Source organism: Nicotiana tabacum, chromosome 3, assembly GCF_000715075.1.
Source record: "Nicotiana tabacum cultivar K326 chromosome 3, ASM71507v2, whole genome shotgun sequence".
NCBI lineage: Eukaryota > Viridiplantae > Streptophyta > Magnoliopsida > Solanales > Solanaceae > Nicotiana > Nicotiana tabacum.
This window is the reverse complement of record NC_134082.1, coordinates 185,752,246-185,824,334: the sequence shown is the minus strand read 5'-3', so window position 1 is coordinate 185,824,334 and position 72,089 is coordinate 185,752,246. Positions and strand designations below refer to the sequence as shown.

General features: G+C 37.8%; 2 protein-coding genes across 2 annotated transcripts; both read left to right on the top strand.

The window, feature by feature from the left end:
- The first annotated feature begins 28,252 nt into the window (after nucleotides 1-28,252).
- LOC107812666 (protein MOR1-like) lies at nucleotides 28,253-54,721 on the top strand. Its single transcript, XM_075250298.1, has 54 exons — nucleotides 28,253-28,803; nucleotides 28,967-29,072; nucleotides 29,163-29,286; nucleotides 30,371-30,450; nucleotides 30,532-30,709; nucleotides 30,802-30,866; nucleotides 34,386-34,468; nucleotides 35,958-36,043; nucleotides 36,214-36,327; nucleotides 37,066-37,185; nucleotides 38,627-38,729; nucleotides 39,600-39,736; nucleotides 40,849-40,914; nucleotides 41,009-41,126; nucleotides 41,239-41,279; nucleotides 41,742-41,813; nucleotides 41,931-42,035; nucleotides 42,140-42,245; nucleotides 43,006-43,118; nucleotides 43,206-43,293; nucleotides 43,519-43,619; nucleotides 43,763-43,870; nucleotides 43,962-44,067; nucleotides 44,146-44,225; nucleotides 44,295-44,441; nucleotides 44,518-44,593; nucleotides 44,684-44,808; nucleotides 44,891-45,001; nucleotides 45,081-45,230; nucleotides 45,346-45,420; nucleotides 45,520-45,601; nucleotides 45,726-45,847; nucleotides 45,928-46,029; nucleotides 46,112-46,186; nucleotides 46,274-46,369; nucleotides 46,443-46,544; nucleotides 46,669-46,770; nucleotides 48,469-48,651; nucleotides 48,726-48,837; nucleotides 49,675-49,751; nucleotides 49,842-49,921; nucleotides 50,383-50,445; nucleotides 50,543-50,669; nucleotides 51,274-51,396; nucleotides 51,481-51,558; nucleotides 51,670-51,828; nucleotides 51,935-52,093; nucleotides 52,307-52,404; nucleotides 52,512-52,668; nucleotides 52,753-52,866; nucleotides 53,216-53,311; nucleotides 53,402-53,473; nucleotides 53,561-53,861; nucleotides 53,970-54,721. The coding sequence occupies exons 1-54, from the start codon at nucleotides 28,644-28,646 to the stop codon at nucleotides 54,233-54,235; spliced, it is 6,090 nt and encodes a 2,029-aa protein (XP_075106399.1). The 5' UTR covers nucleotides 28,253-28,643; the 3' UTR covers nucleotides 54,236-54,721.
- Nucleotides 54,722-62,674: 7,953 nt separating this feature from the next.
- Nucleotides 62,675-67,565, top strand: LOC107788627 (uncharacterized). Its single transcript, XM_075250297.1, has 4 exons — nucleotides 62,675-62,813; nucleotides 62,906-63,034; nucleotides 66,488-66,687; nucleotides 66,844-67,565. Exons 2-4 carry the CDS (start codon nucleotides 62,945-62,947, stop codon nucleotides 67,100-67,102), a joined length of 549 nt encoding a protein of 182 aa, XP_075106398.1. The 5' UTR covers nucleotides 62,675-62,813; nucleotides 62,906-62,944; the 3' UTR covers nucleotides 67,103-67,565.
- The last annotated feature ends 4,524 nt before the right edge of the window (nucleotides 67,566-72,089 follow it).

Sequence of the window (72,089 nt, the reverse complement as noted above, 5' to 3'; positions counted from 1 at the left end):
AATTATGCCTAGATATCGTTGTTTCAAAGTCGGATTGTAAAGGAAAGGCGGTATTTGAGGATTGATTGCTATTCTTTGGACCGAGGTAAGTGTTTGTTCAAACTTTAGCTTGAGGGAATAGGATTAGAGTGTTGTTTGCTATTTGCTAATTGTTGAGTACGGTGTATAGGCATGGTGACGAGTATCTATACACCGGAGTCTAGCATGACCGTGAGTCTTATTTGTGTTTATTCGGATTTTGTGATATCTCTTCCTTGTTAAATTGATAAATTTCATATGATGTGAAGAGTTTGAGGAAGAATTATGATTTGTACATTCTTGGAGCATTGGCTCGAGTATATTATAAAGCGTGAAAGTATATGAAATGATTGAACCCCTTTGGAGCGTTGGCTCAGGTGGTAAAGTGAGATAAGAGGCAAAAGTGAAAGAAAGAGAAAGAAATATCGAATTGTTCCCATGCCGGGATGTTTGCCGTTTTGTTGATTATCTCTCTTGCCGGGATACTGAGATTATTGATATTGTTCCCTTGCCGGGCTTTGATTGTTTAATTATGCTCCCTTGCTGGGATTTAGCTATTTGATTGTATTCCCTTGCCGGGATTTCCTATCATTATTTGTTCACTCCCTTGCCCCTCCTTTGTTTGTGATGTCGTGCATTGTTTGTTATTGTGAGGAAAGAGTGTAAAAGCACGAAGGGTCATTCCGTGCCATGTTTTGAATAATTATGCACGAAGGGTCATTCCGTGCAATGTTTTGAATGAATATGCATGAAGGGTCATTCCGTGCCATGTTTTGAATATTATGCACGAAGGGTCATTCCGTGCCATGTTTTGAACATTTATGCACGAAGGGTCATTCTGTGCCTTGATATGAGAGTTTATGTGAGGAAGAGCACGAAGGTTAATGTAGTGTACCTTATATGATTGTTTTGGTGAGAATGAGAGTAAAAGCACGAAGGTTGATGTCGTGCAACTGTCGATTAACCTGTTCTCCTTAACTGTTGCTATTGTACAGTTTCACTTCTCTATCTGTTGACTTTATATCTGAACTGCTACACTCCCATAGCATGCTTCCCCCTCCCTCTTAGATGTTTAAATTCTGTGTATTCCCTTTTATTGCATATATCTGCACAGGTTGTTTTTAGTAGGCTCCGTCTAGCCTTGTCACTACTTCGCCGGGGTTAGGCCGGGAACTTACCAGCACATGGGGTCTGTTGTGCTGATGCTACACTCTGTGCATCTTTTTGCACAGATCCAGGATCAACTTTTGGACCTCAGCAGTAGGATTTGATCGGGAGCTGACTTCAGTCCAGGGACTTTTGAGGCAGCCTAGCTGACGTCCGCAGGATGGAGTCCCTTCCTATTTCCCTTAAATTGTTTCCCTTTGTATCGGAACAAAGCATTGTGTCTTTTATTCAGACCTTGTTTGTAGCACTCTTTTGTAGTTCGTGAGTTAGTGACACCAGACTCTGGGTAGAGGTATATTTAGACTTCCGCATTTGATTTCCGTTAACTAAGTTTAAAGACTTCCGCTTTTATTTAATTGTCTCGCTTTATTTATATTGTTGAGAATGTTATCAGCAATGTTTTAATCCTTGGCTGGCCTAGCTTCAATAGTAGGTGCCATCATGACTCCCGATAGTGGGAAATCCGGGTCGTGACAAGTTGGTATCAGAGCACTAGGTTACTTAGGTCTCACAACTCACGACAAGCCCGGTAGAGTCTGAGGGATCGGTACGGAGACGTCTATATTTATCCTCCAGAGGCTATAGAATTAGGAAAACTTCACATTTGTTCTTTCTTGTCGTGCGATTCTGTTTCTCAAATACTGATTGTCTTCCTGCTCCGTTCTTTCGCAGATGGCAAGGACACGCGCTTCCTCATCGACCGCGCAGCAGCTCCTAGTAGGGACAGAGGGCGAGGCCGAGGCTATGCCAGAGACCGAGGTCGGGGCAGAGCTCAGCCCCGAGCAGTAGTTCCAGAGGTGGAGCCTCATGTTGATTATGATGAGGAGGTTCCAGCTCCAGCAGCTCCGGTGGGCCTAGCTCAGGTCCCAGAGGGTTTCATAGCCACTCTAGTGCTTCAAGACGCTTTGGTCCGTTTGGTAGGATTCATAGAGAGCGTTTCTCGAGCGGGTTTGCTTCCAGTAGCACCAACCACTTCTCAGGCTGGGGGAGGAGTTTAGACTCCTGCTACACGTACTCCGAAGCAGGTAGCTCCCCAAGTTTAGGTTCCGGTGGTTCAGCTAGCAATGGCAGTTCAGCCGGGTACAACGGCTCAGACCGGCGATGGTGTGGCTATGTCCGCCGATGCTCTACGGAGATTGGATCGATTCACCAAGCTATTCACTACCACATTCAGCGATGCTTATTCAGAGGATCCCCAGGATTTCTTATACAGCTGCCACGAGGTTCTCAGAAACATGGGTATTGTTGAGACCAATGGGGTTGATTTTGCTACATTTCGCCTGTCTAGATCTGCCAAGACTTGGTGGAGGGATTATTGCTTAGCGAGACCAAACGGATCACCATCTTTGACTTGGGAGCAGTTTACAGTGCTGTTTCTAGAGAAGTTTCTCCCCGTTACTCAGAGAGAGGCCTATCGGAGGCAGTTTGAGCGCCTCCAGCAGGGTTTTATGACTGTAACCCAGTATGAGACCAGGTTCATCGATTTAGCTTGCCATTCTCTCATCATACTTCCCACCGAGAGAGAGAGGGTGAGGAGCTTTATTAATGGTTTGATTCAGCCGATTCGTCTTTAGATTGCTAGGGAGACTGGGAGTGAGATCACTTTTCAGGAGGCGGCCAATGTGGACCGCAGAGTTGAGATGGTTTTGTCATAGGGAGGTGGTCATGGGTCAGATAAGAGGCTCCGTCATTCAGGCAGATTCAGTGGTACCTCGTCTGGAGGTAGAGATTCGTATGGTAGAGGCCATCCTCCTGGGCCCTTTCAGTCAGCTCTCCAGGTCTCTCATGGTACTCCAGGTGGTAGTGGTTCTCAGCCATATTATTCTGAGCAGCAGTCCATCAGTGCACCACCACTTCAGAGCTTCAGGGGAGGACATTCAGGTCGACAGGTTCAGCAGTCCCCACAGCCGAGGGCTTGTTATAGTTGTGGTGACCTAAGTAACATTGTTTGATTTTGCCCTCGAGCTTCGGGTAGTTCTCAACAGCAGGGTCCTCGTCCTATGGTTCAGGCACCAGTTGCTCCACAGCCTGCCCATCCAGCTAGAGGCGGGGGTAGAGGACGTAGAGGTGGAGGTAGAGGTCATAGAGGTGGAGCTCAGACCGCCAGAGATAGGGGTCAGCAAGCAGCCGATCGTCCTAGAGATGTGATTTAGGGAGGTGGGTCCCAGCCCCGATGTTATGCTTTGCCAGCCAGGCCAGAGGCTGAGTCATCCGATGTTGTTATTACAGGTATTATTCTGGTCTGTGATAGAGATGTTTCAGTGCTATTTGACCCTAGATCTACGTATTCATATGTGTCGTCCTATTTTGCACCCTACTTGGCTTAAGTTCGTGATTCCAGTGCTGAGATTCGCTCTATTGATTCTGTGCCCGTGGTTTGTGAGTTTCCTGAGGTTTTCTCATCAGACTTGCCAGGGATGCCACCCGATAGGGATATTGATTTTTGCATCGATTTGGCTCCGGGCACTCAGCCCATTTCTATTCCGCCATATCGCATGGCCCCGCCAGAGTTGAAAGAGTTGAAAGAGCAGTTGCAAGACTTGCTTAAGAAGGGTTTCATTAGACCCAGCGTATTGCCTTGGGGTGTCTATTTGTAATAAAAAAGGATGGCTCGATGAGATTGTGCATTGATTGCCGGCAATTGAACAAGGTTACAATTAAGAATAAGTATCCACTGCCGAGGATTGATGATTTGTTCGATCAGCTTTAGGGTGCCAAGGTATTTTCAAAGATTGATTTGAGTTCTGGCTACCATCAGTTGAGGATTAGGGCATCTGATGTCCCTAAGACAGCATTCTGCACTCGGTACGGGCATTATGAGTTCTTGGTTATGTCATTTGGGTTGACCAACGCCCCAACAGCCTTTATGGATTTGATGAACCGAGTGTTCAGACCTTATTTGGACTCGTTCGTGATAGTCTTCATTGATGATATTTTGATATATTCCTGTAGTCGGGAGGAGCACGAGCAACATATTAGAGTGGTTCTTCAAACCTTAAAGGATAGTCAGTTATATGCTAAGTTCTCGAAGTGCGAGTTCTGGTTGAGCTTAGTTGCATTTCTGGGTCATGTTGTATCAGTAGAGGGTATTCAGGTTGATCCAAAGAAGATTGAGGCAGTCAAGAACTGGCCTAGACCAGCATCAACCACAGAGATTCGGAGTTTCTTGGGGTTAGCAAGTTACTATCGTCAGTTCCTAGAGGGGTTTTCATCCATTGCAGCCCCGATGACCAGGTTGACCCAGAAGGGAGCCCAGTTCAGATGGTCGGACGAGTGTGAGGCCAGCTTTCAGAAGCTCAAAACAGCTCTGACTACGGCACCGGTATTGGTTTTGCCCACAGGTACAGGCCCTTATACAGTCTATTGTGATGCATCTCGTATTGGGCTTGGTATAGTGTTGATGCAGGATGGCAAGGTTATTACCTATGCTTCGAGGCAGTTGAAGGTTAATGAGAAGAACTATCTAGTGCATGATTTGGAGTTGGCAACCATTGTTCACGCATTGAAGATTTGGAGGCACTATCTGTATGGCATGGCGTGTGAGGTGTTCACGGATCACAAGAGTCTTCAGTATTTGTTCAAGCAAAAGGAGTTGAATTTGAGGCAGAGGAGGTGGTTGGAGTTGTTGAAAGATTATGACATCACTATCCTATATCACCCGGTAAAGGCCGATGTGGTGGTCGATGCCTTGAGTAGGAAGTCATCCAGTATGGGCAGTCTTGCTTATATTCCGGTCGGTGAGAGGCCGCTTGCTTTGGACGTTCAGGCTTTGGCCAATCAGTTGGTGAGGTTGGATATTTCTGAGCCTAGGAGAGTATTAGCTAGCACAGTCACTCGTTCTTCGTTATTAGAGCGTATCCGTGATCGGCAGTTTGATGATCCCCATTTGTGTGTCCTTAAAGACACGATACAGCGTGGAGGTGCCACGCAGGTTACCTTAGATGCTGATGAGTTTTGAGATTGCATGGTCGAGTTTGTGTGCCCAATGTTGATGGGATTCGAGAGTTGATCTTAGCGGAGGCCCATAGTTCTCGGTATTCTATTCACCTGGACGCCGCGAAGATGTATCAGGACTTGCGGCAGCATTATTGGTGGCATAGAATGAAGAAGGATATGGTCGCCTATGTGGCTCGGTGTTTGATTTATCAGCAGGTTAAGTATGAGCATCAGAGGCTGATGGTTTATTTCAGAGGATTGAGCTTCCCGAGTGGAAGTGGGAGCGAATCACTATAGACTTCATTGTTGGGCTCCCGCAGACTCGAAGGAGTGCAACGCAGTTTGGGTCATTGTTGATAGGCTGACCAAGTTAGCGCATTTCATTCCTGTGTCAGTCTCCTATTCATCCAAAAGGTTAGCTGAGATCTATATCCGGGAGATTGTTCACCTTCATGGTGTGCCGGTATCTATCATCTCGGACCGAGGTACGCAGTTTACCTTGCATTTCTGGAAAGCAGTCCAGCGAGAGTTAGGCACCCAAGTTGAGTTGAGCACAGCATTTCATCCTTAGACGGACGGGCAGTCCGAGCGGACTATTCAGATATTGGAGGATATGCTCCGAGCTTGTGTCATTGACTTTGGAGGTTCGTGGGATCAATTCTTTCCTTTAGCAGAGTTTGCCTACAACAACGGCTACCAGTCGAGTATCCAGATGGCTCCTTATGAGGCTTTGTATGGTAGGCGATGTCGATCTCCGGTTGGATGGTTTGAGCCGGGAGAGGCTCGGTTGTTGGGTACAGATTTGGTCCAGGAGGCTTTGGACAAGGTCAGTATCATTTAGGATAGACTTCGTACAGCTCAGTCCAGGCAAAAGAGCTATGCAGATCGAAAGGTTCGAGATGTGGCTTTCATGGTTGGTGAGCGGGTATTGCTCCGAGTGTCGCCTATGAAGGGCGTGATGAGATTTGGGAAGAAGGGCAAGCTTAGCCCTAGGTTCATCGGTCCATTTGAGATTCTTGATCGAGTGGGAGAGGTAGCTTATAGACTTGCATTGCCACCGAGCTTATCAGCCGTACATCCAGTGTTTCATGTGTCCATGCTTCGGAGATATCACAGCGATCCATCCCACGTGTTAGATTTCAGCACTGTCCAGTTGGACAAGGACTTATCTTATTAGGAGAAGCCGGTAGCTATTCTAGACCGGCAGGTTCGCCAGTTGAGGTCGAAGAGTTTTCCTTCGGTTCGTATTCAGTGGAGAGGTCAGCCTCCTGAGGCATCGAACTGGGAGTCCGAGTCTGATATGCGGAGCCGTTATCCTCATCTATTCCCTGACTCAGGTACTTCCTTCTTATGTCCAGTCGAGGACGAATGGTTGTTTTAGAGGTGGAGAATGTGACGACCCAAAGGGTCATCACCGGTTTTCTCCCTTTTTCCGTGCTACCGAGGCCTTGAAAACCCCACTTTTAATTGCCTCGATTTGCGTGCGTAACCGGAAAAGCTTATGTGTTAAATTATGTGAAATTTGGTAAATTGTGGCTTTAAAATGGTTAAAGTTGACTTTGATCAATATTTTGGGTAAACGGACCCGGACCCATGATTTGACGATCCCGGAGGGTCCGTAGAAAAATATGGGACTCGGGCGTATGCCCGGAATCGAAATCAGAGGTCCCGAGCCCGAGAAATGAATTTTTTAAAAGAAATTATCTTTTTGAAATTTATTTGGAAATTTGAAATGAAAATGGATTAGAATGTGTTGGTATCGGGCCCGTATTTTGGTTCCGGCGCCCGGTACAGGTCTTATATGTGGTTTAAGCGCTTTCTATGAAATTTGGTTGAAATCGGACGTCATTTGACGTGTTTTGGACCTAAAACTCTAAGTTTGAAAGTTTATGAAGTTTGATAAAAAAGTTATGATTTTGAGGTTTGATTCCTCGTTTATGATGTTATTTTGGCGATTTAATCGCATGGTTAAGTTTGTAGGATATTATTGAGCTAGTATGTGTGTTTGGTTAGGAGCCCCGAGGGCTCGGGAGTGTTTCGGAAGTGTTTCAGAGTGGTTTTAGCCTTAGAGATGTTGCAGAATCTGTTGTCTGTTGTTGCCCAGTTCTTTATTCTATGCGATCGCATAGCTATATCCGCGATCGCATAGTGTAAATTTTCGGGGGTTCAGTTTGATTCTATGTGATCGTATAGTGCCTCCCGCGATCGCATAGTGCCTCCCGCGATCGCATAGTGTGTTAGCCCAACCTTCACTATTTTACTCTATGCGATCGCATTGCCTTGTCTGCGATCGCATATCCCAACCCCATTTACTCTATGCGATCGCATTCCCTCTTCCGCGATCGCATTGAGCAAATTTCGCCCAGTTAATTTTTTTTTTAAAACTTCAGAAACAGTAGCTACGGGACTCATTCAAAAACTCACGAGCTTTCTTCTTCCCCAAGCACTTAGGAGTCCATTGAAGCCCCCATTCTTCAAGACCACTTGGGTTAGTAAATTCCCACTTATTTTCTTAATTTTCCATCATTAATTATTGAATTCCTAAGTTTAAATCATGTAATTTAGAGTAGAAATTAGGGGTTTTGGGTGGAGTTAGGTTTTTGGGAATTTTGAGTGATTCAACCTCAATTTGGGGTCGGATCTTAAAATGAATTATATATTTGAACTCGTGGGGTTATGGGTAATCGAGTTTTTGTCCGAGCCTCATGTTTGGGCCGTGTGGGCCCGGGGTCGAATTTTGGTATTTTTGGAAGAATGCTAGGAACTGCATATTTAAGCTATGGGATTTTGTTATCGAGTCTTCATTGATATTATTGAATTAATTATGCCTAGATATCGTTGTTTCGGAGTCGGATTGTAAAGGAAAGGCGGTATTTGAGGGTTGATTGCTATTCTTTGGACCGAGGTAAGTGTTTGTTCTAACTTTGGCTTGAGGGAATAGGATTAGAGTGTTGTTTGCTATTTGCTAATTGTTGAGTACGGTGTATAGGCATGGTGACGAGTATTTATACACCGGAGTCTAGCATGACCGTGAGTCTTATTTGTGTTTATTCGGATTTTGTGATATCTCTTCATTGTTAAATTGATAAATTTCATATGATGTGAAGAGTTTGAGGAAGAATTATGATTTGTACATTCTTGGAGTATTGGCTCGAGTATATTATAAAGCGTGAAAGTATATGAAATGATTGAACCCCTTTGGAGCGTTGGCTCAGGTGGCAAAGTGAGATAAGAGGCAAAAGTGAAAGAAAGAGAAAGTAATATCGAATTGTTCCCTTGTCGGGATGTTTGCCGTTTTGTTGATTATCTCCCTTGCCGAGATGCTGAGATTATTGATATTGTTCCCTTGCCGGACTTTGATTGTTTAATTGTTCTCCCTTGCTGGAATTTAGCTGTTTAATTGTATTCCCTTGTCGCCTATCATTATTTGTTCACTCCCTTGCCCCTCCTTTGTTTGTGATGTCGTGCATTGTTTGTTATTGTGAGAAAAGAGTGTAAAAGCACGAAGGGTCATTCCGTGCCATGTTTTGAATAATTATGCACGAAGGGTCATTACGTGCCATGTTTTGAATGATTATGCACGAAGGGTCATTCCGTGCCTTGTTTTGAATATTATGCACGAAGGATCATTCTGTGCCATGTTTTGGACATTTATGCACGAAGAGTCATTTTGTGCCTTGATATGAGAGTTTATGTGAGGAAGAGCACGAAGGTTAATGTCGTGTACCTTATATGATTGTTTTGGTGAGAACGAGAGTAAAAGCACAAAGGTTGATGCCGTGCAACTGTCGATTAACCTGTTCTCCTTAACTTTTGCTATTGTACAGTTTCACTTCTCTATCTGTTGACTTTATATCTGAACTGCTACACTCCCATAGCAAGTTTTCCCCTCCCTCTTAGTTGTTTAAATTCTGTGTATTCCCTTTTATTGCATATATCTGCACAGGTTGTTTTTAGTAGGCTCCGTCTAGCCTCGTCACTACTTCGTCGAGGTTAGGCCAGGCACTCACCAGCACATGGGGTCGATTGTGCTGATGCTACACTCTGTGCATATTTTTACACAGATCTAGGAGCAGCTTTTGGACCTCAGCAGTAGGATTTGATCGGGAGCTAACTTCAGTCCAGGGACTTTCGAGGCAGCCTAGCTGACGTCCGCAGGCTGGAGTCCCTTCCTATTTCACTTAAATTGTTTCCCTTTGTATCGGAACAAAGCATTGTGTCTTTTATTCAGACCTTGTTTGTAGTACTCTCTTGTAGTTCGTGAGTTAGTGACACCAGACTCTGGGTAGAGGTATATTTAGACTTCCGCATTTGATTTCCGTTATCTAAGTTTAAAGACTTCCGCTTTTATTTAATTGTCTCGCTTTATTTATATTGTTGCGAATGTTATCAGCAATGTTTTAATCCTTGGCTGGCCTAGCTCCAATAGTAAACGTCATCATGACTCCCGATGGTGGGAAATCCGGGTCGTGACAAGTTGGTATCAGAGCACTAGGTTACTTAGGTCTCACAACTCACGGACAAGCCCGATAGAGTCTGAGGGATCGGTACGGAGACGTCTGTATTTATCCTCCAAAGGCTATAGAGTTAGGAAAACTTCACATTTGTTCTTTCTTGTCGTGCGGTTCTGTTTCTCAAATACTGATTGTTTTCCTGCTCTGTTCTTTCGCAGATGGCGAGGACACGCGCTTCCTTATCGACCGTGCAGCAGCCCGAGCCCCCAGCAGCAGCTCCTAGTAGGGGCAGAGCTCAGCCCCGAGCAGTAGTTCCAGAGGTGGAGCCTCATGTTGATTATGATGAGGAGGTTCCAGCTCCAGCAGCTCCGGTGGGACTAGCTCAGGTCCTAGAGGGTTTCATAGCCACTCCAGTGCTTTAGGACGCTTTGGTCCAGTTGGTAGGCTTCATAGAGAGCGTCTCTCGAGCGGGTTTGCTTCCAGTAGCACCAGCCACTTCTCAGGTTGGGGAAGGAGTTCAGACTCCTGCTACACGTACTCCGGAGTATGTAGCTCCCCAGGTTTAGGTTCCGGTGGTTCAGCCAACAGTGGTAGTTCAGTCGGGTACAGCGGCTCAGACCGACGATGGTGCGGCTATGTCCGTCGATGCTCTGTGGAGATTGGATCGATTCACCAAGCTATTCACTACCACATTCAGCGGCGCTTATTCAGAGGATCTCCAGGATTTCTTATACAGCTGCCATGAGGTTCTCAGAAACATGGGTATTATTGAAACCAATGGGGTTGATTTTGCTACATTTTGCCTGTCTGAATCCGCCAAGACTTGGTGGAGGGATTATTGCTTAGCGAGACTAGCCGGATTGCCATCTTTTACTTGGGATCAGTTTACAGTGTTGTTTCTAGAGAAGTTTCTCCCTATTACTCAGAGAGAGGCCTATCGGAGGCAGTTTGAGCGCCTCCAGCAGGGTTCTATGACTGTAACCCAGTATGAGACCAGGTTCAGAGGATCTCCAGGATTTCTTATACAGCTGCCATGAGGTTCTCAGAAACATGGGTATTATTGAAACCAATGGGGTTGATTTTGCTACATTTTGCCTGTCTGAATCCGCCAAGACTTGGTGGAGGGATTATTGCTTAGCGAGACCAGCCGGATCGCCATCTTTTACTTGGGAGCAGTTTACAGTGTTGTTTCTAGAGAAGTTTCTCCCTGTTACTTAGAGAGAGGCCTATCGGAGGCAGTTTGAGCGCCTCCAGCAGGGTTCTATGACTGTAACCCAGTATGAGACCAGGTTCATCGATTTAGCTCGCTATGCTCTCATCATACTTCCCACCGAGAGAGAGAGGGTGAGGAGATTTATTGATGGTCTGATTCAGCTGATTCGTCTTCAAATGGCTAGGGAGACTAGGAATGAGATCACTTTTCAGGAGGCGGCCAATGTGGACCGCAGAGTTGAGATGGTTCTGTCACAGGGAGGTGGTCATGGGTTGGATAAGAGGCCCCGTCATTCAGGCAGATTCAGTGGTACCTCGTCTGGAGGTAGAGATTTGTATGGTAGAGGTCATCCTCCTAGGCCCTTTCAGTCAGCTCTCCAGGTCTCTCATGGCACTCCAGGTGGTAGTGGTTCTCAGCCATATTATTCTGCGCAGCAGTCTATCAGTGCACCACCACTTCAGAGCTTCAGGGGAGGACATTCAGATCGACAGGTTCAGCAGTCCCCGCAGCCGAGGGCTTGTTATAGTTGTGGTGACCTGAGTCACCTTGTTAGATTTTGCCCTCGAGCTTCGGGTAGTTCTCAATAGCAGGGTCCTCGTCCTATGGTTCAGGCACCAGTTGCTCCACAGCCTGCCCATCCAGCTAGAGGCGGGGGTAGAGGATGTAGAGGTGGAGGTAGAGGTCATAGAGGTAGAGCTCAGACCGCCAGAGATAGGGGTCAGCCAACAGCTGATCGTCCTAGGGATATGATTCAGGGAGGTGGGGCCCAGCCCCGATGTTATGCTTTGCCAGCCAGGCCAGAGGCTCAGTCATCCGATGTTGTTATTACAGGTATTATTCTGGTCTGTGATAGAGATGCTTCAGTGCTATTTGACCCTAGATCTACGTATTCATATGTGTCGTCCTATTTTGTACCCTACCTGGTTACGCCTAGTGAGGCCTTGAGTATTCCTGTATATATATCTACACTAGTGGGTGATTCTATAGTGGTTGATCGGGTTTATCGTTCCTGTGTTGTGATGTTTAGGGGTCTTGAGACCCATGTCGATTTATTGCTCTTAGATATGGTGGATTTCGACGTTATATTAGGGATGGATTAGTTGTCCCCGTATCATGCGATCTTGGATTGTCATGCCAAGACTGTGACTTTAGCCTTACCGGATTTGCCCCGTTTAAAGTGGAGAGGGACTCCTGGTCGTTCTACCCGCAGTGTTATTTCGTATGTGAAGGCTCTCTTGCTGGGATTTAGCTGTTTAATTGTATTCCCTTACCGGTATTTCCTATCATTATTTGTTCACTCCCTTGCCCCCCCCCCCCTTTTGTTTGTGATGTCGTGCATTGTTTGTTATTGTGAGGAAAGAGTGTAAAAGCACGAAGTGTCATTCCGTACCATGTTTTGAATAATTATGCACGAAGGGTCATTCCGTGCCATGTTTTGAATGTTTATGCACGAAGGGTCATTTCGTACCATGTTTTGAATATTATGCACGAAGGGTCACTCCGTGCCATGTTTTGAACATTTATGCATGAAAGGTCATTCCGTGCCTTGATATGAGAGTTTATGTGAGAAAGAGCATGAAGGTTAATGTCGTGTACCTTATATGATTGTTTTGGTGAGAACGAGAGTAAAAGCACGAAGGTTGATGCCGTGCAATTGTTGATTAACCTGTTCTCCTTAACTGTTGCTATTGTACAGTTTCACTTCTCTATCTGTTGACTTTATATCTGAACTGCTACACTCCCATAGCATGTTTCCCCCTCTCTCTTAGCTGTTTAAATTCTGTGTATTCCCTTTTATTGCATATATCTGCACAAGTTGTTTTTGGTAGGCTCCATCTAGCCTTGTCACTACTTCGCCGGGGTTAGGCCGGGCAATTACCAGCACATGGGGTCGGTTGTGCTGATGCTACACTCGGTGCATCTTTTTGCACAGATCCAGGAGCAGCTTTTGGACCTCAGCAGTAGGATTTGATCGGGAGCTGACTTCAGTCCAGGGACTTTCGAGGTAGCCTAGCTGATGTCTGCAGGCCGGAGTCCCTTCCTATTTCACTTCCCTTTATATCGGAACAAAGCATTGTATCTTTTATTCAGACCTTATTTGTAGTACGCTCTTGTAGTTCGTGAGTTAGTGACACCAGACTCTGGGTAGAGGTGTATTTAGACTTCCGCGTTTGATTTCCGTTATCTAAGTTTAAAGACTTTCGTTTTTATTTAATTGTCTCACTTTATTTATATTGTTGCGAATGGTATCATCAATGTTTTAATCCTTGGCTGGCGTAGCTCCAATAGTAGGCGCCATCACGACTCTCGATGGTGGGAAATTTGGGTCGTGACATGCGTGGTCGCCTATTTGTGAGATTTCGGGTTATCGACATATTGGTGAGTTATTACATCTAATGGAAAAGAACATAACTGGTGACTTGGGTAAGGGATTTGATAAAGGTGTGCTATGGTTGGCCTTATTGACTCATGTTCAGGCTTTGGGGAAGATTCATCTACGGTTTGCAGTGTAAAATTTAGGGAAAATGACTTCAAATTCATAGAGGAATTTCAGAATTGGTGAACCAGTTGAAGATACGAATGTGTGTGCAAGGAAGGTATGAAATGGTTCATGGGTTTGGAGACAGCGTGGTCTCGTGGAATGGGGTCACCCAAAATGGGTGCGAGTTTAGGTTTGTGATGAGAAGATTGGAGCTATTATTATCTCTAAGGTGAGTTAAGGACGGATTAAAAGAGGTTAGATTGGTTGGCCATGGTTGAATTGGCATACTGGTGGCAATGATCGGTTCCTTCAACGTGATTAAGTTATGCATGTGATTTATGACGGTACATGTAAGGCTTGACGGCCGCCGTAATTGATTTTATTCGGAAGTATTCCAATATTATGGCCTGTTATGTGTAGGCGAATCCCAGAAGGGTTATGGTAGTCTAGCCGCTACTTGAATTGCTCTACAATTATGAGGATTCACTCGCGTGTTGCTATGGTTCTCCTGAAATGAGTGAAGTGAAAAGTTCCTATACGATAAAGTATTAATCTATTAGTGGTTCATGAGTTACAATGAGAATCTTGTACTATCGCATATTGGCATGTTAGGTGTAGTGAGGTATGTGGAATTTGAAAGCAAGAATCAAGGTTACAGTTCGGTGTTGACAAGGATGTCACAAGCTCGGATGGGCAGGAAGGGGATTTGAATGTTTAGAATAAGCTGGCATTGTCTTCAGCATCACCTTAGATCGGTATTTTGTGAAAAAGGCTTTGCATTCTGGTTATGGATTCTTAATCGCTTTACAGTATTAGTGCAACCAGTGGTATGGATGTGAAGACTTGTTATCTGGTGCGGAAGGTCATGGGAGCGTGCCCTACAAGGTGATTGTATAAGTGTGGCATATAATCATTTGATTGATTGAAGAATTAAACCAAGTATGAAAATTGTGGTGATATAGTTAATTTGAGAATTTATGCCTGGAGGGCACTCGATTTATTGGATTGTGGACTGTGGGGGTCTGCTCCGGTCATGACGGATGTTCTTGTGAGTTATGGGAAAAAGGGGTTATTATGAACCCTTGGAAGGTTATTAGCCTGGTACGGTGCGAGCAGAATCGGCTTGAGGTCTGTGGATGGATTTAAATATTAAAGTGGACTCTACATCAGGCCGGATGTGTTCATTTCAGCATGGCGCTCCTTGTGGAGGAGTATTCGGACGTTGGATGTTGTTTTGTCATCGGCTATTTCATGTAATATTATATTGTGTCGTGTGAGCTGTAAGACGGCTTGATAAATTTCTTATGTGTTGAGGTTCCGCCTAGAGATGATGTTATGTGAGTAGGATGGCTCTTGATATTCAGATCATATATCGCACCTCAGTTAATTGAGTTTTGTAGCGTATGACGCTATCTGTCTCCCCAGGGATGGTATTATGCACTTAGCATGCTTGTGATGATATTCGGTATTTAGCAGTAATAAGCAATTTGGCTTGGTGTGTATCTCCTTATGTGAATTTTATGTGTGGATTGGGTGGCACGCCGCCACGGGTATGTTATTTGGATCAGGTTGCACGCCGCAACAGTGTGATGTTACAGATTTTATATTTGATCTTTCATTTGTTTTGTTTCTCATTTTCTGAAGGAAACTCATATTAGTTGCGTGAGTTGAGTAGTTCCTCTTAGAGTTCGTTTTCCTTATGTATCACGTTCGAGTTTGTAGCCTATTGGCACGTTGTGTCATCATATGGGACTTTTGGTCATGTCCAGGGTGACTTATTGCCTGAGCATTTCGTACCGGGTGAGACGGGATTATTGGACCTAGGATCAGTGCGATCGGATTATAGAAGTATATTAAAGAGCAAAGATCATTATTTGGTTCAGAATGAGGTGATGGTTCTTGTCGGGAGTATAGACTCAATGAATTATTGACTCGGCAGTTGGTTATGAATTTCTACACGTCTCTTCCGTTGTGGCGGTATTGTAAGAGTTGGAACAAGACTTATATATGTCATGAGATGCATTGGGAGCAATAGGTTCGTGGAATTCTGGCTATTATGATCAGGGAATGTTGTTATGATCTTGTGAATGAAGTGGTGCAAGGTGTGAATTCAGCAAAGGTATGCAGTCAGGTATCAATGCATCGTATGGTGATTGATACGGTGTTCAAATGTTAGGAACAGGCCTGGCAGGGCATTGCGGATGTTGAAACTGGGCTGTAAGGCTTATTCACCTAAATAAAAGAGAATATCTTCAGATCTAATCGAGTTCATGTGCTCAACTAAGTTGTGGTAGCACGGGTAGGTGCACGAGGTGTTGAGCAATGATTTCAGTGTAGTTCTCAGCACGTTCGAGGACGAACGTATTTTAAGTGGGAGAGAATGTAAAGACCCGATCGGTCGTTTTGAGCTCTAGCGCATCGTTTAGCAGTTTGAGGCCATGAGTAGCTTCACTTCAGGTATTATGACTTGTACGCGTTGTTGGAATTGAATTCCGGGAAGTTCAGAGTTGATTTGGAAAGAGAATACCCATTTCAAAAGCTTTAAGTTGGAAGAATTGACTAAGATTGGATTTTTGAGTAAACAACCTCGAAATCGGGATTCGAAGGTTCCAACAGGTTTGTATGATGATTTCGGACTTGGGCGTATGTCCGGATCGGGTTTTGGAAGACCCGGGAACGTTTCGGCACCTATTGTGGAAGTTAGCATTTTTAAAAGAATTTCATAAGTGTTGATACCCAATTTTTCCCTGGATATTTTTATATACAAAATACTTTCAAAATAGCATGTCCAAATGTTTTAGTATTTTTTTCTAATTTTTAAAAGATTTTTAAATCGATTTATTGCCCTATTTTATCAGTAAAAAAAACAATAATTATTCTCCAAATTATCATATTTGGTGATTCATTTATTGTATTCTCATATTTATACCAAAATATAGCTAAGGTAATCTTGCACATTTTTTTACAAATTTATTTAGTATTTTAAAGCTAAATTGCATATAATTGCAATATTAACCTATTTTAAGATTTAATTGCGTTTATAATTACAAAATTAATTCCTTTGTATAAGAACAAAGGTGATGTCCAGAGCTGTAACAACTATAGGGGTATCAAATTACTAAGTCATACCATGAAAGTTTGGGAGAGAGTGGTAGAAATGAGAGTGCGAAGGACAGTGTCTATTTCAGACAACCAGTTTGGGTTCATGCCGGGGCGATCTACCACAGAAGCTATCCACCTTATTAGGAGGATGGTGGAACAGTACAGGGATAGGAAGAAGGATCTCCATATGGTGTTTATTGATCTGGAGAAAGCGTATGATAGGGTTCCTAGGGAGGTCTTATGGAGCTGCTTAGAGGATAAAGGGGTCCCGGTTGACTATATTAGGGTAATTAAAGACATGTATGTTGGATCTAAGACTCGGGTTAGGACAGTAGGAGGCGACTCTAAACACTTTCCAGTTACTACGGGGTTGCACCAAGGGTCTGCGCTCAGCCCATTCCTATTTGCCCTGGTGATGGATGCACTCTCATCATATTCAAGGGAAGGTGCCATAGTGCATGCTATTTGCTGATGACATTATTCTAATTGACGAGACACGAGGCGGCGTCAACGAGAGACTAGAGATTTGGAGACATGCTCTTGAGTCTAAAGGTTTCAAGTTGAGCAGGACGAAGACGGAATACCTCGAGTGCAAATTTGGGGTTGAGCTGACGGAAGCGGGAGTTGAAGTGAGGCTTGACTCTCAAGTCATTCCCAAGAGGGGTAGTTTCAAGTACCTTGGACCGGTTATTCAGGGGATCGGGGAGATTGACGAGGATGTCACACACCGTATAGGGGTGGGGTGGATGAAGTGGAGGTTAGCGTCGGGAGTCTTGTGTGATAAGAAAGTGCCATCGTTACTAAAAGGTAAGTTTTATAGAGCAGTGGTTAGGCCTGCCATGTTATATAGAACTGAATGTTGGCCGGTAAAGAACTCACACATCCAGAAGATGAAAGTAGCAGAGATGAGGATGTTGAAGTGGATGTGCGGGCATACAAGGATGAATAAGATTAGGAATGAAGATATTCGAGAGAAGGTGGGCGTGGCCCCCATGGAGAACAAGATGCGGGAAGTAAGACTCAGATGGTTCGGGCACATTCAGAGGAGGAGCACTGATGCACCGGTGAGGAGGTGTGAGCGATTGGTTGTAGGGGGCACGCGGAGAGGTAAAGGGCTACCTAAGAAGTATTGGGGAGAGGTGATCAGACAGGACATGGCGTGACTTAGGATTACTGAGGACATGGCCCTTGACAGGGAATTATGGAGGTCGAGCATTAAGGTTGTAGGTTAGGGGAAAGTTGTGAATATTTCTACAGCACAATAGAGTGAGACTAGCCAGTTAGGAGTTAGACTAAGAATGGCATTAGTCGTCTATTGATGCAGGGCTTTACCTGCTAGTTTTTACTATACCAACCATCTATTCCATATTTCGTATTCTGTATGTCATATGTACTAATATATCATCTCCTATTGCTTTTTTTGAGCCAAGGGTCTCCTGGAAACAGCCTCTCTACCCTTCGGGGTAGGGGTAAGGTCTACGTACATATTACCCTCCCTAGACCCCACTTGTGGGATTATACTGGATCGTTGTTGTTATTGTTGTTGTTTTAATATTTATATATTATTAATTTATTTAGTACCTTTAATGTGTTTCCATAAATCATTTTACTATTTTTTATAAAATAAATAAGAGAAAAGTGGCTATTTAAATACTAGCCCTACTTATTTCAATTTTAGCCTAAATTCTACCCCAATTAAACCCAATTGAACCCCAACCCAATTCCTAAAATTATCCGCCCCTGATCCAATTAAACCTGCCCGGCTCCCCGTTTAATCCAGGTTGTTGATCAAAATGATCAACGGCCACATTCTTTCCTTTCCTTTTTTAATTCACCAACCCCACTAACCCTAAGTCATTTTCACCTACCCACCATCTTTGAAACCCTCCACTCTCTCAAACTCTCTCGAGTCCTCTCAGAACCGTAGCCGCCTCTTACCGCTTCCACCCTAAAAGCCATCGGAATCCATGGCTTCCAGGCTATGAGAGTCTTATACCTACCTCCTGCTGCTCTTACACACATGATCTCTGAAGATTCAAGGCCTGACCTTGAAGGTTTGTACCTAGACCTCTGTCGATTCGAGGTTCCACGGCCATCTCCAGCCTTGCTCCGGCATACCATGGTTGTTTGAGCCTGATCCTGACCTCTCCGACATAGATTGGTGACTTTTCAAAGCCTTTCTCATTTCTAGGGTTCTTCTGAAACCCTAACCCTTCGAGGTTTTTCCAATTCTCTTAGATCTGTTCCAGATCCATGCTTTCCTTAAGGTCTTAAACGTTTTCCTGATTTTTCTTTCAAAAACTACTTTCAAAATCTTTCTTTTCCGATCTAGGGTTTTCTGAAAGTATTTAAATGTTTTCTAACTTTCTTTTCCCTTTTATGTATATTTGCTTCTACTGGGTTCTTGTATTTTCTTCTACCATGTTCTTACGTGCTTCTTCTGCTGTATTTTCCTATACTATGTTCTCGTATGCTTTTCTACTGTATGTTTTCTCTACTGTGTTCTGATATATTTCTCCTACTATATTTTCTTACTAAGTTCTTAAGTTTCCTTATTACGTTCCTTTTACTGAGTTCTGTTTAAAGTTTCTTCTAAAATTTCTTAGCATGCTTCTTCTAATGTTCTTATCAGTCTTCTCTATTATGTTTCGTATTAGCTTCTTCTACTCTATTTTTCTTTGAATTATGCTACTATGTTCTGCGTGTTACTTACTATCATTGTTTTCTCATGAGTTTCTGCTGCTGAAAAAACATGCAAGAGGTTTCATAGAACTGAAACCTCTGAGCCTGTTTCGATTACTTGCCTTCTCATCTTTGTACTTGTTCAAGGTGGAAACCCTAGAATTCGGGGGTTCTGCCAAGTTTGATTATGTGATTTAATTGAACTAGGGTTTTTATTTTAGAACCCCTAACTCTTTCAGACCAACTTCGAGTCTCTAAACCGAGTTTGGACATCCGTGTTTGCATATGATTCAGACCTTTAGCTAAACTCTTCTAAAACTCTTTCTTCACTGGATTTTTCTATTGATTTTTGCAATGGCACAACATTTTCTTTCAACTCAACGTGTTTGTGTGCTCTTTATATGTGATGAATCTTCCTCTAAAAAGGCTTTCAACTCATGATTGATTCAAATTCCTTATAAATAGGTCTGATTGATTCCCTTTCCATTGTTTGCTGATTTTCCTTAAGTTAAAAAACCTTTCCCATCTTTTTGACTCGGTTCATTCATACAAGATCCCTGACCTTTGATTTACTGGTTGTTAATTGATTTTCTTGCCTTGTTTGTGCAACCGCATATTTCAGAAATTCTGTCCTTAAATAACTTTTATGTATTTACCCTTAATTGCATGATGTGCACAAAATGCTTATTCATTTTTCTTTCCTTAAATTATTTTTACCCGTTTAAATCTGAATCCCTTAATTAAGGGAAGTCTTGTGTAATTGATTGACAATCAGTTCCTTGACTATTTTCTTACCTTATTTTTGTCTGATTTTACACTATAAAAGGCACGACCCTTTTTCACAAAAAAGACACATCAGAATCCTTCTGAACTCATACTCTCTCACAATAACTTTCTCTTCTTATCTGCATTGTGGCCTGTTTACAAAACCTACTACTTTTCTTTGTTTGTTTCCTTTAAAACTGGTATGTCCTTATTTAAGCTTTAGCATCACAACAATGTGTTTATTTACAATCTTTTTATCCATGTCTACTTTACTGCTTTCTGTAGAGTTCAACATTTAAATTAGTATGCTTATGTCCTACTGCCTGTTTCTGCTATGAATCATCGCTCCCTATTTCCCTTTATGTGCTTTGAGTTACAGTTTAAAACATGGCAATATGCAAGTTATTGTCTATGGATTGAACTTGATCCATTAGAGGATCCTAATCTCTAAACAATGGATTCCAACAGGCTTATGGGTGTGCCAGCATTTCCCATTGTTGGGTATGCCCACTAGCCTGTCATTGCCTCCTTACCACCTCTCCATTCCCTATACCCCTATGTGTATTAATGTAAAATGTTTCCCTTCCCCTTTCCCTTTTTCAGAATTCTGCACTTGCACCCTATCTTAGTCTCTAAGTTCTGCCCCCTCTTATGAGCCATGCCTTGGGAACTTGAGTTCCCTCTAAACTTGGACACTTGAGGGCTGACCCTTCCACACTGCACTATGTCTTCATCTATAATGCATTTGGGGTGTGAGCCTTGCCCGGAGTCCATATGAGGCTCTTAGGGAACTCTGACACATCCAAATGGGAGAAAGGCTTTGAAATAAGATCTCTTGGAGTTGGTTTACTTCATACTTCAGACAGGAAGTCTGAATCAGGCTCTCCTTGGTTGTACTTTTTCTGATTGTATTTTTTCTTTACTTTACTCTTTCTGGGTCGTAACAACTTTGTAATAAAACTCTCGGGGATGGCTAGTAAAAAGGGAAGGGTAACTATGTATGCAAAAAGGGGTAGATAACCTGCCTATAGGAGTTTATGAATTCCTGCATTCTCATATAAACACCATGTCTACAGGAATCTTGCATTCTCATTTAGATACCATGTCTCTAAGAATTTCTGCATTCTCATGTATAGATACCATGTCTATATGAATCTTGCATTCCCATATAGATACCATGCCTATAGGTTATTTCTGAATTTCTGCATATCAATCTTGCATTCTCATATAGATACCATGTCTCTAAGAATTTCTGCATTCTCATGTATAAATACCATGTCTATAGGAATCTTGCATTCCCATATAGATACCATGCCTATAGGTTATTTCTGAATTTCTGCATATCATATAGATATCCTGCCTATAGGAATTTTTGAATTTCTGCATATCATATAAATATCCTGCCTACAGGTTCTTTCTGAATCTTGCATATGCATTCCTCATTAGGCAAACATGTTTATAGGTCTTAATAATCAACCGCAATTAGATATCATGTTCATAGGTCTTAAACGAAATTTAGCACCTAGATATCATGCCTATATGATTTCTGCATTTTTTACTATGTTTATAAAAGTGTCTAAAATCGACAACACATAGAAAGCATGCCTATAGGAGCTTTAATCGAATCTGAACTGCTTCACTCGCTTATAAGTCTAAAACCAGTAACAATGACGCATGCTCTTTTGCTAAAACTCGCCTTCTTTAATAACTGACAACTTCTCTTAAATCAGTATGTAATCATCTCATATCCTTGTTCCTGAAGTCTGAAGATATCACGCCAATAGGGTTTTCGTCCAACACTTAGGCAAGCCATGGGGTAAAAGTTTATAAATTGAATCTGTTGTTATTAACTACAACCAGCAGGCAAGCCTGATGCGGGCTTCTTATCTGAACTATGTAATAAATCAGTCTGCCTCGATCCTTTAAGTTTAATCAGACCCTAAACAGTACGTGTAAGTCATGCTAACTACTTACTTTTCTCTGCTTAAAGGAGGTCTGTTTGAGACTTTTCATTTGTTTATATGCTTCCTCATACTTGCCATATATGTTTTGTTTGTCGCCTTAGTATTTTTACCTTTTGAAATCACAAGTAAGCTCAATATCCCTCCCCTTTAGGATTAGTAGTCCCAAATGCCTCCGGGACTGATAGGATTGGGGTGGGTAATAGCATGCAATAAGTAAATGAGACCATTACGCGCTTTAATACCTCAATGGGGCGGGAAATGGTAGATAAGGATATGATGACCACGCAATAACATCTCGTGTAGCCCCTCATTAAGGAGTGATTACTGGATGTTGTGTGAGGTAATCCATATTATTTACAAACCTAGGACCCATTTTCCTTTATTTATTTGTTTCGTTGTTTATTCTTAAATTTTAAATTATTTTCTTAAAAAAATAAGCTTTTCTTTTAGTTCTTTTAACTTCATCTATTTTGTAACCATTACGTGAAAATCCCCTCTTGTTTGAAGTTCTTATTTTCCTACGTGTTATTTGTACCTAAAGTCACAACAATGGTTTGGCCGGGAACCACACTAGTGGATCTTGAGGGGTGCCTAATACCTTCCCCTTGGGGATAATTTCAAGCCTTTACCCAATCTCTGGTTGTTAAAATCAAACCTTTCTTAGTATCCTAATGCACTTAAATCATTAGGTGGCGACTCTTCAATTCAAACCCAATTCCCGAAAGGGAACGAGTTGTCCTCCCAAATGTTATAAACCTGATTTCGCGAGAAAAAGGCGGCGCAACAATAAGTTTGGGTTGAAGTGCATTTCAGTATTATTGATATCTGTTTGGGATTCTGAGTTTGAGAATAGCTCCGTATGGTGATCCTGTTGTCGGGAGCGCGATCGGAAATGAATTCGGAGGTCCTGGGTCATTTTGGAGTCATTTTTCTAAAGATAGAAATTTGAAGGTTTTGAAGAGTTTGACCGGAAGTGGACTTTTTAATATCGGGGTCGGATTCCGATTCCGAAAGTTGGAGTAGGTCCATAATGTCGAATATGACTTGTGTGCAAAATTTGAGGTCAATCGGACGTGATTTGATAGGTTTTGGCATCGAATATAGAAGTTTGAAATTCTAAAGTTCATTAAGCTTGGATTGGAGTGCGATTCATGGTTTTAGCGTTGTTTGATGTAATTTGAGGCCTCGTGAAGGTCCGTGTTATGTTATGGGACTTGTTGGTATGTTTGGACGGGGCCCCAGGAGCCTCGGGTATGTTTCGGGGTGGTTTCGGATCATTTCGGACTGTTTTGCAATGGCTGATGCTGGTGTCTGGTTGTTCTTCGCGTCCGCGAGGGTTCTCTCACGTTCGCGAATAAGGATTTGGCTTCTGGGATTTTGTTCTTCGCGTTCTCGAAGAGAGTCTCGCGTTTGCGAAGAAGAAGAATTTCTGTTGCGCAAGTCTTACTTCGGAGGCTCATATCTCACAATCTACAAGGAATTTGGAGATGATTTAAAAATAAAAGTTGTAGCCCTATGTGTCTAGTTTTCATAAAGATAAACTATTTTGAATTTGGATTTGTGTACAAAAAGTTATGGCTGGTATACTACAGGCTATCCGGGAAGATAAAGAAAAAATTTGTGTTACACAGGGCGGAATTTGGAAGCTTTTATCTCAAAATCTATAAGGAATTGGGAGATGACCAAAACATAAAAGTTGTAGATATTGGTGTCTAGTTTTCAAAACATTAAACCATTTTTCATTTGGAGTTCTGTAAGAAATATTACGGCCATTATACTAGAGGTTGTCTGAGTAGAGTTTGGAAAATGGTTTTTGGGAATTTTCTTCTTTGCGAATGTGATGGGGGTCTCGCGAACGCGAAGAAGAGTCGTCTGGGCAGTGTATAAGTGTAAATAAATGGGTTTGGCTCATTTCATCTCATTTTCTCCATGGGAGCCGACCTAGTAGCGATTTTGGAGCTCCATTTTCATCATCCATGTCAAGGTAAGTGATTCCCACTTATTGCAAGTTAATTACTTATATTATATCTAGATTTTAATATAGAAAATTATGGGAAATTAGTAAAAATTGGGGTTTTGAAAAAAAAAACTAGAAATTTGGTATTCTTGGATTTTGACCACGATTTTGGGTACAAAATTGGGAGTAAATTGTATATTTGAGTTCGTGTGGTTATGGGTAGACTTTATCTTCGAAAAATTTCGGAATCCGGGCACGTGGAACCGAGGGCGATTTTGTCAACTTTTTGAGCGGAGTTAGGAATTTATCTAAATTGAATTGTTATGGGTAATAGATCATATATTTGTGGATTTTCTCATTTACTGGCTAGTTTTGGAGCGTTGTGCATCGATTTGAGTCGTCGGAAGGGCTTGGAAGTCGGTTATGGAACTTCGGAGCGAGGTAGGTCTCGTTTCTAACCTTGTAAGAGGGAATTATCCCCATAGCTGAACAAAATTATTATGTGCCTCTAATTGTGGGAGCTACGTACACATGAGGTGATAAGAGTCCGTACGTAGTTGCTAGTTATGCCTATGTCCAGGTAGTTTTAGGCTTACATCATGCTTTGTTGATATTGTTGTTAATTTATCTTATTGTGGTCTTGAGAAGAAACAAGATTATGGTTGCGTAATAAATGTGTTGAAAGGAATTTGAATTGAAGAATTTAAAATTTTAAGGGTTTCCGTGGAACTTCGTATTTTCGAAAAAATTGAGAAATATTATAATGACTTAAGAAATCTATGTGTAACCGCGTTGCATGTGCATTTTACGAGCGGAAAAAATCTCTTTAAAAGCTTCACGGTGAATTGTCCTTATTTTGAAAAGAATCAAGAAAAAGGATTTTGATTTATTAATAAATTATATTTGACCACGTCGCATGTATGATTCGCGAGCGGGGAAATTCCTTAAATTATATTTGACCGCGTCGCACGTATGATTCATGAGCGGGGCATTTCCTTCTACTACTCTTATGGGATCGGGCCGTTTGCCTCAGCAAGATTTATGTACCACACTCTCATGGGAGCGGGCCGTTCGCCTCGGTAGGTTAATAGATGCATATATGATTTGCGTCGTTCGACCCTTGGCAGTGAATAGTTTACTTTTATATTGAATCGGACCGTATGCCTCGGCATTTCCTATATATATACATCATTCTTATGGAATTTGTGCGTAATATTTGGCTAGAAGCCAGTGTATTTTTGAATTTTCTCCTGATTTGATTTATGACAACCTCTTGATGATATCCACTATATCTTTGTATATATGCTCCGGTTTTGGAGGGAACTTGCTAGTTGAGAGCTTGAGAAACATTGTAAAGAAAGGAATTGTGCCACATATTTTATACATATTTATTTCATGTATTTACTCTGCTTCATATTTATTCACTTCTTTACTGTATTTTATATTATTGGACCACTAGTAAGTGTCAAAGTCGACCTCTCGTTACTACTTCTTCGAGATTAGATTGGATACTTACTGGGTACGCGTTGTTTTCGTACTCATACTACACTTGCTATGCATTTTATTGCACATGTACATGTATGTCTAGTGGTCTAGTTGGGCGCATCGACATGGTTGATACAGAGACTTAGGTGAGCTGCATCCCTCGAGACGATCCGCAGCCAGCAGAGTCTTCTTCAGAGTATTGTATTTTCTTTCTTGTCCGATTTGTATTCCGGACAGTTATTGTATTAAATTTTAAATTCCTAGAAATTGCTCATGCACTTGTGACACTGGGTTCTGGGATAATTATGGGGTGTTCAGTATTAAATTGTAAATATTTTTACTTATTTTGTAAAGATTATCTTCTACTAGTTAAATTGAAGAAAAATCATATTTTTCAAGATACTAAAACAAAGACTAAATTAAGTATTTATGGTTGGCTAGCCTGACAGCATGTCCGGCGCCGTCACAACCTTTATTGAATTTTGGGTCGTGATATATAGTAGGAAAGAGAATGTATATAAAAAAAATAGAGTTCGTGTGGAGATACTTATACTTCAAATTAATTTAAAAATAGATCAAATAAAATAATTAAATTAAATTTAAAAATATTACTGATAAATTTAAATGATTAAAATATTATGAATAAGAGTATAAAAACATAAAAAAATATCAAATTTCAAGAATAAAATATTTATTTTTATTAAATACTATTAGAAGGATAATAAGCAAGACATTAATTTAATTATAAGCTAATAGAAAATTATATGATAGTATAATAATATTAAATATTAGATAATACAATAACTATAAGAAAAGAACAAAAAAATAATTTACGTATAATTGATGTGATGAATAAGATACATTTGACTCCCAGATAAAAATAAAGTGATAGTAAGATTTTTGTTAAAATAATATGATCTAATGTGCTCGAACAAGACATATCACAATATGACATATTTAGTATTCTTTAATATCGACAGCGGAACGAAATGCAAGTACTAAAATCAAGGGGTTAGGTTGCTACAAATATATATTAAAAAGATTGGTTGTCTACTATGAGATTTGAACAATAATTTCATATCCTTCTTCATAATTAAATTCTCATGTTATATATTTTTTGTCTGAGAGGCTTATATTTTAAGGTTATTTGTACATGATTCAAACAACCTACATCGCAATTTGAAATAATTTGTCCGCGCATTGCACGGGTATTAATACTTGTTTATTTATAATAAATCTATAATCGTGTACAATTAATATATAATCTATATATATATATATTATTATTATTATTAGCTAAAAAAATAAATAAGTAATCAGACCTACTATTTATATAAAAATCCAAAACAAGAAGGCACCGAAACAAATTATTTCCCAAAAGACTCCAAAGTGAGCTCATGAGGGAAACTTTGGCCGCACCTGTTGTCACAATCTGGAGATTAAAATTATATTTTTAAAACTGAGCCATAATAACTTAATACTATAAAGAATGGAATATGAAGGTACAATGAAATTAAAAAAATACGGAACGGAAAAGTAATCCAAAAATGACTTCTCAAGGAACCAATACGAGAGAACAGGTGCTTTTGCGTATGGTATCGAGCAGGGAATATTTGCCCCCACCATCATTAACAGTAAAATAGCCGTTCTAAACCTTATAGTAAATAAGAATTAGCCACTTAATCACAAACTTTCTACAGTCATGGCAAGGTATTCCCACTCGCTAATCGGATTTTTAGCCGTTCGATTACAATTTTAAAATAAGACCTTACAAAGTGTTGTCATCGGACGGTCCATAAATATGTTGTAAATGCGTACCATGACGTTCCTTTCAACGGAACACATCCCCGATTAATAAACTGCTCCTCAATTTGAATTCCAACTTTTTTACAAGTACTATTTTTTTGGGTCCCACCACAACCCCTCTTCAAAATACACCGCTCAACCACAACAAATATTAGCTTAATCACCCACGCGCCTCTTATTGTATTCGTTTGAATTTGAATCAAAATCCTTATATTTAAACTTTTGACTATTTGTACAAACTACACCTTTCGATTGTTTTATTTAATTTTTTAAAAAATTTGACCATACACCTTCATTTAATTTAAATTATGACACAACATTTGTTCATTTAACTGAGAATCTCAACAATTGTATAATGTTATAAATATTATTACTTAAATTAAAAATTAATATTTAATTTAAGATTTTGTTTCGACAAACTTAAAAAAAAATAATTCAGCGCAGAAAGCATTTCGTAATTACGTATAGTTCGGGAAAAGAAAAATACAACTTATTATTAGGTAAAATTTAGTTGAAACACCAATTTAAAATTTAATAAAAATATATTGATTCAAATATGTCATGAAAACACTTTTCTTAGGCAGATGGTCTACCAGAAACGATCTCTCTACCTACCTACATAAGGTAAGAGTACGGTTTACATATATCCCACCCTCATATAACCCACTTGTGAGACACACTGTTATATGTGTTATTGTTGTTGAATCAAAATATATTGATATTTGAAGCAATGTGACAAGTGATCCATAAAGTGTGTCGAGAATCATGAGCTCTTAGTTCAAATCTAAGGTAAAATACTAAGTGGGCGTTTGGACATAAGAATTGTAAAATTTCAAAAGAAAAAGTAAATTTTTTCAAGTGAAAATGGTATTTGAAAATTAGAGTTGTGTTTGGTTATGAATATAATTTTGGGTTGTTCTTTAAGTTTTGTACGTAATCTGAGTGAAAATTTTGAAAAACAGTTTTTTGAAGTTTTTTAAATTTTCGAAAAACTTCAAAATCCATCTTCAAATAAAAATTAAAAATTTTATGACCAAACACTGATTTCAAAAAAAAGTGAAAAAATTCTTATGTCCAAAGGAGCTCTTAGTGATTTCTCAATATATTCAAGCTTTAACCGATAAAATTACTTGATAAGTGTGATTGAGGTAGCAACTTGCAAGTACTCACTAGGACATTACGATTATAAAAGAAAATGGTATTTGAATTCAATATTCAAACAAGTAATTAACATAATATAAATGTAAATCAGTAAAATGTAACTTGCCTACTATATTCACGCTCCTTCCTCCGAGGGTGGTACTTCTTTCCGTTGAAGCGTAAAACATAAATTAGCCCCGTCCCCCCTCTCTCTCCTCTCTTACCCACACTCTGTGTGTTTTTTGAAACGAGAAAGATAAAACGTATTATCGCACTCGATTTCAACCCATTTTTCCCAAAAACTCGCCGGCACTCGGCTGAGACCTAAAGGACAAATAAAGAAGCAAAAACTAAAGCACACTACAACCGCTTCCTCTTCCTCCGGGCGCTTTTCCGATCAATCTAAACATCGAGAAGTTCATATACATTTTTCGAAAACCTTCTGTATATATACATAGATATATAGGTTACAATGTCGGAAGATGAGAAGTTGTTGAAAGAGGCAAAGAAATTGCCGTGGGACGAGCGATTTGCGCACAAAAATTGGAAGGTCCGAAATGACGCTAACATTGACCTCGCCGCCGTCTGCGACTCCATTACTGATCCCAAGGACCCTCGCCTACGTGAATTCGGTCAGTGCTTACTTCACTTAGGGTTTCGATTCCGTTAGATCTGGTTTCATTTGCTTTGCTTGCGATTGATTTACGGCGATCTGTATGTTTTGTTTATGTAATGTGATTGCATATTTATTGATAGCTTTTATGTTTTTGAATTTTTGTGTGTGTATATTTATAGGTCCATTATTTAGGAAGACGGTAGCGGATTCCAATGCGCCAGTTCAGGAGAAGGCTCTTGATGCTTTGATTTGTTACTTGAAAGCTGCCGATGCTGATGCTGGGAGGTAAAGCTTTACTTATTATTTAATTATAATTTTATTTAATTTTAGTTGCGTTGGTTAGTTTAATTTGGTGTGCTTTTGGATGATGAGTAGATATGCGAAAGAAGTATGTGACGCAGTAGTAGTTAAATGCTTGACGGGCAGGCCAAAGACAGTGGAGAAGGCACAGATGGTTTTTTTGCTTTGGATAGAGTTGGAGGCTGTCGAGGCATTTTTGGTATGTGCTAAACTCAACAATTTTATGCATTTCTGAATTCCTTATAATGTACTTGATAGTTACTCTTGTTTAAATCGAACAACGTTTAGGCTCTTCTGAGCTTTTGCTAACTGCTCGGTGTAATTGAGTTGAAGTAGTGGAAGTAAAACAGCAAAGAGTGTGGAATTAAAATTTTTGGTCATTAAAAATTCTTTCAGTAGCTGCCTTTTATTTTTCCTCTTGTAAAATTTTTGTTATTGTTTCATTCATGCAACATGAATGAGGCTGTTTTGCTAAAGATTGTTGAATCTTATCATTTTGTGTAAAATTCATTTTTTTTCTTTCTGATATTAAATCCTTTAGAGTTGCATGTAGAGGGTTAAAAGATGATTGACACTTGGAATCCAAGACCAGAACTTTACTAGTACGGGGAGTGTCTGTGCTTCAAATTTACTACATATGATAGTGGCCAAATTTTTTGAATCTATAATTCTGTAGGCAAAAGCAATGATTAAATATTTCTTTTGTAGAAAAGTCATGATAAATAAATAAGAAGACATGTTAATTTTGAAATAAGAAATTTATAATTGCTATAACTCTGTTTTATATGTACTAAGATTACGGTTTCTGTTGTTAGTGATAGGTCATAGGTGTATAATGTACTTTTAGACCTCTTCAGGCCCAAAATGCTAAAAAACATATCCCACAGCTGTGCAGCAACAGGTGATTTGTATCCTCTGCTTGCTCTTGGGCATCTGCTGCAAATTTTCAGACCTCTTTTTTGAAGATTAGACTGTGTTAGACATGCATTTTTAGCCACTAGGCAAGTGAGACTGAACTTTATAAGGGGCAACACTTTGCCAAATTTGTTTCCTAGGTCACTGTGATGTTGTATTTTGTGTGTCAAGTAAGAGTCGTAGCATGATTTAACAGAAATGTGCCGTTCTTCTTGCCCTTCCAGCGTACGTTATCTTTCGGGTCTGAACATGTAGCAAAAATATTATATTTTGCGTTCTTTATCTGCAGTTTTTCATTTTTGTTCCTGGCTTCCTCCAGCTATACGTTTTATTAGTTGCCTTTCTCATTAATATAGTTTATGTTTTAGGATGCTATGGAGAAAGCAATTAAAAATAAAGTTGCCAAAGCTGTGGTTCCTGCGATCGATGTCATGTTTCAGGCTTTGAGGTTTGTGAATATCTGTCTTCTCATGTTAGCTTAGTTTTCTTAGTTCCTGGGAGGATTATGACGCTTCACCAATATGAATAGTGAATTTGGAGCAAAGATTATTCCACCAAAAAGAATCTTGAAGATGCTCCCTGAACTGTTTGACCATCAAGATCAGAATGTTCGTGCTTCATCCAAGGGGCTGACACTGGAACTCTGCCGCTGGATTTCAAAAGAGACAGTGAAATCTATATTGTTTGAGAAAATGCGTGATACAATGGTATACTGCTGTTCTAGAAAACTTCTGGTGTTTTTATGGTGTGTTGGATGAAACTTCTCCTTAAATTTTTCTCTTTCTTTTTTCTTCTTAAGAAAAAAGAATTGGAAGCTGAGCTTGTCAATGTTACGGGGACTGCTAAGCCAACACGTAAAATAAGGTATTTTCTGTAGTTGGACAATTTTTTTAGTTTTTCTTTTTTCTTATTCTGTAGCTGTTTATCCAAATTTTAGCTGGAAAGGTGTGTTAAATGTGCTGATTGTTGTGGTTCTTCTGTTTCATTTCTCTGATTGTGTGGGATGGAGGCTTGGGTTAGTCATCTATTTTTGAGGAATCAAGTCACAGGTCCTTGATAAAGAAGCTCTATTAAGAGCACACAAATAGAACTTTAGATTCACAGTTCTCATTCTACTGATCATCTATTTTTGAAGGCAAAGGTAAATTAATTAGGTGACAGGCATTGATAAAGAGAGATTGCACCTAACCATATGATTTGTTAAAGATTGACCTTGCAGGAGCTACTTGCTCAAGTCTCCTCATGATTTTTACCATGGCAGGTGAATTAGAAGAAGCTTTCTAGTTCCCACCTTGAGTTATCTAAGAATGACCCTCTACTGTAAGGGCTGCGTAATGTAGAAACAAGAAAAAAAGGCATGAAAAATCAATTAAGAGCATGCAAATAGAATTTAAGCTACCAGCTGCCATTTTATTTTCTAAAAAGAATACATGTATGTAAAAATTAGTCACTAACAAATGCTTGAAAATAGATTACCGAATTCCAACAGTCAATAGGTGGATTGATGATCTTTTGTTGACATTTTACTTATTTATAACATTGGTGTGCAAATGACTGTCTATCAGAAACAGCCTCTCTACCTTATATAAGGTAGGGGTAAGGTTTGCGTACACACTACCCTCCCCAGACCCCATTTATGGGACTACATTGTTTTTTTTTTTTTGTTGTTGTTGTTGTTGGTGGTGGTGTACAAATGACTGCATAGCTGATCTGTAGCTGAAATTTGTCAATGATATAATTAAGCTTTTCTTTTGCTGGTTGTTAGCTGACTAGTTGGCGGAAGCTAAGGGTGATACTTGTGAATTATTGTAGTTTGATGGTTGTTTATTGTCTTGTGATATTTCTTGTGTTTGGTGGGAGCTTGATGACTCTGCTGCTCTGGGCTATATTTGTTGTGTGATTGGATGCTGCATTGAGAGTTCAATTAGCATGTAAACACATGTTGCGTGTTTAACAAGTTAAATACAAGGAATAGGAATCCCACTTTGAGTTATCTTGGAATGGCCCCCTATAATAGAGGTTTATTGGAAACAACCTCTCTACAGGGGTAAGACTGCATAATCTCTACCCTCTCCAGACCCCACTTCTGGGTATGTTGTTGTTGACCCCCTTTTGTAGGGCTGCATATCTCAGCAACAAGAAAAGCATAAAAGCTCTACTAAGAGCACACAAATTAAACTTAAGATACATAAGCTCTCGTTCCATTCAATTAGGTGATAGGCACTTGATAAAGAGACAGTTTGCGTTTGACTATATGATTTGTTAAAATAAAGACCTTGAAGGAGCTAAGCTCAAGTCTTCGCACGTAGCAGGTGGTTGGGAAGGAAATGTCTTGGAAACCCACCTTGAATTATTTACTTGTGACCCCCTATAGCAGGGGTGCGTAATGCAGCAACATTAAAAAATCCAGGAAAGCTCTGTTAATAGCAAAGAAGTAGAACATAAGGTACATAAGCTCTCATTTTATTTTTTGAAAAGATGCATGTATGTAAGAATTAGTTAGTGACAGGTGCTTCAAAATAAATTACCTTATTCAAACAGTCTATTGGTGGATATCCATGATGATCTCTATTCGACATTTTATTATTTTATACCATTAGTACAAATACTGAATGCATAGCTGATTAATAGCTAAAATTTGTCAGAGCTATAACTCGTCTTTTTTGGCTGGTTGTTACCCGGCAATTTGGAAGCTGATTGGGGGTGATTCTTTGTGACATATTGTAGTTTGATGGTTGTTTTTTGCCATGTGATGTTTGTTGTGTTTAGTGGGAGCTTGATGTATCTGGTGGATAATCTTGGCTGTATTTGGTGTCTAATTGCAAGTTGCACTGGAAGTTGACTTTGCTGAAGTTGAAAATGCTATATTCTTCTTGTAATGTTTCCCAAATTGTGGCTACTGCATGGTATGGGTTATTTGAGAAAATGCGATAGGTTATGATGCATGGAAGGTTGGGAAGGCATTGCAGATGGAGAGGATAGAAGTAAGATTCTGAGAAATTGAGAAATCCGGTGGAGTTTGATGGAAGGGTTTGTGTAGGTTTAGGTTGAGGTCTGAGGATTATGTGGATAATTGCAGATTCCAAATTACTTGTTAGGGCTCTAAGGAGATATGATAGGTTTTCTTGTTTTCCATGTAAATATTGTGAGTAACCTGCCTTTTGGAATTATATAGACGTGTATATTTTTTTTTTTTGAAGAAGGTAACATATTTTATATAAATTTTCAAAAGAGAAGCCCTTAGCACAAAGACTAAGCTAAGAGAAACAAAATACAACAACAACAAACCCAGTGAAAATCCTACAAGTGTGGTATGGGGAGGGTAGAGTGTACACAGACCTTACCCGGTAGAGAGGCTGTTTCCGATATACCCTCGGCACAAGAAGAGAACAAAATACAGAAGCCCAAAAAGTAAAACCTAGTCCTGTAATAGTTACAATGCTCCAATGATGTCAATTACTGAATCTACATCTTCTACTAGGGCCTCTTTACACCAAAAGTGAAACAGAAATATACAATTCATATAGACGTGTATATCTTGTTCTTTGCTTCACTTTTGCTGTCTGTGTTATGATGTGTTAGTACTAGAAATTGGTGGCACTGTACTAAAGTAACTATCCATTACTGTATCCAACTTGTGGGCTTGCTGGTTGTTTGTCCAGCATATTCTGGAATTCTGTACGTGTATAAACTATGAATACTTTATGTTTATATGTGAAAGAAAACATGCAGTATTGATGAGTGGCCTCTTTACCCCAAAAATGAATAAAAAATATACAGTTCATATAGGCATGTGTATCTTGTTCTTTACTTCACTGTAGCTGTCTGTGTTATGATGTGTTATTTAGTACTAGAAATTGGTGATACTGTTTTAAAAGTAACTACCCATTGCTGTATCCAACTTGTGGGCTTGCTGGTTGTTTGTACAGCATATTCTGGAATTCTGTACTTGTATAGGTTGTGGATACATGTTTATGTGAGAGAGGAGACTTGCAGTATTGATAAGTGTACAATATTTGTTAGTAAGCGGAAGAATGTTAAAATTGTGGTAGCAGGTGGATTAGCCGTGGTGCCCGCAAGTTGGCCACCGTGCAAAAAAAAAAGAAGAAAGAAAGTAAAATTGTGTCAAAATGTGACCAGACTTGACTGTTTCCTGCAAGTATATTTAATCAACATTCTGTTGAAACATACTGGTTTTACTGTTTCGATTTGATGTTAATTGACTATTTTCATTCTAAAAATTGGGGCTGCTGTGTAGGATCACCTTATGATTTGCTTGTCAGGACCATCCTATTCATGCGTATTTGTGTCTGCATGCCTGATTAACATTACATTGATTAGCAACATTCTTTCTAACCATTATTTTTTATTTTATTTTATCAGATCTGAGCAGGACAAGGAGCCAGAGCTGGAAGTGGTTTCTGATGCAGTTGCCGCTGGCCCTTCTGAAGAATCTGCTGCAGATGGTATGTAACTTAACTGAAGAATCCTAGTCTATTTGAGTCATTATTTTCTAGGTAAGTCAAAAGTTATAATGAGCACAACAAGAGTAGTGTCAGAAGTATGTAGAATTGTGTATGTGGCTCAATCACAAAAATATATCTCGTCAAACACAGTTGTCTACACAAAATGAATTCTCTATTTACACTTGAAAAGAAAATTCACTCTCAGTATTCTGGAACATTATCATATTCCTTTATGCCAAAACAAGACAAATATATTGGTGTTCTTCTCCAAGATGCCTTACTTTTGCTGCCAATCTTCCACTAAGTTGCTCGAACTTGGGTGCGGGTGTCCGATACGGGTGCGGAATTAGAGGTCGGATCCTTCATGATCTAAATTTTAAGATTCGGGGGTACGGATCCAGGCATGGATACGAGTGCGGAGATTCGGCTAAAACTAATTCAAATATCTAAAAATAGAGCTTTTTTTTAAATGACCGTGCGTGCACCTCGACTAATTCCACGTGATGCCTGTCACCTTCCACAAGCAATAGGTACCAGGTAACTCTATCCACCCAAGCTTGGATAGATGGAAAAAATCACCTAGTGTTTTTGCCTCCGCTGGGATTTGAACCCGAGACCTCATGGTTTTCACCCACTTCATTGACCATTAGGCCACACCCTTGGGTGCTAAATAGAGTTATAAAGATATATCTAAATTATGAGATATTGTGTGAAAAACTTTAAAGGTATTTTAAGAAGGAAAAAATATTGATCAAGAGGAGAATCCGAGTAGGAGATAAAAGGAAAAAGGACTGACATAAAAATTTCTATTTACAAGTTATTTCATTTTCTTTAATTTCACCCTAACTTTTGTTTTGATTTTAAAAATTCATTGTATATGTCCCGAATTTCTCCATCGATTTTGGTCAAAGTACCCAAAATCGGTTAACCAGATCCGGTACGGATCCCACACCCATGCCGTGTCGACATGGGTGTGGCATCGTAAGTGAAGAGTCCGAGCAACTTAGATCTTCCATAACCGCCTGTTCGACTTTGCTTCACCTACTACTATTAGTAACTCCCATGAATTTAAAACATTGAGAATGAAAGGTCATATCTGTGACATGAAACTAGTTGCGTGGTTAGTTATGGATGCCAATCTTTTGTGTTATTTTGGATTTTATGGAGGGAAAGACATAATAGATCTTTCAATATATAAAAGAAAAACGTTTATCTTAATGCAACAGTTGATGATTTGTCTCCTCCCAATTTATCTGCCTCCTCTTCCTTGAAGTAATCCGTATCACCATTTTGTTTGGCTTAGTTGCTGTTTTACTCCTTGTTTATGCACTGGAAATTGTACTGTTGTCACTTGAAAACTAAGTGTATATATTAATTAAAACCAAGGATTTTAAACTAATTGGCACTAATTCAATGTTTGAATTATTTTTCTCAATGTAAAAATTTTCTTTGTAGTTTGAGTTATCCCACCTGACACACCTTCTTTCAGTTCCGCAGGAGATAGATGAGTATGACCTTGTGGATCCTGTTGACATTTTGATCCCTCTGGAGAAGACAGGATTTTGGGAAGGCGTGGTTAGTTATTCCTTTTATTCTTTTAGGCTTCATGTACATTTTATTGCATTCAACTGTTAGATATTTTGGGCTAAAATTCTGTTGCATCCTATTTCTGGTGTGACGGATTTCTTTATGAGTGTGATGCACTTAGTCATTCATTGATTTGTTTTTCAACTGATTTTGTGTAGAAAGCAGCCAAGTGGTCAGAGCGTAAAGAGGCTGTTGCAGAGCTGACTAAGCTTGCATCTACCAAGAAAATTGCACCTGGTGATTTCGCAGAAATTTGCAGGACACTTAAGAAGGTATGTAATTTCATTCTCCTTGATTGAAGAAGTTGATATTTCAGCCGATGCAGAGTCTAATCAGTAGTATTTTTGTTGATTGGAAAGTATAGAATGATAAGAATGATGCTTATACTTATGTGGCTCTTGGATCATACGGCATCATCATAGTCTCAAGAAAAATTCAATTCAAAGAGGATAAAAGTTAACAATAATTGGAGGCCAAATCAACCAGTGGTGCTAACCATGAGATGGATCTACTGGGTCTTGGTCTGCCAGCTTAGGAGGAGTACCTTTACTTTATTTCTGATGTTCATCTCTCATCCCTTCAAGGATTAAATGGTTTTAGCTGTGTACATATGAGCATGGGCTCTGTAGATTTTGCTTTATATGTTCATGAATGCCTGTTTTTTTTATCAAGAAGCTGAATTGAAACTTATGCAGGAGCATAGTGAACAGTGTTTTATTTGCTAGTGTCAGTTCACCTACAGTCTGTCATATTGCTGTTCATTGCGGTGCTACCAACTGTTCAATGGGTGTTTTGAACCATGAGGAGTTCTCTTTCTCTTCTAATTTATATTCTTACTTTTTAGCTCCTGGGCTGATTACTCTCTTTTTTTGGGTTTGGTTGTGTATTTCTGTGTATGCTTGTGGCATTATATTGGCGGCTAATTAGCTCTTGTTTATCTTTTTTACAGTGCACATTCGGTAATGCACCGTCTATCCCTAGAAATTGACTGTTGTCTTGTGACTTTGCAGCTCATCACAGATGTAAATATTGCCGTTGCAGTTGAAGCCATCCAGGCAATTGGAAATCTTGCAAGGGGACTGAGAACACATTTTTCCGGAAGCTCTCGCTTCTTGTTGCCTGTATTACTGGTAAGAATGTGGCTTTAAGACGAATATCTTTCTTTGTTATATATTTGGCGCATATGTATCTCTCTTTTTGTCAGAACTAGGTTCTCTTATTTGACTGTATGAACTTGCTATTTCGTGGACCTTAAGTTAGTTCTCTTGTTTGGAAATTGAGGTCCCAATCCTGTCCCTTGCGGGGTGTGCAATTGAAAGACAGGTATACGAAGACGGGCATTCACCTTTCATTCACTTCTTTCATGCCCTATGAAAGCTCATGGCTCTCATTGTGATTATTGAGCACTGAGGATAGCAAAACATGAATAAAGTGAGGAATATATAAATCATCTGATCAATGAGCAGTTGAGCATTGAGGGGTAGCCATGTCGTGCCTTGCAACTTCTTTGGTGTAGCTTGGAAAATTTTCCCCCCTGTTAACAGACATATAAATTATCAGAACAGGAGCCCTTAAAGCAGTAGTTTAAGGATGGAAATGCTCATGGTAAGTTGATGTTGAAATGGGCATGAATTAAGACCTTCCCTTGAATGCCGTTTTCTCCCTTCTTTTCTTTTGAATAATTGACAATATCAATGTGATTAATGAGTACTAAGGGGTAGCAAAACCTGTATAATTGAGGATATAAATATCATACTTAAGTATAGCTGCTTTTGTTTCCGTTGATTGCTGACTTTTATTAGCAAGGCATGCTATTTTCCTCATTAGCTGACTCGAGGGAGGAGAGAATTTTAGAGAACAAAACAATAGAAATGCTAATGATGAAGGAGATGGTCAAATTTTGAGGGCTATTTACGGATGATAAGAATGCCTAATTTCTAGGGTTGTTTCCAAGAGCATTATTAAACAGTCCGGAAATAGAGTTTGCTGTAGTCTGCAACATTAGGAACATCAGCGTGATGCAGTTGCCTTTTTTTTTATTATTTGATCTAGAGACTGAAATCTTCAGCTGTACTAATTTTCATGACGAAGGAAATTTGGGGCTTTTTTTTTTTTTTTTTTTTTTTTTTGTATACGGGAGTTTCTCTCCCTTTTGATTAATACAATTTACCTTATCAAAAAAAGAAAGGGAACTTGGGGCTTTTAGGAGGATGCATTTTCCTATTGTCGATCTGGAGGTGTTTGCAGCATTAACGTACATTACTGCCTCATATTCTGTTTCAACCTCCAATTATTCTTCTCCTTCTTTGGTTTCTTTCTGCTGTAATTGAAATCGGATGCCAAGTGGGGGGAGAGAAAAAATAACAACACTTTTCATGTTCTTATTGGATACGTTGTCACACCCATAGTTATAGCACATTGCATTTATCAGTAAATCATGCATGTAACCAATTTGTGTAGCCTGTTCTTAGATATTTGTTTAGTGTCTTTTAACTGAAATATTCTTCCTTTAGCTGATCATCCAATAAGGAAAGCTGTTATATTTCCCTGTTCCTTATTCTATTCTTATAGGAAAAACTGAAAGAGAAAAAACCAACTTTGACGGATGCACTTACTCAAACACTCCAGGCGATGCACAAATCAGGGTGCTTAATTCTCACTGATATTGTTGAAGGCAGGTTCCATTTTCAAACCTAAGAAGCCTTCTTCAGATGCTGCAAATATTCTTTAAGATGCCGCAACTGATTTTATATATTTAACTTGTGATTTTTTTTTGGTAGTACCGTATTGCTTCTCAGTGTCCATTGTGATGACATACTCACTCTCACTATCTATTTCCTAGACATCTTTATGTAAAATAAGTAAAGAACTATATTAAATTTGTACTAGAAGACTTTCATGTCTTACATTGTGAAGATGACAAACATCCAATCATGCATCTGTTCTATCGTACTGACTTTGTTCAATATTTTCTGTAATAGTACTTCTAACAATTGTCATTAGCTACAACTTAGTCCCCAATTTGAATGAACAATGTTCAATTCTGTCAAAGTTTGAATAAGATTTTGGCGGTGATTGTCACGAATCCAAGAAACAACATCTATAACAATATGGGTGCATTTACTGTCTAACACTCCCCAGATGCTACATTGAGGAAGCGCTTTGGTTATTGGTCATCTACTGCCTGGGGATTTTCCAGAAGGGCTTGTAGTAGTGTGGAGTTATTTCTTGCTTTTTCATGTTTCTTTTGCTCTTTCCATCCCAAAACTCTTGACCATTTTGTTTAAGCGGAGACTTTTCTGTCTACATCAATTCAACCAGTGAACTAATATTATATATCATCAAAAGTTGATGGGGCTTCTTATGCTATATTTGAAAGGTGTCCTTCCAAACGTTTTACTTTTCTCTCACTGCATTGGTCGAAATACTTCATGTTTTTGTGATGGAGAGGTTGAATATGTTGTCCTTTGCCTTGTAAATTGATTTCACTAAAGTGAAATATTGGATTGGAAAAAATACGTGATTGATTTACGTACTTTTGCAGATGTCAAGACTGCCACGAAAAATAAAGTTCCTCTAGTGCGATCACTGACTTTAAATTGGGTGACATTTTGCATTGAAACAAGCAACAAGGCTGTTATTCTAAAAGCACATAAGGAATATGTTCCCATTTGTATGGAGGTTAGTTCAATGGGTTACTATGTACTTTTGTTTCTAATAGTGCCTAGTCTTTCTTTTGATAAATTGTTTTTAATTGTGATATCTACTCTCAAGTATTACCTTTTTCCTTTCTTTACAACTCTAGTATGATTGGTGGTTTAACTTCTGCATCGTGCATACACAAAATCCTTGAGTCGAGGGTCTATCAGAAACAACCTCTCTACCTTCCGGGGGGAGGTAGGGGTAAGGTCTCGATACACACTACCCTCCCCAGACCCCTGGGTTTGTTGTTGTTGTATTGTGCATACACAAAATCAACTATTGGACTTTGTTTTGGGAGTACAATTGTATTTTCTGGTAATCCTTTGTTGTTCTGCAGATTGCTTTATTCTCTTTGCTGACATCACATTATTGAAACATGATTGTTGAACTTCTAAATCATGGTAGAAAAGATTGTTGTTTGTTACTTTGATGACATTCAGCTATGTATTGTTTTCCTTGGGATGAAATTCTCTGATTGTCATCTTTTTGTATATAGTAGAATGTCCTAGGATGTTTCAGTATACAATTAATATTTGAATGCTTCTTTAGCTTGGTACAACAGACCAACGTGGTCCAGCCCTTCCCATAGGGGATATTTTGTGTACCTCGCTGCCCTTATTAGCCTGGTGAAGTTTAAATTGCATTTAATATGTATGAAAATGAAGTTTAATGTGTATAAAAGAGCATCTTCGATGCCCAAATAACATGTATTCAATTGCAGTATATCTTTCCTCCTTTTTAAGAAAAAGATGCTGTTTTATTTTCAATTGCAGTATATCATGTGGCTTCATTGAATTCTATGATTGGATATTTACCGTTGCAAGGACATTTATCCTTTCCATCATCTGGTAGCATGTGTCTTAGATGGTTTCGTCAAGTCTTCCCTATCTCTTCTTCCTTTGATTGGAAGTTCTATTCACTTGCTACCTTTTCTCGTTGCTTATTTGAATGTTGAGGTGGACCTACATGGGTTGCAGTGACGTTGCTACTTTTCATCTCCTGATACACTCTCTTAGATTATTTTGTCTTGCCTGTATTTTCTCTTTTGAATGGATGCCAAGTTGATGATACTGGTATATTATGTCGCACAGAGCCTGAATGATGGAACACCAGAAGTTAGAGATGCTGCTTTTTCAGCCTTGGCAGCTGTGGCCAAGGTACTTATTTCTGGGAGTTTTCTCTCTATTTGTAGAGATTCTCCCTCAACTATCCCATTGACCCCTCTTGCTGTGTTTTTCCTTCTTTATCAAGTCGGTTGGCATGAGACCTCTGGAAAAGTCGTTGGAGAAACTAGATGATGTTAGAAAGAAGAAGTTATCCGAAATGATTGGGGGCTCTGGTGGTGATCCAGTTTCCACATCCAGCTCTGGTTTGAAATTCTTTTTTTTACTTCTAAAAGTTTTCCATTCTATATGTTGTACTATTATCTGTTTATTGCTTTCATGACTGTCTTAACTTGCTCAATTGTAAATAACTCTCAGGTGCAGTCCCATCATCCGGAGGAATTATGTCTTCCACCCAGGTGACTATCTTATCATATAGTAATCAATACTATTTGAGTTATTTTGGGAGATTGTAGGCATCTTTTCAGCTTTACTTTACCACACTCGTAAATATAAGTTCGCAAGTTAATTTGACTTATTGGTTCTAACTCCAGTTGATGTATTTGTATTTGGAGCATTCGTTGGTACACTGACATTTGGTTCTAGCTAGTTGGGGCTGTTTAAAAAGTTTTTTTCTTGTCTTTTGAGTTTTATTCAAGTAGATCCCACTCTCTATGTCATACGATGGCAAACATCATTTTTTTTGCTTTCTTTTGCTTTTCTTTTAAATATTTTAGGGTATTCAATATTTTGAAATCATCTGTCCTTATTAGTCTTAGATGGATTTTGTTTGTCGATATCTTTTTCCCTATTTTATTCTTAGATCATTTCTAGTCTGTGTTCTTTCAGTTTTAAGCATATTAAACTTACTCATCTTGTAGGCTTCAACTGGATCACTTGTTAAGAGGTCTGCAGCGAGCATGCTTAGTGGAAAGAAACCTGTCCAGGCCGCTGTAAGTTTTGCATTCTATTCCCTGCCATAAGTTTTCCTTACCCAGAGCGTCCTAATTATCTTTCTTTTGCTCTTCTTCTTTTTGTTCTTCCTCATTTTTTCTCCTTATGATTCTAAGCCTCCTAGTAAGAAAGGGGCATCTGCAAAATCTGGTACAAATAAGAGGGGTGATGGAGCTACTCAGTTAAAGGCATCTAAGCCTGTTGAAGTTGAAGATGTTGAGGTGATTTCTAATCCAAATTTAGCTTTTAGCTTAGCATCCTTTTATCATTCTTAATACTGTAGAAATCACACGTGATTAATAATTCAATTTTGATATATGAACAGCCTGCAGAGATGAGTCTCGAAGAGATTGAAAGTAAATTAGGCTCCCTTATACAGCCGGAGACGATTACTCAGTTGAAGAGTGCAGTGTGGAAAGAGAGGCTTGAAGGTTTTTTCTGTCTTTCTGTCGAATCATTTTGTGCGTATCTAGGATGTAAAAAATGGATGGACCCCTCCCCCCCTTTCCCCACACCCCACACAAAAAGAAGAGGAAGAAGATGGAACCCTGGATATACATATGGCCTAAGTCCTACTTTCTCCTTAATATGGAATAATGAATGAGGACTTGAAGCATACAACTACCAGAGTTCCAGCTGAGAGTATCTACTTTATTTTGTGATTTTGTTTGTCTTAGTTTCACTATCTGTTGTTGCACTAGGAACATTGATAGTGTTGTGTTTTCACTGCTTGATTCTGTGTTCTGTTGCTGTGGCAATTCTTTGAAAGTAGGTGAATGCTGTGCCACCTTTCTTTTAACCCATACAAACTGTATTGGCATTTGATCCCCTTATTATAGTTCCATCTACCAGAAATTTTAAGTAAATGTCAATTAGTGGATCCTGTAGGTTAGTAAAATATGTATGTACCCCTATAGCAGTTAGCATGCGTCCATGTAAGATGTGGATCCGCTTCAGTGAACTTTCAATTATTCGAATGTTGCCAAGTTTTGTGGTAGTTATTTTAAAAAGCATTTCTTTTCGTTTGTTTAACTTGCTAGTTTTCTTTATTACTCCCTGCAGTTACTTGCATTTGGACCTGTATGTGAAAACATCTTAAGAGTGCAATATGCTTTTTGATGTATTCCTTACACCTATGTTTGTTTCTTTTTAGCTTAACAGTTGATAATATTTCTCTACTATCTTATGCAGCTATTAGTTCATTCAAAGAACAGGTTGAAGCACTAAAAGAGCTTGACCCTTCAGTTGAGATTTTGGTCCGCCTGCTCTGTGCTGTTCCTGGTTGGAGTGAAAAGAATGTCCAGGTTTTTCTCTTTTACCTGAATTGACCTGAGCGGAAATGATTGACCTGGAAAAGTCACACGTTTTTGTCAATATATATCAAAGTGCAGGTTCAGCAGCTGGTTATTGATATAATTAACCACATTGCTTCAACTGCATCAAAATATCCAAAGAAATGTGTTGTCCTTTGCCTTCAAGGTCACTCTCCCTTATTTCTTTTTCACCTACCTAGTTTCATCAGTGTACCATGCTATTTGTTTTTTGGCTGATTGTCCTTTTCCTTCAAGGTCACTCTTCTTTTTTTCTTTTTTCTCCTACCCAGTTATGCAACTGTACCATGCAATTTATCCTACCTAGTTGCATCACTGTACCACACAATTATTTTTTTGGGGCTGATTTTAAGTTGTAATTCATTTCTTTCAGGAGTAAGTGAAAGAGTAGCTGACATTAAGACTCGTGCTCAAGCCATGAAATGTCTCACTACATTTTGTGAAGCTGTTGGTCCAGGTTTTGTTTTTGAGAGAGTAAGTAAAGTATTGTACATGCAGTGCTTTTTGGTTTTACTTCATGTTAGGAAATACTGATGTCTGGATTAAGCTTTTGAAATACGATTTTTCTATATTTGCATGTTACCCAACTAATACCTTTTTGATCTGCTTTATTTTAGCTTTATAAAATTATGAAAGAGCACAAGAACCCTAAGGTTCTTAGTGAGGGCATATTGTGGATGGTTACCGCAGTCGATGACTTTGGTGTTTCACATCTTAAACTAAAGGTATTCTGAGCTTGTAAACTTCTGATTCCACTCATGATTGATTCACAATCTAGGGTGGCTTAATCTAATAAAACGGATATCTTTCCTACAGGATTTAATTGATTTCTGCAAAGATACTGGCTTACAATCCAGCGCCGCTGCCACAAGAAACGCAACCATTAAACTTATTGGTGCTTTACACAAGTTTGTTGGTCCAGGTGAGCTGCCTTCTTGGATAATTCTTACGTGCCTTTTAGATTATGGCTAAAGCTGAAATGTACTTATTGTAATTACAGATATCAAAGGGTTCTTGTCTGATGTAAAACCTGCTCTTATTAGTGCACTTGATGCAGAATATGACAAAAATCCATTTGAGGTATGATTGATTGCCTTCGACATTTCTAGTCCTTGTTAGTTGTGGCTTTAACTTTTTCTCCATATGTAGGGTGCATCTGTAGCCCCAAAGAAGACTGTGAAGACATCAGATGCCCCCTCCTTGTCTAGCGGTGGCCTAGATAGTCTTCCTCGTGAAGACATTAGTGGAAAGATAACTCCTGCTTTGCTCAAGGGACTGGAAAGTTCTGACTGGAAGGTACGCCCTATGTTATTGATGTTATCAGCAATTTGTGTCTTAGTAGTTCTGCTGTAATTCTTGTTTCCCGTTTCAGGCCCGCTTAGAATCTATTGAAACTGTAAATAAGATATTGGAAGAGGCCAATAAGCGCATTCAACCTACTGGAACTGGTATGGTGTTCTTATTGTGTTGTGAGTGGTATCTTGCAATTGTACTTGTGTGCGTTCGACACTTCATATTTTCTTCCCTTAACTGTGCAGGAGAGTTATTTGGTGCTCTTAGAGGCCGTCTATGTGACAGCAACAAGAATTTAGTCATAGCAACTTTGTCAACTGTTGGTGGTGTTGCTTCAGCTATGGGACCAGCAGTTGAGAAGTCGAGCAAGGTTCAATTTGATCAGAACCTCAATTTTGTTGTGTCAGTCTTTTTTCTTGTTATTGATTATTCAATTATGTTCTTCATTGCAGGGGATTCTGTCGGACATATTGAAATGTCTTGGTGACAATAAAAAGCACATGAGAGAGTGCACTTTGAATACACTAGATTCTTGGCTTGCTGCTGTTCATCTTGATAAAATGGTCTCCATCTCTCAAGTTCTGTAGTATATTCTGGTTTTGGCTTGCATTGTTCAACTCATTGACAATCATGTTGTTGTAGGTGCCTTACATTACTGGTGCACTAACTGATGCCAAACTTGGTGCGGAGGGCCGCAAAGATCTCTTTGATTGGTTGTCCAAACAACTAACTGGAATGAAAGAATTTCCTGATGCTGTACACCTTCTAAAGCCTGTTGCATCTGCTATGACGGTAAATTGATGGCTCTTGCCCTAATCGTTCAGTTTCTGGCGTATATTCTCTGCCTCCTTTTACTGGACCTTATTGTCTATATCTTGCACTAAAGCGATTGCATTTTATATATTAGGACAAATCTGCTGATGTTCGGAAAGCAGCAGAAGCATGCTTTGGAGAACTTCTTAGAGTGTGCGGGCAGGAGATGGTATATGAGCTTTAAATAGTTTTAAGCTCTTTCTGCTTGTTTACACCAATTAGTTGCTTGATATGTCTTTCTTTTTTATTGCGTTACTCTCTAACGTAGGTGAGCAAGAACCTGAAAGATATTCAAGGACCTGCTTTAGCTATCGTTGTTGAGCGATTGAGACCATATGGGGTACTTCAAGGTACACTATATGCTATGTTCTAACTTTATGTTTTCTTTTTAGTCCATTAGTAGTGGTAGCTCTTTACAAATCTATCATTTTATCTTGGTTTACGTGATTGCAATAAATTGTTATTCCTTATCAGAAACTTTCGATCTTGGAAGAACATCTTCCACTGGGACAACATCAAAGGTGGGATCAAAGATTGGAAAATCCACTGGTCCTGCTGAACGTGCTTCTAGGCATGGAAACAGAGCTGGAGCTTCGGTATGTTTTTATATGCTTGAACGGCTCAAGGCAGGGAGAAACTGGAGTACTGATTTTCTTCCTTTTATTTATTTCTCCAGAGAGCTATTCCTACAAGGAACTCAAGGCAAGAGACCTTAATGTCTGTTCAGGACATTAGTGTCCAGTCACAAGCTTTGATAAATGTTAAGGACTCGCACAAGGTATATCTAATTTCAGGAAATATTGTATTTGTGTTATCTATTCCTTTTTGTTCAGTAATGCTATGACCGAATACATTTACAGGGTGAAAGAGAGAGAATAGTTGTTCGCAGATTTAAGTTTGAAGAGCCACGATTGGAACAAATACAAGATCTTGAGGTTTCAAGAAGTTGCATTTTGTAGAATTATAATTCTTGCAGTAGTTTTCATATGATTGGTTAATCTCATTAATGTTTAATGGCACAGAGTGACCTGATGAAGTACTTCAGGGAGGATTTGCACCGGAGGCTTCTAAGTACAGACTTCAAGAAACAAGTTGATGGAATAGAGATGCTGCAAAAGGTGCTTTTATCATTAAATTAACATTCTTTTGTTAATTCGCTATCATCAACCATATTCCTTTTGCACTTTTCAGGCGCTTCCATCAATTGCGAAGGAACTAATTGAAGTTCTTGATATAGTCCTGAGATGGTTTGTCCTGAGGTTCTGTGAATCAAACACTTCCTGTCTGCTCAAGGTTTATTTCTATCCCTATTCTTTTTATTTGTCCTTTTCCCATAATGAGATCTCATTATTTTTTTAGCTTTGTTGCTTTCTCTCCTAAAGTCATTTCTGTACTTTACTGTGATAATGTTTCTCAGGTTCTGGAATTTCTGCCTGAGCTTTTTGAGATGTTAAGGAACGAGGGATACATGATGACTGAAGCTGAAGCTGCCATTTTCCTTCCTTGCTTGGTTGAGAAGGTACTTGTCCAATGAGCTCCTTTACTTAAAATTGTTATGATGTTCTTTATGTGTGTTATTTGTACGTTCATTTGTGTTTTGTTGCAGCATTTCTAATTCAGGTTGTTTCTGTTATGTTTTTTGAAATGGTAATAATTGTGTTAAAAAAGTACAAAAGTAGCGCTGGTGTTACTGTACAAGTGAGCAAAAACCTCTATGAATTATAATAAAATTTCGGCCTCATTCACATATTCCTTTTTACACCAAAAGTGAAATAAAATGGTACAGTCTAACTTAATCCTCGATTTTTGCTTCTCTGCGAAACATCTTGAGTTCCTTGCTCTCTATATCATCAACCAGATACAAGCTGGAATTGTAAATCACACCAGCTATTTCTTGCTTTGTCCAGACCTTGCCTATTCCGACAACAACAAAGATCCCTTGTATTCCCAGGCAAGGACCATTTGATTCAGCAAAGTTGAGAACTAGCTGCCATAGCTTGTCTGTAATAGGACAGTGCAAAAAAAGATCGCTAATGGTTTCTGTTTGGCTGCCACATAAGTAGCATTTGACTTTACATATTTGTTTCCAAGGCCACGGTTGAGGTGCTGCACTTCCTTGGACAAAACTCTTTAACAAGACTTGTCTGAGAATTCTCCTTTGCAGGAGCCTTTCCATTTCAATATATCTAAGCCTTGTGAGCAACCTTGAAACTTTTCCATTTATACTCTGGCATTCCCAATCATTCATATTTCTTCTAAATTAGCTAAGTCCCATTTATTCTGCAGTTATGTAGCATTGTTGGAGACCAGTAACTCGTATAGATCTGGAATTGGTCCTTCATGGTACCATGGTCAATCCACACATCCTGCCAGAACACAGTTTTACTGCCATTTCCAACTCTAATGTTTCTAAGTTACCTGAATTCAGGCCATAGATTCCTTATGCTTCTGCAAACTGACACTCCACATGTTTTTTTGGTTGGTTTGGTGCACGATGGTCAGATATCACCCTACACCATAAAGCTTGCTCCTCTAGGTTGGACCTCCATAGCCACTTCATCAACAAACTTTTATTGTGTATTCAGAGATTCTCAATTCCTAGTCTCCCCAATAATCTTGTGATTGATAAGTGATTTGCAGTTAACAAGGTTGAAAGATTCCTGTCCTTGGTACCATACCGTAAAATATCCCTTTTATCAGTTCTTTGTTCAAACTCTTATCGGTTCTTTGTTTATTCTTTACCGGGAGAGGGAACGAAGACATAAGATAAGTGGTTAATGAGTGTGATGATCATTTGGCAATGGCAACCCCATCCTTTTCTTTAGCAAAATCAACATTTTTCTCTTCCTGCAGAGGCAAAAGAAGAGAGACATGAAAAGCAACCGATTGTAAGACGAGAAATAGTTATTGATAGCTTGGATCCTTAGTATTTTCTTATTTATTACCGGCAATACCCTTTATATTCATCTTTTAGTTGTGTGTATATAGACATACCTGTAAGTCGAGCTAACTGCATTTTCTGGTATGAGTTTGCCTTCGGATAGCAGACTATGTTAGACATTTGGTTTTTATTGTGGTCTGACATTGTTTGATGTTACATTCACACACAAAGGGATATTTTAGGCGTGTTAACTGATGGTTTACACATGTAACATCTCCTCTTATTTATTTCATATTAACACTGACCTGTCTGATATCTTCTTTACATCTTTTCCAGTCTGGCCATAACATTGAAAAAGTGCGTGAAAAAATGCGAGAGCTTACTAAGCAAATCATTCATGCATATTCTGCTGCAAAGACTTTTCCTTATATTTTGGAAGGTTTACGATCAAGGAGCAATCGAACTCGTATAGAATGTGCTGACCTTGTTGGCTACTTACTGGATAATCATGAAGCTGAGGTAAAGATCCGAGTGTATTGATCTTCTCATCTGTAGAAGTTGCTTAATCCTCATATGGTATTTCCTGCTGATAGATTGGTGGACAATTAAAATCGTTGAAAGATGTTGCAAATTTAACAGCAGAACGAGATGGTGAGACTAGGAAGGCTGCGTTGAATACTCTTGCTACTGGCTATAAGATTCTTGGTGAGTGTTTGTGTTCTATGAGGCTCTTTAATTTTGGAAATGGTAACTGTATCTTCATCATCACAAAGATTTTGCTGGCAGCTATATTTGCAACTTACATCCAGACTAGTGGTGGCAAAATGGATTTAAAAAAACAGTTATCCATCCATATTATCCACTAAAAAACGGGTTGGATAATGAACTTTTTAAAAATGGGTCGAATATGGATAAAGATCCATATTACCCACTTAAAATATGGATAACCAATAAGTTTTAACTTTTACATTTGCATAGACTCAAATTGGGGGTTCCTCAAGTTTGGAGACTAGGAATTCTCCCAAAAGTGATTATATTCAAGAAGCCATAGATAATATGGATATCCATATTATTACCCACTTAAAATATGGATAACCAATGAGTTTAACTTTTACATTTGCAAAGACTCAAATTGGGGGTTCCTCAAGTTTGGAGACTAGGAATTCTACCAAAAGTGATCATATTCAAGAAGCCATGGATAATATGGGTATCCATATTGTCCGCTGGTTAACCCATTTTTTATCCGTATTAAATATGAGTCAGGTCGGATATGTTATCCGTTTTCAACCCGCCCTGCTCCGCCCGTTAGCCACCCTTAATCCAGACCTGTAACTTGCGAGGCTTTCAAAACAGTAAAATTTGTGTTCAATGAGGCTCATTAGTTATTAATACTGTTATAAGGTTGAGTTTAGCTGGCTATTGGTTGTAAGATTCCTTGAGCCCCCAGTGTGTGTGTTTTGCCTTCTGATCCTTTTTCATAGAACTGGATGGATGGTAGAATAGGTTGGATGTTGGTTAAGGTTCTAATTAAACTTCTTTCAGGTGATGACATTTGGAAATATCTTGGAAAGCTGACGGAGGCGCAGAGAAGCATGCTAGATGATAGATTCAAGTGGAAGGTAAACTTCTCTGCTCTTCTTTTTGCTTTGTTTTCTTGCATATTTTCTTCTCTTTCCTTTCTCATAGAATTGCTCACTAATCTTTTCCAGGCTAGAGAGATGGACAAAAGAAGAGAGGGCAGACCTGGGGAAGCTAGGGCTGCTTTAAGGCGTTCAGTGAGGGATAACGGGTATCTAATTGCTTAGGATTTTTTTTTCTTGGGACACACACCACGTACTTTTGATGTTTAAAGTTTCAACTAGACAAGAAACTTCTTTTGGAGGAGTGTACTTTCAATGTTTACGTTTCAACTAGACAAGAAACAACTTTTGCGGGTATCAAATTAGCTCTTTCCCTGGACCACAAATCCAATATTTTATTTAACAATCAACTGTCTAGGACCTGGATAATTATAGAACACTTTGACCCTCATTCTCAAAATATTTATTGAACACTTTGACCTTGTAACTTTACCAATTGCTGGTCTTCCTTTAAGTTCTAATTTGTTTTCGGTTTTGTTTCTATGGGAAAAAATAACCACATCTATTTGTGCTTTCGTTCTGCCTTTTGTACCCAGATTGAGCTCGTATTTTACCTTAAGCCAGTAACTTTCTTCTTTGACATTGGAAATGTTGATTTTCTGATCTCTAGGTCCGATATAGCGGAGCCGAGTGGTGAAGTTTCACGGTCGTTAGCTGGCCCAATCTTAAATAGGTGACCAAGAGATCCTTGCATCTTATTTCTCTTACCAATCTGAATCTGGGTAGCTAAGGTTTTTTCTTTGTATGTTTGTTTTATCTCTTCTTTCCAGGGATATTTATAACAATACAGAGTTTCCGATGGAAAGAATTGTGAATCTCCGGCCAGTTTCTGGTACAATGGGTCCCTCTGACTGGAATGAAGCTCTGGATATTATAGCATCTGATTCTCCAGAGCAGGTTGTTTTTCCTTTTGCTTTTTCCTGGATTAGGAGAGGTGGTTTTATCTTAATCACTTGTCATACCCGTGTGAAGTGGAGCCTTGGCGTAACTGGCAAAGTTGCTCCTGTGTGACCAGGAGGTCACGGGTTCGAGACGTGGAAACAGCCTCTTGCAGAAATGCAGGGTAAGGCTGCGTACAATAGATCCTTGTGGTCTGGCCCTTCCCCGGACCCCGCATAGCGGAAGCTTAGTGCACCGGGCTGCCCTTTATACCCCGTGTTTAAAGAAATATAGGGTTTTATATGTCCGCCAGCAGCTGATGTGTTTGTATCCATTCACATTTAGAAATCTGTATTGCATATTCAATTTCTGGAGTTTAATGCCTTCAGTTGCTCGTGTTTGTTTATCCTTTTATTTTTTTGGGCATAAATTCTCATTGATGCACTTGTTGTGTCTATTGCACATTTTTATTACGGCTAGTTATGCGTCTCTATCTGTTTGTTTGTTTGTTTGGTTGGTTGTCTGTGTCCTGATTATTCTGCTTTTGTGGATGATCATTAAAGAGGATGGAGAGTAACTGTCATTTATTCACTGATGCAATCAAGCCTTTCCCTTGTTGCAGTCTGTTGAAGGTATGAAAGTTGTGTGCCATTTGTTGGCCGTAGCAACCAACGATCCTGAAGGCAGTGCCATGGACGACATTGTCAAAGATGCAGACAAGCTTGTTTCCTGCTTGGCAAATAAGGCACAATACTTATCATTCTTTATGTGACTCATTCTTTGTTATCTGTATATGCTTCACACTGCTCATATTCTAGACCTACTACAGGTAGCAAAAACTTTTGACTTCAGTCTGATGGGTGCATCATCAAGATCTTGCAAATATGTTCTTAACACACTCATGCAGGTATGTGGTTTTCCAATTTCTGTTAATTTTTCTCCGATACTGATTATTTCTTGATATGGACCAACACGTATTGGGAATTATCTCAAGCTATGGTTGTTTCTTTGTTTGCAGACATTCCAGAATAAAACTCTTGCTCATGCCGTAAGGGAGAGTACCCTAGATATCCTCATTACTGAGCTTTTGCTTTGGCTTCTTGATGAGAGAGTACCCCGCATGGATGATGGCAGTCAGCTCTTGAAAGCATTGAATGTTCTGATGCTAAAAATCTTGGTATTCTGATTTTGAAATTTCATCAACTAGAATGTAATACTTGTTTACCCTTGTTTTAGCGGACTTGTCCTGATTATTTTCTATCTATTGTTGGTCCCTAATCTAGGACAATGCTGATCGAACATCATCCTTCGTTGTGCTGATTAAATTATTAAGGCCTTTGGACCCATCAAGGTGGCCATCTCCAGCAACAGATGAATCTCTTGTCATACGAAATCAGAAGTTCTCTGATTTGGTTGTGAAATGTCTTATAAAACTTACGAAGGTAATTTTTATTGCTTTTCACTGCAACATTCCTGGGTTTTTGAGGTGAAGGAAATTTCTATCAGCATCTGCGTCTTTATGCAAATATGTTAGTAACAGCTTTCTGGATGCAAAATCTACACAAGCTCTCTCAGGTTGCAGCAGTAATAATAGACATGTTTCTTTCTTGAAGGTTGATATTGTGGCTATTAATCTTTTTTTCCACATTATATAGGTTCTTCAAAGCACCATATATGATGTCGACCTTGATCGGATCCTTCAGAGCATTCACATTTACCTGCAAGAACTAGGAATGGATGAGATCAGGAGGAGGTGTCTTTTAATTACATTTCAGTTTTTTTTTGCTTTTTGGGTATGTGATTCAATATGGATTAACAGCGGCTTTATATCCTAATTCTCATCTTATTAAATATTGACAGAGCGGGAGCCGATGATAAACCTTTACGAATGGTGAAAACTGTGTTGCATGAGCTTGTCAAGCTTCGTGGTACTGCCATTAAAGGTCACCTATCGATGGTGCCGATAGACATGCAACCACCACCCATTATTCTTGCTTACATTGATCTTAACCTTCAGGTCATGCAGTTTTTTTGCATTCATGTGGCTTCTATGCTCTAGTCATTCATGTGGAGTTCCCAACTGATGTTAATAGTCTTTCAGACCTTGGCAGCTGCAAGGATGTTGACCCCGTCTGTACCTGGGCAAACTCACTGGGGTGATTCTGCAGCGAATAATCCAGCACCTGCAACACATAATGCAGATGCACAGCTGAAGGTATAATGTGTTGTTCGCCATCATTTTTTTTAGCTTGTTTTCCTTTCAAAGGTGAATTTCCCTTCGTTCATCAGCTATTCCACGTTACAATCTATTACATTGAAGTAGATCACGTGAAATACAATGCCTTGGAGCAATGGTAATGTTGTCTCTGTGTGACCTATGTCACGGTTTCGTACCATGGAATTAACCACTAATAATTGCATTAAGTTAGGCTATCTATATCACACCCCTTTGAGTGCGGCCTTTCCCCGGACCCTGTGTGAATGTGTGATGCTTCATGCTCCGGGTTGCCCTTTTCTTTTGTACTAGTTAATAAAAAAGTTGTGTTACATTGTGTGTTTTACAGCAAGAACTTGCTGCCATATTTAAGAAGATCGGTGATAAGCAAACATGCACAATTGGTCTTTATGAGTTGTACCGGATCACACAATTGTATCCCAAGGTATAATACTTCATCCTTCTAAGTGTCAACTTATGTTCCTGCCTATAATGCTGATCTTCTTGTAATATCATTTTGTCCAATCTGCTTTAGGTTGATATATTTGCTCAGCTGCAAAATGCTAGTGAGGCATTCCGAACATATATTAGAGATGGTCTTGCCCAGGTGTGAATTTGATCTCTTTGACCTACACATTTATAGACTCAGAGTTGTCAGTCATGAAGCAATTGTTGTGTGTAAATAATATTGCAGATGGAAAAGAATGCTGCGGCTGGAAGGACGCCTTCTAGTGTACCCATGTCAACTCCTCCCCCATCTTCATTAAACCTGTCTTCTCCCAAATTTGGCACGTTATCTCCCGTAAATACAAACCCATTGAATGATGCGAAATCTGTAAACAATAAAGTTGAACCATCACAATTTAGTTTGCCACCGTCATATGGCGAAGATGACAGGGGTGGTAATGCCCTGCTCTCAAGAGGACTCTCATCTGAACATTTGGAGTTACGGCACCAATTGGGGGAACAAAGAAATGATAGATTGCCTTCTGGAGGTATGCATGTGCTAAGCTATTTCTCCTTTAGCCTTTTCCTCCTTTTTTCCTTTTTGATATATTAACTTTTCGCAACAAATGTCAGTTACCAGTTAGCTTTTGTTGCAGTTACTAGTGGAACACTAGAAGCAATCCGCGAAAGAATGAAAAGCATGTCATTAGCAGCAACTGGGGGGAACCCGGACCCAAGTAGTAGAACACTAATGTCCATGAATGGTAATGTCAGCCACATGGTGTCAACTCAAGCTCCTGGTATTGAACATTCTAGCATTGAAAATTCCATTCAGAGTGGGGTTCTTCCTATGGATGAGAAGGCACTTTCAGGTCTCCAGGCGCGAATGGAAAGGCTAAAGAGTGGATCTATGGAATTCTAGATGCAGAGCTTCATTATATAAGTGTGATTCTTCGGGAATTCCCAGTGAACTTGCATCATATGATGCTTTATGTTTGTCGAGAAACACCTTAACAACTATACCACAGTAATCAGCTCATGCCTCATTATAAGTGGGGAAAGCAAGGAAAGCTCAGCTTGCGTTGCTATCTGAATTCTATGGGACAGAGATGTGTTATTGAGATCTTGGAGATTGTGTAATGCTTCAAGGTGTACCATAATGGTTTTATCCGGCAGGGTTAGCTGTATATTTGTAGAGATATCTTACCGATTTGAATATGTCTTTTTGATAATATCTAATTTAATTGAAAGGCTCTCGTGTGTTTCAGAAATGCTGATCTAGTATGTTACGCCTCAATTGATAGCTACGTTCTGCCAAGGTAGTTGAGAGTTGTGTAAGTTGTATGACGGCACTTAACTGTTGTAATCTTCCGATTTTTACGTTTGATTCTGTAGTTGGTAAGAAAAATACTGTGAGTATCTTAGCCTGCGAAGATGAATAATTAAATCATTTTCATAATATTATTTAACTATATTTCTTTTTAACTATATTTCTTTTATATATGAGGTAATAAATATTACTATGTCGTCCGATCACGCCCAAACTTTTTCATAAACAATCTTTTGGTTAGATTACCTTTTCCGTAAAGAATGATGTGCCCATACTTCCGTCTAATTTTTGTGTGATAAATGATTAGTGTCTATTATCATGTTTAGTAGCTTGAAAGTAAGAAAGTAAGCGCAACTCCGAATTAAATTTTGTTCAAAGTATAGAAGGTAAAGGAATATTTTGCACCAGAGGAATTACGTTTTCTTTCATATATTTCTGAATTGTATATAGTACTTTGAATTTTGATTAATTTTTTTTTTTAAAGTTTTTCAATTGAATAAGGTCATGTTTATTTAACAAAAGGGTCAGGATATCTCCTTACTATTCGACTCTTTTCTTATTTTAGCTCTTCCACATTTAAAATCTTTCCATACTTTTAGCTCCATCATATCTTTTCAATATCTTTCCTTATTTAAAACCGTTTCCTTTTTAGTTCTCCCATTGTAAAACTCTTATTACTCTTGTGTTTAGTTTTCCCATATCCTTTATGAAATTTCTCACATCCTAGCCGGAGAAACTTAAAAAATTGTGGTTTCGATGCAATTTAGGTATTTCTTTTATAAATTTGATCTCTCTTTTTTTTTTCTTTCTTTTGTTACAAAAAAGCTTTTGACAATGTCGTTTGATATATTAGTGTCCATTGTTGGAGTTATTATTATTATTATTATTATTATTATTATTTTTTATATATTTTCAGAATCATTCAGATGTTTATGAAATGCTGAGATGACATTGTACATTTACTTTTAATTTGAAACAGAGTTAAGTATTGCTTTTCTAGTGTTGACTTGTCCTGCTGTGTGCATTTGCACTCCTTTTATGCTGAAAATGCTGATGAAGTAGTGAACAAAATGCTGGATTACTCAGCTGCTTTCTATCCTAATTTTGTTGCATGGCTAGTTAATAAAGAGGTTTTTGGCTAGTTAACAAAATGCTGATGAAGTAGTGAACAAAATGCAAGAACTTGCTGCCATATTTAAGAAGATTGGTGACAAGCAAACATGCACAATAATTTATATTTTTGTGCGTTATGTGGTTTCTAAGATATAAAAGAGATGTTCCAATTCATGAAAATCGCATCCACTCGTGTAGAAAATTATGGTGGAAAAAGGGCAATCCCTGGACTGTTGAACTGTAACGAAAGTACTAGCTTATTTCTAAAACAAACAGAAAATATACTGGATATAGTTTCGATATTTGCTTTAGACATTTACCTCAACTTGTACGAAAATGGTTTTAACACATTAATTATGCGGGCATTTGTATTCTGCAGGCAACAAAGGGTTAAGGGGGAACTACCGGCTATGTCCATTTATAAGTAGCTCATTACAAAAATTGGCCAATTTATAAAATATTACTAATATTAGCCAAATATTACTAATATTAACCATTTAGCTATTTGTATCAAAAAAGGTCAAATTTTTTGCTCTCTTTTGAGTGGGTGTTATTAGAATAGATTGGGTACATCTTAAGGAGCTTCAATCTCAATTTTGGGATGATTTGGTGAGGTTTTGAGGTAGTTTGAATTGAAAATTCGAAGTAAAAATTGAACATAAAAAAATGATATGTGCATCACATTGTGTATCACATATGTATCATATTTGTATCAAGTGTGTATCACATGTATATCTATGTATACCTGTGTGTGAGATACATGCGTGATACATGTTTGATACATGTGTCGCAGAAGAATTTTTTGAACTCGATTTAATTATAAATTTTGATACAAAACCAGTCCAAATCACCTCCAATCTTCCTCAAATTTTGTATATTGACTTATCTATGTGTTTTCAATGAATTTCAACTATACCCGTTGAAAAAGTTCCTTTTTGCTTAGAATTTTGAAATATTGTATTTTTTTTTAGTATTTCATCACCTTATTTGCTACCTCGTCCATGAAATTTCCTTTCCGTCTTACTCTAATGTTGTTAATCACGCTCAAATATGGAAAGAGTTTTTTGCATGTGATTCTTTGAGAGAAAGAACCTTATTTATTTGGTTTTTCAATTTTTATATGTACTTAATTAGTTTTAGTAAGTCTATGACTAATGGTTAAAGTAATGTTGTATTCTGGTCCGGGCCCGGGCCTTAGTGGGCCTAACGGGCCGGGCCTCGCGGTCCCGGGCTTCGTGGTCCTGGGCTCTGGTGGTCCCGGTCTTCGTGGGCTCAATGGGTGGAACCGGCCCGTGACGGGCCTAAGCCCACATGGTCCTGTGCTTAACGGGCCGGGCTCGTGGGCTTCGCGGGCCTAGCGGGCTTTTTTTTTTTAAGGCAATTTCTTGTAGTATCATGGCTATATTAAAAATATATATGTAGTATATATGTATATCTAATTATTAAAGTGATTGACGAAAAAGAAAATAACAAAACAATAGTAAAACACTAAATTGTCATGCATAATATATTTTCTTGTAGTATATTATATTATATCTTATGTATATATATTCTCTTATATATTTTCTTGTAGTATATATATTGTATCTTATGTATATATATTCGCATAATATATTGTATCTTATGTATATATTGTATCTTATGTATATATATTCTCTTATATATTTTCTTGTAGTATATATATTGTATCTTATGTATATATATTCGCATAATATATTGTATCTTATGTATATATATTGTATCTTATGTATATATGTTCGCATAATATATTTTCTTGTAGTATATATATTGTATATTATGTATATATTTTCGCATAATATATTTTCTTGTAGTATATTATATTGTATCTTATGTATATATATTCTCTTATATATTTTCTTGTAGTATATATATTGTATCTTATGTATATATATTCGCATAATATATTTTCTTGTAGTATATATATTGTATATTATGTATATATTTTCGCATAATATATTTTCTTGTAGTATATTATATTGTATCTTATGTATATATATTCTCTTATATATTTTCTTGTAGTATATATATTGTATCTTATGTATATATATTCGCATAATATATTGTATCTTATGTATATATATTGTATCTTATGTATATATGTTCGCATAATATATTTTCTTGTAGTATATATATTGTATATTATGTATATATTTTCGCATAATATATTTTCTTGTAGTATATTATATTGTATCTTATGTATATATATTCTCTTATATATTTTCTTGTAGTATATATATTGTATATTATGTATATATTGTAGCTTATAAATAATTCTAAGTATAGACAAAGAAATATCGCGAAAAGAAGCTCATGGGTAGAAGCAATAAATTTTATTACCAAAAATGGCATATCTTTCTTAGTCATCCTTCCCCCAATGGAATGAGCACAACAAGGTACTAATACCACCATTAGAAGGAAAAAAAACTAAGGAAGATGTGCCAAAATACAAGTTACATATTATTCTATGTATTATCTCTAACAAATCTCATAAATCCTTCAAGGTTCGGAGGAGGTTGCGTTGGTGGTGGTGGAAAAGAAGCTTGTTCATCACCACTTCCGGGCGAAGCCGAATCCTCCGCAAGTTCCGCTATCATTTCTTCATAAGCTTCATCTATCGCCGGTTGTGCTTCTGCAATTCCAAAGTTTCTTCTTTCCGAGCGGATCCAATCTCTAAACAATACTGATTTTTCCAAGCTATCCCTCATAGACGCCCTATGATCACCTATTTGCAGTCTTGCTTGATTGAAAGCGCTCTCTGATGCAACAGTTGAAGCTTGAATTGATAAAATATCCCGAGCCATCCTTGCAAGAACAGGAAAATGTTTTTCCCTTGCCTTCCACTATTCCAAAAGATCAAAAGAGCCGTCTGGATTCTCCTTTTCAAGTCCCCGAGACAAATAAACTTGAAGCTCATTTAGTTGTGAAGTTTCATCATAATTTTCACCTTGAGACCCCCTGAACTCTGTCCAAGATTTAAGAGCTTTTAAGCCCGCAACTCTTTTGGAGTATTGTGAGCTAGACGAAGTAGGGGTTGGAATAGTTGGCCTAGCATGCTCTAAGGCAAGTTGATAAGCATTATAAACTGTTTGAGCATTAATCTTAATTGAAGCTTTTGCATCTGCAAGTGTCGCAATTTCCTCATTTGAAAGATCTAAAGCCTTATAAATATTTGAATACCAAAAATGAGGACCTCCCAATTTCATTGTAGGATTTAGCATTGCAGCAAGACCATAAATAGGAGGGATAGGAAAAAATTATTTTTTAAACTTTTGTTTCATTTCATTTATAGCAAGTTCATAAATATCCCCACCCTCACTAAATTCAACAAACAAATCAGATAGTGCTGCAATATAAACTAAACAGATTGAAATAGTAGGATAATATTGCCCAGAAAATGCATTTGTAGCAATTTGAAAATGTTCTAAAAAATCTAAAAGAATTTTAACATTAGTCCAATCTTGAGTGGTAAGCATTTCATCATCATCCTCACCACCTACCCGAGAATTAAACGTTGCATTAATTGGGTTTCTATATTCATATGCTACTACTAAACTTTCGTACATACAATTCCATCTAGTCGGGCAAGGTTTAGGAACCTTTCTTTCTCTAAGGCCATATTCATCACATTTTTTAAAATACTCTCTAAGTCTACTTCTACGGTTTGAATAAAAAAGCCAATTAAGAGCCATTCTAACCTTTTCAATTTCTATGTTTAATATTCGCATACCATCACCGACAATTAAATGATAAATATGACAAATACATCTAACATGGAAAATATTAGTAAATGCAGGATTTAGTGTTGTTGTAAGCATGCCTATAGCACTGGTGTTACTAGAAGCATTATCCATTGAAATTGCCATTATTTTATCGCTAAAGCAAAAATATCTACAAATATCTGCAACAGTGTTAGCTATAAACTTACCTGTGTGACGCGAATTAATTATTCTATATGCAATTATGTGTTTTTGCATTATCCATTCCTCATCTATCCAATGACTTGTAACAGTTAGATAATCACAATCATTACCACTTCTACCAATATCAGTAGTAATAGAAATCCGATTAGGTATATGAGTAAATAAATACCGCAAATATTGTTCATATTCATGTTTGAATTTATAAATATCACTCTTAACTGTTGCGCGAGGCCAACCTTTATAAGTAGGATTAAAAACTCTTCTAATATAATGAACTCAATTAGGATTAGATGCAAAAGTATAAGGTAAGCACATAACAGTAATCATCTTTGCTAATTCTTCACGATCTCTATTTGGATTGTAATATAAAATACCTCCGGTGACAGTGTTAATTCCTGGTTGAACTAGATTTGAACCTGTACTAGGGTTAACCGCAGAATCTACACTTGTCCCCTCTAGTTGCGCTTTCATTTGAAAAAATCTAGTCTTATCTCTAGGGTGTGTTTTTATGTGCCTAGTCAAACTACCTGTGCCGCTACGGTCTCCAGTATATTTATGCACCATTAATTTCCCACAAGTTTTACACTTAGCCTTATTTTGTTCTCTTACTTGAGTAAAAAAATTCCAAACTAATGATGTTTCTAGGCGTTTAGCAGGTTCTCTATTAAAAGTAGGAGTTTCTACAGGTGGGTCGACCGGTGCATCAGTTGGGTTATTAAGAGGACTAGTAGGTGTATCATCTAAATCCGGTGCTTGGGTTTCATCATCATCCTCATTTTCCTCATTATTTTCTAAGATGGTTTCATTAGGATAAAGAGCATTCATAATTTCATCATCTAATCTTTCACCTGGTGCAACATTATGATAAAATTCACTATCGGTAAATTGAAAACAAGGGTGATCACTATCAAGAATTACGGAAGGAGGAGGACGTCTAGGTTGGCGACTACTTTCAACTTGCTTATCTTTTCTAGGTCGGGAAGCCGGGGGAAGGGTAGTTGGTTGGCCACTACTTTCACCGGTTTTATCTTTTCCTTTACCAAACATTTTTTTCAAAGTAAATGCCATATTAATTATAATTATGCAAACTAAACCACACAAAATATATTCTAAAAACGAAGAGTTGAAACGAGTTTACCGGATTGCCGAACAACTTCTTGAAAATTGAAAATCGTTGAACACTTGAAAACTTCAATTCAACAACTTCACAATTTTTCACGAAATTTCAACAATAAATTAAGTAATTGCAGTAGAGAGTTTGAGAGAGATTGAGAAATATTGATGAATTGGTGAATAAAAATGAAAGAATGAGGGGGTATTTATAGTTGAGAAATGGGGAAAAGTGTAATTATATAAAGTTTGGGGGCAAAATGACCATTTTTTAAACTTAAAAACGGTCATATTTTCAGCCCAAACGGCTAGATTTTAAATATGGCCGTTGGTGAATTTTAATTTTTTTTTAAAAAAAATAGCCGTTGGGCCCGCCAGGACCGGCCCAGGCCCTCCTGACGGTCCCGGGCTAAACGGTCCCGGGCTCGTGGGCTCAAACTTGAAGACCGGCCCGTGACGGGCTCAGGAGGTCCACCAGGCCCGGCCCACCAGGCCCGTTAGGACCGCGGGCCCGGCCCGGTCTGGTTCAGGCCTGGCCCACCGAGCAGCCCTAGGTTAAAGATTGATAAGTTGAGACTTATTTGAAACATTTGTGTAAGTTTTCCCAAGGGTTAATGCTGTTGCTAAACAAGTTGATGGGCTCGTTATTGGAGAAAGTGGCACTACTATTTTTTTTTTTTGGTAATGGCATTACTAGTTTAGTCACACTGGTAAATGAACTTTATTACTACTTGAAATAAAAAATCTAAAGATACAAAACAATATTAATCTAGTTATATGTAGGTTAATGGGTTTATTTGCTATTTAAAATTTTATTTGTTTTATATTTTTCAGTCACATTATTCAGTTGAATTTGAATCAAGAGAATTAGATCGAATTGGACAAAACTTATTCGGTTTAATGATAACATATTTATTTTTATATAAAAAAACTTATCAATCAAACTAAACTAATTCAAAATGGATCAAATCGAATCATATTAAGTCAAACAGATAGAACCGACTAAATATACACTATAGTTCAATCTCCTTTACTAATAGTTGGTTTACATCAAAAGTAATAGCACCCGTAATCATTAAATCATAGATCCGCCTCTGATTAGGCCTTCCATTCAAATAGCATAACATATAACGTCTCATAGGTCAATCATGTATATTCTTTAATAAAGTTTCTCCAATATTTCTCTTTATTCAAATTCAAAAACTTTTGCAAAGATTAGCCGATAAAATTTGAAAGATGTCAAAGGGGTGTAGTCTCAGCCTCTAAAATTAGAAAAGAAGTCAAAAAGAAACAAAGATTGGTTGGAAGCTTCATTGCACCTGTTGGAAAACACGTGACCACTTTAGTTTTCCTTTACTGGAACCGTGACCACTTTATTTAAAGACCAAAACAGTAACTTTCTACAACTAAATTTGTAAGGACTAAGGATGATGAAAATTTATTCTCATTTAATGATTATACGATATTATTAAATACTACATGTTATGTGTTTGCACACATATTTCTTTAATTTAATCATATTTAAGTAATATAATGTATTTTACCAACAAAAATTATGGACAAATTTTTATAGCAAATACTAATTTATAATCTGATAAGAAAAGATAACAAACTTGATATCATTTGGTTAAATTACGGATTAATGTAAAAAAATCTTTAAGTAACTTAAATCCTATAGTTGGTTTAGCATGGGTGGGAATAATATATGCTAGCAGAGCTCTATATACTGCTTTTTCCTAGGGTATAGCATGCTAGAAACAGGGTCGGTTGTTTGAAAATTTAGAACCCCTAAAGTTAAAATTTTAGCTCCGCCTTTAATTAAAAAGAATAGAGAAATATAAAAATAAAAAGTAGTAGTATAAAGAATGAGGAAAGCTAGCTGAGTATACAAAGCAGAAAAAGAAAAGAGTAATTTGGACATGTTCCTCCTTCCATAGCTTTACTTACTCAACAAGTACCCCATTAATTAATTCAAATATACTTCCACTCTTTTCCTTTTTTTTTTGGTATGCTCGTCTATGTTCTGTTTCTAACTTACGTATACGCATCTAACATTCTTTTATATAGTAATAAAGTTACGCTATTTAATTGGTAGCAGAGAGCAAAAGAAGAAGAAGATAAAGTTGGTAATAGGAAGATGGCATCAACGCTGTTACTGGTAGTGGTTTTTGTGTTTGATCTGATTGCTTTTGGACTTGCTGTTGCTGCTGAACAGAGAAGAGCCACTGTGAGTTCTTATTTACTAGCTTTAACTATCATACACTATCATATATATATATATATATATATATATATATATATATATATATATATATATATATATATATATATATATATATTGTATTGGGAGTCTTTGTATTTTGAGTTGGTAAATTGAACTCCATGCTCAAATTATTACTAGCTATTTTAGGGTTACAAAATCTCAACCCTTAAAACTCTTTGTACACTATGAACAGTCGTTATGAAATAACACAAGCAAGCCTAACCCAGCTTGAAGATAATTGGATACATAGTTTCTACTTTCTTGCTTGTTGAGTTGATGTCCAGGGAAGGACCCAGAAGTTGATTTAATACAATTAAAAAAAAAAAGTAAAGAAAGTTTAGCAGAGAGGTTGAAGGGATTCTTTTGAATTTTGAACAAGCAGGGTGATGCTCCTCTAGAGACAATTACTGGCCTAGTACATGAGGAGCCAGGATTTTTATTAAGGGGAGTCAAAATATAAAGAAACAAACTCACCAAGAAGTCAAGGGGTGTCATTATATAGTATATATACATATTCTTTTAAAATTTACCGAGCTAAACAATGTAATTTTCCGACAAAGGAGTGTCTGACACCCCCTTGGGTGCATGTGGCTCCGCCACTGTGTGTGTCTGTGTGTATATATATGCATAGAAAACAAAGGCGGAGCCAGGATTAAACTTTATGGGTTCGAAATTTTAGGATAATGATATTAGGTGGTAGTAACTGGGTTCTAAATTTAATTATTTTTACATATTTAGTGAATTTCTTAATATGAAATACAATGTTTAGACTAAAGGTACTGGGTTCAGCAGAACCTATATCTTTCCTTTTGGCTCCGCTCGTGATACAAAATGTAGGACAGAGGAACAATGTTGATGAGAGTATGAAAAAGACTGTAATACTGTGTAAAGTCTGTTCACCTCGTTTGAGGTTGTTTTGTTATTTGCGGATGTGCATGACTAGATTAATCCGGTATATAGATGATGCTGGATTTGACAAGCAAGCTGAATTGATTCTTATATTGCCATCTCTAGTGATCTATACTTGTGTTAGATAAGCTCCAAAATTTATAGCATGCAGAGGAAAGGAGAACAAAATAACATTAGATAATCTACCAAATTATAGTCTTATTTTTATCAGAAGACTAAAAAATAATAACTTTTACCATGTTTATCAATCAATGGATCAAATACAATGCAATCCAAACTTCTTGGGTTTGGCTACATCAGTCCTCTATTTATTCACCTATGCTTGGTCTCATTCCGTTTAGTAGTAAGTAATGTCTGCAAGGCAAATTGAGGTGTTCTACAGCTGAAGGTTTTCTAAATTTAGACTTACCCGTATACACTTATCCCTACCCGGATCTAGTGTAAGCGTAACAACAAGAACTAAGGTTTAGTCTGACCAGTATTGTTTATATGGATCCTTGCTTCCACTATGTTTTATTCCTTGCTAAGTCTGCGTTGATTACTAGAAACTGTAGGTTTTATAGACAGCTTCCCATGCATGTGATCTTAGATCAACCTCTTTCCTTTTTAGTACCATATATTTAGTGTCACACTTATAGATTGGTGCATTTGGAGGTCTATATAGGATATGACTAAATCATATAACCTTCTCTTCTACTCTGTGTATATTACTTGCAACCACCATCCAATGTGATCATTTCTAATTTTGTCCAATCTTGTACGACCACACATTTGTAACATTGCTGATCCCGTAACTGTTCTGGATACCTAGCCTTTCACTTGGTTAGGTTTCTCTTTATTCCAGAACATGCTTGTACCACTCTGACACTTGGCCAACTTAGTTTAATCCTTTGTGCTATAATTCATGTATTGCGCCTTCCTGCTTGAAGATTGAGCAGATATATCTACATTGTCTGTATTACGTGCCACTTTCCCTTCCAACATCTCTTTGCTGTCATGCTTTTTATCGGAGTTAAACTTGCAGTATATATATTAGATCTTACTTCTATCCTAAAACTCTTTACTCTTTATAGTACTTCTTAACAAGGGTAATCCAGCTCTGAAATAGTGCAAGATTGTTAAGATATTCACCATAGATCGGTTTACTTAAAACATTCGGTATATTGGTCTCAGTACATTTTGAGAACCCAGGGTCAGTCCACTGTTCCATAATTGGAATAATTGCGTTAAATTAATATTTCAATTTTTGACCAAACTAGTATTCTATCATAGCTTTTTTACTCTTGTATTTTTTAAACTTGTTTTGTAAATATTTTTTTTGAGCCGAGGGTTTATAGGAAACAACCTCTCTACCTCACAAGTTAGGGGTAAGGTCTTCGTACACCCCAGCCTCCCTGACCCCACTTGTGGGATCGCACCGAATATGTTGTTGTTGTTGTTGTTGTTGTTGCTGTGCATGAGTGAGATCAATACGAGGATTACAAACTGATAACAACTTATTTGACATCTGGTGCTCGTTGTACCAGTTATTCTTGCTCACCTTAGAATATATTTGGATAATAATCTTTAGATGTATGTTCTTTGAGCATTCTTTTCTTTTGGTTGCATTCATCGTTAATATTGTGTACCTTTACAAAAAAAATGAGTCCTTGCATTTTTCAACATTAAGTGCCAATGAAAATGTGAAAAGCCGAAAAAGTTATGGAGGAAATTAAGTTTAGAACAAATATTTTTCCGGCAACTAGCTCATTTTTTATCGTTATGTGTATGCTGAGGTTTACTTATTGGAAAAAGAACTGCATATGCTGAAGCTTGTCATGATATGATGTCGATATTGTAACCCGAATGAAGGTCTTGGTGACTTAGATGCCTTTTCGATATGTCAATCAAACATTTAGATCTAGAAGCATTCTGGTAGCACAGTCACATTTTATCTGGTGGAAAGCTTGTAAATAGAGGAACTTGAGATGCTTTGAAGATAAGCACAGTCACGTCTAGAGGATAAATCCAACAGCATTTTCTCTTGTTTTTCTTTTGGTGTAGAATGGAACTTGCAAATAAAGCTGAATCTATCTTAGAGCTCTTAAAATCCCTGTAGATTTAGATAGGGTATACTTTTGTCTTCACACTTTTGACACAAGCACATTCTTAGTGCTGTTTATCAATAAGAATTTACCATTTCGAAAAATAAATATTAGCACGTGAACAGAACTATAGGTGTGACCAGAGATAATTTCACATCCAACTTCATGGGTTAAGTTAATTGGTTGATCCTATCTCAGAACGAGTGCTTGATATATGCCTAACTCAGCTATGAGGAAACTTTAGGAGATCTTAGAGCAGTGAGAAGAAGTGATTGATAAAATTCAAGATTTGTGCTAATTGCTTATGTTTAGTTTAATACGAAGACATTTCTGACAAGCTCTTTTGTCTATAAGGTTATTTAATCTTTGTAGTATATATGTCAGTAAATTTATAATAAAATTAATTTTTGGGTTCTATTTTCAGGCAACTATCAGGAAAGATGCAGAGTATAATTACTGTGTGTATGAATCAGATATTGCAACTGGCTTAGGTGTGGGTTCATTCTTATTCCTTTTGGCTAGTCAGCTAATCATAATGTTGGCAAGCCGATGTTTATGTTGTGGGAGGGCGCTGCGACCAGGAAAGTCAAGAGCATGGGCTATTCTTTTATTTATCACCTGCTGGTATGTTTCTCCTTAAACATGGTTCATGAGCTGCATTTTGGTGTTTGCTAGCCGGAGTAGGGAAATAAATGATTTCGCTGATGTGTGTAAGAATCTTGTCAAATATGTGAGAATCAAATTTATGTCTCTGAACATATTTGTTTCTGGACCTTTCAGGGTCACCTTCTTTATTGCCGAAGTGTGCTTACTGGCGGGTTCCGTTAGAAATGCCTACCATACAAAGTATAGGACTTACTTGACACAACATCCCCCGTCCTGTGAGGTTTTGAGAAAGGGAGTCTTTGGTGCTGGCGCTGCTTTTATTGTTTTCACTGGCATTGTCTCTGAGCTTTTCTACGTCAGCTACTCCAAGGCAGATGAAGGATCCATTCCTCCTAGAATGGATGGTGGCATAAGGATGAACGCGTTCAAGTGAACCAATTGAGGAAAAGGAAACTTTGGTTTTACACTCACAAAACTTTGCATTGACCTTGAATGCGTGGAATTATGAAGACGTTATATTGGTTATGTGGTATACTTAACCCTGATCGGTTGGTGATTTGATTTACTGAGTTAGAGATTCTAATTATGTGTCGTGACTTATGTGCATCCTTCATCATAAACCAAAATTGTTGAGTAGGGATATAGATTTAGATAGGTATTGCTTGCTACTCGTTATTTCTTATGTACAATGTTGTAGAACAGGGTTTTGCTTGGAGGAAAACTGCGATGTCCCCCTTAGAAACTAGGATTGATTCTATTATTCCTGCTGCCATTTTCCATTCTGTGCTAGCATATTCATTATAATCTAGGTTTTCTCGGACTTGTCTGATTCTGCTGTTTCTGGTTCATATTCTCCGCTGGAACAATTAGAACAGAATGGAATTTCTTCGACTTCACTCATCCTTTTCTGGTTGATTTCCATTACTATTGTGTACTTTACTCATTGGCAGTTCTCTGTTTCTAGTTTATTTCCAAGTATAGGCAAGGGTTACCAACTTCAACATTTGTAAGTTGGACTAATCTAGCGAATACCCAAGTCCATGGCTAGGGGTGTCAAATGGGCGGGCTGGGTCGATTTTGGGTGGGTCAAAACGGTTTGAGTCATTGACCCGCCCAAAAGTTACTTGGGCTAAGATGGATTGAGTCAAGAATAAGCTAAAATTTAGGTCATAGCCCAAGCCGCCCAACTCTTATCAAGTTTTACTTAATATGTGTTATTTTTATATGAATTGTATAATTACTAAATAAGATTTTTTTTCTTTTATTATGGTCATATATACAAAAAAAAATTATTTCTAAAGTATTTTAGCAAAGTTACTCATGAATCAATTTGTGCTAAAAATCAGCTCAACTTTAAATGGGTTGAGATGAGTTGGGTCAAGATGGGTTGAATTCAATAAATAGGCGGGTCAATAACCAACCCAGCCTTAGACGAATTAGGCTGGTCATTTGGGCTTGGGCCAAATTTGACAGCTCTATACCAGGTATGCCCATTTATAAGTAGCTTATTATAAAACTGGCCAATTCCTAAAATATTACCAATATTAGCTAATTAGCTATTTGTAGCAAAAAAAAGGTCAAAATTTTGCTTTCTTTTGAGTGAGTGTTATTAGAATAGATTGGGTACATCTTAAGGAGCTTGAATCTCAGTTTTGGAATGATTTGGTGGAGTTTTGAGGTAGTTTGAATTGAAAATTTGAAGTAGAAAATGAACATGAAAAAAAATGATATGTGTATCACACTGTGTATCAAATATATATCATATTTATATCAAATGTGTATCACATGTATATCCATGTATACCTACGTGTGAGATACATGCGTGATACATGTTTGCTACATTTGTCGCAGAAGAATTTTTTGAACTCGATTTTAACTACGAATTTTGATACTAAATCAGTCCAAATCACCTCCAATCTTTCTCAAATTTTGTATATTGACTCATCTATATGTTTTCAATGAATCTCAACCATACCCATTGAAAAAAGTCATTTTTTGCTTAGATTTTTGGAATCTTGTATATATTTTTTTTGTATTTCATTACCTTATTTGCTATCTCATCCACAAAATTTTTCTTTCCGTCTTGCATCTAATATTGCTAAGCACGCTTAAAAATATGGAAGGAGATTTTTGTTTATGATTCTTGAAGAGAACAAACCTTATTTATTTGTGTTTTTAATTTCTATATGTGTTTGGTTAATTTTAATAAATGTATAATTAATGGCTAGATGTTGGTAAATTGGAATTTTTTGGGACATTTCTGTAAGGTACCTCGTATGCTTGACTTGATGTTGGATGTCGTCTTTCTTCAAGGGTGTAGCTTTTTGTTTCCGTAGGAGTAATTTCTATACACTTATTTCTTCAGTGAGACAAAACACCTCTTACCTCGATGAGATTAAACATGGCCATAGGCTCTTGATCAGTCCCAAAAACACGTTAGTCCCATGTGCTCTCTCATACAAGCCTTAGGTCCACAAGAGCAAAGAAAAGAGAACGAGAGAAATAAACAACAGCATACCCAATGTAATCTCACAAGTACGGTCTATAGAGGATAGAAAGTACGCAACCTTACTTTACCTTATGTAGGTAAAAAGCTGTTTCCAATAGATCCTTGGCTCAAAGCAAACAACAATGCAGAGAAAAAATATGCAGTAGTAAAAAAGTCTAAGAAGCAGTAACAACAACAAGAGTAGTAAAAAAGTCTAAGAAACAGTAACAACAACAAGATACAGAGAAAATAAATAAAAAGGGGCCAAATTTTCTCCAAGTTTTGAATATTGTAATCGGCTTTCATTTTACTTGGTGTTTAAGTTCCTTTAAGCGAGTAAAATAAAAATAAAAAAGAGCCCCACTTTTTTTGGAAAAATGATATTGTATAACCGTTGTAAAAATAATAGCTGAAAAATATATAAAATTTGTATAATTTTTATATATAACATACACAATGTATATATATACAAAAAATATACAAATTTTATTATATTTTTTCGGCTAACAAATATAAATAGTTTTTGGCGCGAGCTAAACAGTAATACCTTCTTTTTTTTTAAAAGTCAAGTCTTGGTCTTTCTTAGCCAATAAATATATTTCTCTTTGGGGTTGATTTTGGTTGCATTGAGGAAAAAGATAAAGTTGGTAATAGGTAAGATGGCTTCAACACTGTTGCTGGTTGTGGTTTTTGCGTTTGATCTAATAGCTTTTGGACTTGCTGTTGCTGCTGAGAAGAAAAGGGGCACTCTGACAGTGAGTTATTTTTCAGTATATGGTATATTATATGATGCATTGAGGTATTTTATTTTGGGTTGGTATGTTGAAAAATTGAATGCCATGCTCAAATTATTGGCTATTTTAGGGGGTAAATCCTCAACCTCAATTATTACTACACTATAAATAGTACATTTATCAAATAACAATGAATAGTGGTTATGAAATAACACAAGCAAGCCTATCCCAAGTTGAAGATAATTGGATTAATTTTACATGGCTTTTAGCTTGTTGTGGTGGTGTCTAGGAAATGATTTAATTTAATAATTTTTTTAATAATAAAAGGAAAGAAAGTTTAGCTGAGAGGTTGAAAGGGTTCTTTTGGATTTTGATTAAGCAGGTCATGCCCCGTAAAGGCAATTTTGACTTTTTATATAAAAGGTATACCAGCCAAGCTTGCACACTTTCACCTCCTATTGCGAAAATAATACTGTATAACCGCTCTTAAAATAATAATAAAAATAATATATATTCTTTTTTATATATATATATTTTGTATGTTATATACAAATTTCATACAGTTTTTTCGACTACTAAATATAAATAATTTATGACACGAGTTACAAATAATAATACCTCTTTTTTCGGTGGCCTACAACGAAATCTAAAAAGGAGGCCTTGGATCATTTATAAATTTATGATTTTTTGGAGTATCTAAATTTGATTTTTTTCACTAATTTTTTCTCTTGGACTATATAGATTCAAGTGAATTAGTAACTTCCTCGTAGTGCATTTTCATATAGACCTACTTTTGGGATCGCCACTAAAATTATATTTATATTGTACAAAATTTTGCAGAGACCCATGTCTTACATGGTAAACTGTGTATCTCACACTCAATATTGAGCAAGTGAAAGTCTTCTATACTGACTAAATTAAAAATAAAAAAATAAAAAAAATAAAAAACCATTTTCAATCCTCACTTTTTTTATGGTATGAAAGATAAATATCATTAATTAAACTGATGCGTACAAACCCTCACTCTCTCTATCTATATATTCATTACAGAAGAAAAATAAAACCTTAAAACAAACAATCAAATACATAAAGCTTGAAGCAATATTAATTAAGTTGATATTTGCAGTTAATACTACTACCATTTTTATTCTGGGCAGCTAGACAACAAATGGAGCAGAGCTCTTTGTGAGAAGCTCTTCTACAAACATATCCTCTGTTTTTTGCAACCTCTATCCCTTGTGAATTGTGATCATTTCAAATTTTTTCCTATCTTCTACTACCAAACATTTATTAATTAAAAATTGTTGGTCTCGTAACTGTTTTGGACACCTTACCTTTCACTTGGTTAGGTTTATCTTATTTATATTAAATATTTTTCGGCTATTATTTTCATAGCAGCTATACAGTGTCATTTTCTCTTAAATATACCGTGTTTATATTGTTTCTTACTTCTTATCTTACAACTCTAACTCTTTATAATACTTCTTCTTAACAAAAAATAATCTAGCTCTGAAATAGTGCAAGATTGTTAAGATATTCATAAATCGTTTGTTCGGTTTACATAAAACTTTGTGAATATTGGTATATTCTCATTACATTTTGACTCAGGTTCAGTCCATTGTTCCAAAAGAGGAAAAAGTGTTTTAAATTAAGTAGTGGCAATTCTTGACCAAGTTGAAATTCCTGTGCATGACTCATATCCATACGAGGCCTAAGAAATTAGAGATGGCAGCTTATTCAATTTCTAGTGCTCATATTGTACAAGTAATTCTTGCTCACTAAGAAATTTGAGCTTCTTTGGTTGCACTCCTTGTTAATACTATAATGTATTCCACTTTATAAACAAGGAGTCCTTGCATTTTCAACAACAAGTGCAAATGAAAATGTGAAAAGCCGAAAAAGTTGTGTTGGAAAATAAGTTAAGAACAAATATTATTCCGGCAGCTAGCTCAATTTTTATTGTTTTGTATATGTAAAATTATTGTATATGCTGAGGCTTTGGTGACTTAGATGCCTTTGGCTATATATTCTAATTGCTCAGCTTTAGTGCATTTCGGAAGTAGCTCTTTTGGCTATAAGATTAATGGTTTTATAGTTGAGGAAAGTTTTTAAAGTATATATATTTTCAGTAAATATAAATTTTGTTTTTTTTTTCTTTTCAGATAACTACCGGCGGACGTGATAGGGCAATTAATTGT

Bases quoted from the DNA above. Each gene is read 5' to 3' on its own strand.
- LOC107812666 (XM_075250298.1), top strand. From the start codon at position 28,644: ATGTCGGAAGATGAGAAGTTGTTGAAAGAGGCAAAGAAATTGCCGTGG. The intron at 36,044-36,213 runs GTTAGTTATTCC...GATTTTGTGTAG, and splicing joins CAGGATTTTGGGAAGGCGTG to AAAGCAGCCAAGTGGTCAGA. The intron at 45,231-45,345 runs GTAAATTGATGG...TTTATATATTAG, and splicing joins CTGTTGCATCTGCTATGACG to GACAAATCTGCTGATGTTCG.
- LOC107788627 (XM_075250297.1), top strand. From the start codon at position 62,945: ATGGCATCAACGCTGTTACTGGTAGTGGTTTTTGTGTTTGATCTGATT. The intron at 63,035-66,487 runs GTGAGTTCTTAT...TTCTATTTTCAG, and splicing joins CTGAACAGAGAAGAGCCACT to GCAACTATCAGGAAAGATGC. The intron at 66,688-66,843 runs GTATGTTTCTCC...TGGACCTTTCAG, and splicing joins CTTTTATTTATCACCTGCTG to GGTCACCTTCTTTATTGCCG.